The sequence below is a fragment of the Eucyclogobius newberryi genome, unplaced genomic scaffold (assembly GCF_026437365.1).
Source record: "Eucyclogobius newberryi isolate DKJ021-1_F unplaced genomic scaffold, fEucNew1.0.hap1 SCAF_19, whole genome shotgun sequence".
Lineage (NCBI taxonomy): Eukaryota > Metazoa > Chordata > Actinopteri > Gobiiformes > Gobiidae > Eucyclogobius > Eucyclogobius newberryi.
Window position 1 is genome coordinate 7,681,531 of NW_027315823.1, and position 60,948 is coordinate 7,742,478.

General features: G+C 42.5%; 6 protein-coding genes across 6 annotated transcripts; 1 reads left to right on the top strand and 5 right to left on the bottom strand.

Annotated features, from left to right (window-relative positions):
* Nucleotides 1–21,341: 21,341 nt before the first annotated feature.
* On the top strand, nt 21,342–26,064 carry LOC140365266 (serine/threonine-protein kinase 35-like). The gene is made up of 3 exons (XM_072451597.1): nt 21,342–21,736; nt 22,766–23,489; nt 25,157–26,064. The coding sequence occupies exons 1-2, from the start codon at nt 21,400–21,402 to the stop codon at nt 23,479–23,481; spliced, it is 1,053 nt and encodes a 350-aa protein (XP_072307698.1). The 5' UTR covers nt 21,342–21,399; the 3' UTR covers nt 23,482–23,489; nt 25,157–26,064.
* Nucleotides 26,065–26,625: 561 nt separating this feature from the next.
* arfrp1 (ADP-ribosylation factor related protein 1) lies at nt 26,626–29,482 on the bottom strand. Its single transcript, XM_072451598.1, has 7 exons — nt 29,150–29,482; nt 28,951–29,038; nt 28,803–28,885; nt 28,536–28,617; nt 28,384–28,454; nt 28,197–28,297; nt 26,626–26,969 (listed from the first exon to the last, which is right to left on the bottom strand). The coding sequence occupies exons 1-7, from the start codon at nt 29,240–29,242 to the stop codon at nt 26,882–26,884; spliced, it is 606 nt and encodes a 201-aa protein (XP_072307699.1). The 5' UTR covers nt 29,243–29,482; the 3' UTR covers nt 26,626–26,881.
* Nucleotides 29,483–31,942: 2,460 nt separating this feature from the next.
* Nucleotides 31,943–38,199, bottom strand: LOC140366278 (chitinase-3-like protein 1). Its single transcript, XM_072452943.1, has 10 exons — nt 38,151–38,199; nt 37,865–38,069; nt 37,490–37,546; nt 37,177–37,324; nt 34,004–34,134; nt 33,479–33,575; nt 33,212–33,394; nt 32,866–32,982; nt 32,666–32,798; nt 31,943–32,283 (listed from the first exon to the last, which is right to left on the bottom strand). The coding sequence occupies exons 1-10, from the start codon at nt 38,197–38,199 to the stop codon at nt 31,943–31,945; spliced, it is 1,461 nt and encodes a 486-aa protein (XP_072309044.1).
* A 3,661-nt stretch (nt 38,200–41,860) lies between these two features.
* LOC140365269 (acidic mammalian chitinase-like) lies at nt 41,861–45,671 on the bottom strand. The gene is made up of 12 exons (XM_072451600.1): nt 45,658–45,671; nt 45,534–45,581; nt 45,144–45,170; nt 44,852–45,056; nt 43,828–43,884; nt 43,516–43,681; nt 43,312–43,436; nt 43,115–43,238; nt 42,839–43,021; nt 42,636–42,752; nt 42,425–42,557; nt 41,861–42,121 (listed from the first exon to the last, which is right to left on the bottom strand). Exons 2-12 carry the CDS (start codon nt 45,556–45,558, stop codon nt 41,871–41,873), a joined length of 1,413 nt encoding a protein of 470 aa, XP_072307701.1. The 5' UTR covers nt 45,559–45,581; nt 45,658–45,671; the 3' UTR covers nt 41,861–41,870.
* Nucleotides 45,672–49,327: 3,656 nt separating this feature from the next.
* Nucleotides 49,328–52,046, bottom strand: LOC140365268 (acidic mammalian chitinase-like). Its single transcript, XM_072451599.1, has 12 exons — nt 52,023–52,046; nt 51,798–51,843; nt 51,682–51,708; nt 51,409–51,613; nt 51,274–51,330; nt 51,035–51,200; nt 50,828–50,952; nt 50,638–50,761; nt 50,374–50,556; nt 50,184–50,300; nt 49,735–49,867; nt 49,328–49,664 (listed from the first exon to the last, which is right to left on the bottom strand). Exons 2-12 carry the CDS (start codon nt 51,820–51,822, stop codon nt 49,387–49,389), a joined length of 1,440 nt encoding a protein of 479 aa, XP_072307700.1. The 5' UTR covers nt 51,823–51,843; nt 52,023–52,046; the 3' UTR covers nt 49,328–49,386.
* A 3,562-nt stretch (nt 52,047–55,608) lies between these two features.
* chia.1 (chitinase, acidic.1) lies at nt 55,609–59,005 on the bottom strand. The gene is made up of 9 exons (XM_072451601.1): nt 58,805–59,005; nt 57,662–57,718; nt 57,423–57,588; nt 57,032–57,156; nt 56,820–56,943; nt 56,566–56,748; nt 56,351–56,467; nt 56,121–56,247; nt 55,609–55,922 (listed from the first exon to the last, which is right to left on the bottom strand). Exons 1-9 carry the CDS (start codon nt 58,981–58,983, stop codon nt 55,714–55,716), a joined length of 1,287 nt encoding a protein of 428 aa, XP_072307702.1. The 5' UTR covers nt 58,984–59,005; the 3' UTR covers nt 55,609–55,713.
* Between the last annotated feature and the right edge of the window lie 1,943 nt (nt 59,006–60,948).

The window sequence follows — 60,948 nt, forward strand, 5'->3', positions numbered from 1 at the left end:
TAAATTTAGCATAATATGTGTCCTTTAAGTATTTTGCGTAATATAGGAAACACTACACGTCCTAATTGTACAAATAGAGGCCGCTAAATGGCATATTCCCCCCCACATTTCAAGGAACAGCCCTGTTACTACACTTTGTTTAGAGCAAGAAGAAAATGAACCAGCCTGGGGAGCACAGAGCACAGAAAGAGATGCATTCATTAAACCAAAACTGAACAAATCAACTTAACGGTCCATAAACAATACAGTACTTCTGCGTGCAACTTTCCCACATAGATGTCAGCCAAATATACAGCTGCGTGTTTTTAACGAGTGTGGGGTAATGAATGGGCCCCTGTTTACCCCAATGTCCCTCCTGCTCTGTCATTAACCGGCTCTCACACACACACACACACACACACACACACACACACGCATCCAAAATTAAAGTGACATGGGGCAGTTTGGCACGGCGCGGTCCGGCCTCGCCCAACGCCACTGCTGCAGCTGTTGTTGGTCACGGCGATTACAAGGAAGGGTAGATCCACGGCGGTCCCAGTTTGGTGGGCGCATACCGGACACACCACCAAAATAACACGGGAATAAAGGTTCACGTTGCTAGGAGATGAGGCATCAATGGAATGGTTTGTCAGAAAACAATAAAAAAAATGAAGGTAATTTGGTCTTTCTTTTTTTAGGTCAGAAGATACCGTATTTTCCGGACTATAAGTTGCACCTTTTTCACAGTTTTGACTTATACTTATATTTATACTTATATACTTATATACTTATACTCGAGCCTTCTACCCAGAGCGACTTATGTGTGATATTATTTGTTATTTTCACACTTGCAACTGCATTTCATACTCCAGTGCAACTTATATATGTTTTTTTCTTCTCTATTATGCATTTTTTGGCTGGTGCGACTTATACTCCGAAAAATACGGTAGTTGGGTACAATTATGCTTTATTATTGCTTTACATATTATTATGTGTCTAAGATTGTGGAGCAAATGCAAATTCATACATTTTGACTAACAATGTGAATATTTATTAGAAAATGCAGATTTGACTCATGTTTTATCGTGTTCAGATGTTGTGATGGATCCATTTCCTGTTTCAATTTGAATGATGTCTCCAGGCATGGACTGTGTCACAATCAATTCAATCTTCTGAAGTATCCCAGTCTTTTGAAGTTTTACTGTGTATTTATTTAATTTTCAAAAAATCTGTTATTAGCTGTTGTGCAAAGTGTGCAGTGAATGCTGACATGGTGGTGCTGTTTTGATTTTGACATTTTATTAAGGTAAAAAGGCACTCTTAACACCAGTTTATTAAGATCCTTTATATGTCCCACAATGGGGAAATTCCAACGTTGCAACACAGATTAGGCACAGAAGTATAATAATTTAAAAAACTCTTGGGGAAAAAAACTCTTAGGAAAAAAAACTCGTATAAAAAATCTTATGAAAAAAACTCTTATTCTAAAAATAAATTATTCTAATTTGTTAATTTATTCTAATAAATTATATTTGACCTTGACATAACTCTAAATGGTTGTCTTCCCACGTCTGTTTAGTCTTGTAATAATCTGCCAAATCTTCTGCCCTTCAATATTCTCTGCAAAAAAACACACAAAAAAAACCACACACAAAAAACCCTGTTAATAAGGCTAATGCTCTAGAAACCTCTTTCCATTTATATACATATAAAAAATAAGAAGATATCAAACTCAACCAAATGAATCCAAAGTCAAATGGAAAAAATGCTGTCTTTATTTCCTTTCCATCTCAAAGTTTCACTACAGCTGCAGTTTCCATGAAACATTTAACCACTGACTTTTCCTGCTGTCCCGGAGCAGCAGAACGCTCTCCCTCCGGGCGTATGAATATGCATGGAAGCATCACATCTACTCACACACTGATCATTAGACCACAGTCTTTTTTACATGTGCCGTTCCCGTGGAGGCGGATGACCCAGCGGAACCCGGGAAGTCCATCAGCCCGTGGCAACTGCAGCCGTACAGTCCACGTGAAGACGACGCGGTTACGCTGTCATGTGATAAAACAGCACTGTGGAGGGACTGTTTAAGGTCCACTCTGCAAAAAGTGTCCACATATGGTACGCCTGACCGCTTGAACTGAGCGTATTCATCTTAATTTTGATAACTTTGATTTGTTAAGCTTTATTTACTCAATTATTTTACTTGCTTAGAGGTGTTTGCAGTGTTTCTGACTCGTTTAATTAATTATACTCGTTTAATTATACAATATATAAGTCGCACCTTTTTTCATAGCTTTGGTCGGGGTGCGACTTACACTCCAGAGCAACTTACATGTGATATTATTCATTATTTTCACACTGACAACCGCATTTTACATGTTGATTATTGTCACACTGACAACCACAAGAGGGCGCTCTAGGCTGTAAGCGACGCAGAAGAAGAATCTGCACTTCCCCTACCGCTGGAGTTTGTGGAGTTGTTTAGAAGTGACACAGAGGAAGAAGAATTCAATGGATTGAGTGATTTGGGGTAAAACTGATGCTTTGGTAAACTTGTTAGCATGTTCTTTATGCTATAGTTATCTGAATAACTGTTAATATGTTGCGTTAAAGGTGGTATGGATGATTTTTTCAGCAATTTTTTTCATCATAATTCCTTGTGGCGTGGATAAATCATTTGTCCTGCCACGTATCAATCATAAAACGCACCTATCGCTCACCTGCAGCCGCGTCAGGCTCGTCCCCACGTTTCCGCGTGCCTAAGCGCATGGATCTATCATAATATAGTTCCCTCAGTGTACGGGGCAAAATGAAGACGGAGAAAGACTGTTCGAGCTGACGCAGAAGTGGACAGAAATCTACGGGAGACGAGAGATGCGATGCGCTCCGTTGCGCTAATAAACAAACGCACGTGTGTGTTGTATCGGTCCGCACGGGGGAGTGCGCATGCGCACTTCCGCCTGTGTTCTCAAATCGCCGAAAAATCGTCCATACCGCCTTTAACATACCAGACACTTACCACAGTTCGTTGTCTATTCGTCATGTAGTATTATTATTATTAGTATTAAATGTCTGTTCTGGGTGTTGGATTTTGTAAAATAAATTTCCCCCAAAAATGCGGCTTATATTTAAGATAAGATATTCTTTTATTGTCCCACATGGGGAAATTTCATTGGTGCAACGCAGGATTTATTTTTTTCTTCACTATTATGCATTTTTTGGCTGATGCAATTTATATTCCAGTGCGATTTATAGTCCGAAAAATACGGTAATTCTCCTTATTCCAAGCCAAATTTCTTTTTAAAATTGACTTCATTTATCTCATGAGCAAATGTGTTTTCAATTTCAGGCTAAATTATCTTGAAATCCGGCGGAAATCTCTTTAAACGAGTGAAAATTCTACACAACCAGGTCAAAAATACAATAAGAGTAATATTCCGAATGAAAGAGATATTCAACATAGTGTAGAAATCGCTTACATTATCGCTTTTTGTATCGAAAGACATCAAATACAAGCTACATGTTTACAGGTTGAACATAAATGTATTTACGCCTTTTATCACGATTAGTCCGAGCGAGCAAGTTGTGTTCAGGCAAGTGAAACGCTGATCTGAAATAAAAAAAAAAGCGTTTTACTGTCTCTTTCGGTTCTTATGGGTCAGATTGCATTTAATTCAGCCAAAGGACAGAATGCACAATTCTTGACTCACATCAGCTAAAAATAGGGCACAGCTGCCTAAAGATACGAGGACATGAAACACAGTAAAGGCCACTGTATAATACACTTTGACCGCTTAGATTCTCTTGAAGATGGTCGTTCTCTGGTCTTCATATTCATATGTTTTATCGGCTGATTTGTAACTTTTCCACACAACACAACGAGTCACCTGTTTGTTTTGTGCTTAAAAAAATGATTTCGACGAACACTTTTATGGAGAAACAGTGGCGATATAAGCAGGAGACTGAGGAGTGAAAGATATACCGTATTTTCCGTACTATAAGTGGCACTGGATTATAAAGCGCACTATCAATGAATGGTCTATTTTCGGTCATTTTTCATATATAAGGCGCATAAGCGAAACCACGCAAAATCGCTTCAAGGTCAGTGAGCACAACCAGAATTCATCCATATTTTGTATTTTCTGGACCATAAATCACACCTTTTTTCATAGTTTTGGCCGGGGTGCGACTTTATACTTATATTTAAACTTGCATACTTATACTCCGGAGCGACTTATATGTGATATTATGTGTTATTTTAACACTTGTAACCGCATTTCATACTCTAGTGCGACTTATGTTTTTTTCTTCTCTATTATGCATTTTTTGGCTGGTGTGACTTATACTCCAGTGCGACTTATACTCCGGAAGTCCAGCCTACTTAATAAAGAACACTGTGTACAGTCTAAAACAAGGCAAAATGTTAAAAAGTTATTGAACTAAGAGTAGTTATCGTGATTTGAGTGTATTTGGGCTTCCTTAAAATAAGATTTGCCGATAGAACAAGTAAGTTTTGTTGTTAATTCAAGTGTAGTAGCATTTTCTTCTCATTACAAGTGAAAAAATGGTAGGTGCACAGACTCAAAACAAGATTAATACAACTTATTTTGAGCACCCATTCGATTATTATCTTATTTTAGATGTTTTTTCCAGTGAAAGCAGCAGCAATGCGCAATTTAAATCAAACATCAGACACATCTATGATCTTTCTTTTTTTTTTATTTCGACCAGAACAAAAATAAAATCAAGAAATAAAGCCTTAACTAACCTTAACCAGAGCCCTGCAGTCTCCCATCCCAGTACTAACCACTAACTAACCGACCGCGCTTAGCTTCCGAGATCAGACAATATTTGGCATTTTCAATTTTCAACTCCATTTATAACTTTCACATGAATTAAAGAAATATGTCCGCGAGCTGGAGTTCAGGCAGTATTATAACCACACTACAAACCCCATTTATACAGCTGGCTCGGCTGTTCCAAATGTTTAGTGGAAATCCCTGTTTAAAGCTCTTGGCTATAGCTTGATTTATTTCCCCTGATTTCCTGGCAGTTGTGGCCCAGATAAGCAAATGTGCTTTGGCTGGAGATGCACCGAAACTATGTCATCCGGTGAAGACAGAACACCGCTGGGGAGGTCACGGCAAACCACACTCTGCAAGGCAAACCACACACGGAAGGAAAAACTGTTGAAAATACAAGCTCGTAATGTCACGTCCCGCCACTGGCCCGGCTTTAGAGACAGACGAGGGGCACGTCGATAGGAGCGTCACTTTGCTTCTGGGTAAATGCATTAATGAGCTGGGTTAATTCTGAGTAAATGAATAAGAAATAGATGCAATTTGTTCTGCTCTCACTCTGACAAAACAAAGGAATAAATCAGCCTGTAGATCCCCCCCCCGATGATGGCTCAAATCTTGCAGAATGTCCATTAAAGCTCTGAAAATACCGTGCCACTGGTTTGTATGGCAGCTTGAGCACTTTCCTCTCATTTTCCTTTCAACAATATTGTAGTTTTTTTTACCTGTAGTCCGTGCAGTGCTTTCCACAATTTTTTATCCCTCCTCCACTACTTCCTATACATTGAATTGATATTACATTCTTCCAAGCTCATTAGGACAGACAGAGTGGTTACATCGAGAGCTTTGCCTTTCGACTCAGTTGCTTCGTCACCTTAACTGTCCGATAAGGCGACACATCAGTGCGGGCGCAGGAATTGAACCCTTCACCTGCTGTAGACCTCAACATATGAGATGTGGACCACACTCTGCCGTCTTCTATTCCTTGGCTGCTCACGTTATGGCAGTTTGTCGATGTTTTAAGTAGATAGCTGTAATATTTCCCTCAGTAGAGTCAAATTGTTTCGCCCAGAGGCCTCTCCAGCGTTTGTACCGACCCGCCGCGTTGCCATAAAGCTGGCGAAAAGGATATTGTAGTGTTTAACGAGTTGTTGTTGTGGTGTGCTATTCATTCAGAAGATATTTAGCTGTGGCTCTTTGAAATCATGATCCAATAAGCAGCTAAAGATACAGTTCAGTTGCATATATAGAGAAAAGCTGGCCACAATATCTGCATGTGCTAGTATAGTGTTGGTATGTATGTTCCAGTGTTCTTTATTTCTCATTAAAATGTTTTTGTGTTGGTAATTAATTAACATGGATTATGCTTAACTGGAAAATACTGCATCTATACATGAGGAATCAATTAATAATGTAGCACTTTGAGATTTTCTTTTCCAACTGTTAAGTGCATTATAAATTGTAAATTATGTGTAAATAGTAAGCCTTAGTAAGCCTATTTTTTATGTATTATCTTATAGCCTTTTTCTTTTTTTTTATTTATCCTATAGCAGATTTTAATTGTTTTCCTTTTTGACTTATATAGGTTGTTTTATCATTGTTCATTGTTTTATGTTGCACCGTATCACCAAGACAAGTTCCTCCGTGAATTCTGTTCATTGACAACGACAATAAACCTTTCCTGATTCTGACTGTGATAAATGAAATGTATTATATGTAATAATATGACAAAATACCAACTTCTGATCGCGATAGATGCAACTTACTGTGAGCATATGGTCTAATATTTCTTTCATTGCCAAGTTAATCATCAATAAATGAAAAATGTATTATTCAGTGAACACCTCTGTCTTCAATAAACTGATGTGCAAAGTTCACATTTATAACAACAGAAACAAATCAATGAAAAACGCAGCATAATTAGAGCAATTTCTCAGAATCCCATTAGATTTGGAGCGTGACCTTTACAACCTGAAGGTCAAACGATCCCACCTCGGTCAGAGTTGTGTGATTATCCCACGTGCTGCGCTTGTGATTGGACCGCGGTGTAACTAACGGCCCGGGCATGGCGGGCGACGTGTGAGCAATGAATTTGTCAAATGGTTTTCAGAAGGTGGATTTATCACCGCCGTGCAGCAAGTTGATTATGGAGCGTGTTTTATGGAGTCCCCCTGTCACAGAAGCAATGCATTTGATCACGTTTCACAGCATGGTGCAACTGGAGCTGCGGTGGATACAGAGTAGTCCAGTCCGATCCAATCATTACAGCCACAAACACCCAAGTCAGCACAACAGCAGGCAAACCTGCAATGCAGAAAGTAGAGATCATATACCAAGGAAAGCAAGGGCTGGATTTCTATCACCACTTATGTATTTACTTGATGGGATGTTTTTAAAAGCTTTACCCGCAAAAGCATCACAATTACGCCCACAATGGAGAGAATTCAAGCACCACGGGACAGAGAAAATCCATAAAAAACAGAAATTAAGCAATAATTCACTAACATTGAATGGTCATACTCCACACCAGCTGGAGACGGCTGGTGTGGAGTATGACCTGGCAGAGTGGATCCTGGACTACCTCACAGACCGACCCCAGTTTGTGAGAGCCCGGAACTGTGTGTCTGACACTCGGACCTGCAGTGTGGGGGCGCCCCAGGGTACTGTCCTCGCGCCCTTTCTCTTCACCCTTTACACTGCAGACTTCAGACATGACACGGACAGCTGTGTCCTGCAGAAGTTCTCTGACGACTCTGCCATCATCGGACTCATCACGGACGACGATGACGCGGAGTACAGAGGACTGGCGCAGGACTTTGTGGACTGGTGTCAGCGGAACCACCTCCTCATCAACGCGGGGAAGACCAAGGAGATGGTGGTGGATTTCCGCAGACGCCACCCCACTGCCCCCTCACCAGTGAACATCCAGGGACGGGACATTGAGAGAGTGGACTCATACAAGTACCTGGGTGTTCATCTGAACCACAAACTGGACTGGACTCATAACACGGACGCACTGTACAGGAAGAGCCAGAGTCGGCTCTACCTCCTGAGGAGACTCAGGTCTTTTGGAGCGACAGGGCCACTCCTGAAGACCTTCTACGACTCTGTGGTGGCATCAGCCCTCCTGTGCGGTGTGGCCTGCTGGAGCAGCAGCATCACAGAGAGGGAGAGGAAGAGGCTGGACAGAGTCATCAAGAAGTCCAGCTCCGTCCTGGGCTGTGCTCTGGACTCGGTGCAGGAGGTGGGGGACAGGAGGGTCCTGGCTAGATTCACATCTATGCTGGACCATGAGTGTCACCCCCTGCAGGACACTCTGTCTGCTCTGGAGAGCAGCTTCAGTGAGAGACTGATCCACCCTCGATGTGTGAAGGAAAGGTTCCGTAGGTCTTTCCTTCCTGCTGCTGTCAGACTTTATAACAAAAACTGTTAGTACTGAACACTCGCAATACTGACCTAACCTAATACTGATGTGCAATTCTGTCATATGTGCAATTGCTGTTGGAATTCATGTGCAATTACTGTGAAATTCATGTGCAATCTATGTGCTGTCGTGACACATATTCATGTGCAATTACTGTCGTGATCACATGCAATGGTATTTATGTATTTATGTATTTATTTATTTGTCTATGGGAGATTTTATTTATAGGAGATCTTCTACTGAAAGTGTTTTTCAGACTTCCTATGAGTGATCTGTTCTTCTGTATCTACCTCTGTATCTACCTGCGTTGCACCAATGAAATTTCCCCATGTGGGACAATAAAGGAATATCTTATCTTATCTTATATGCATAAATTCTAGCGTAGTAATGTGTTTGTTCCATATTGTAAATCTTTTTTACACATCACACTGGGACGTTTTGCAGCAGAGTGTGAAGGGGCGGCGATGAAATTCAACACCTCCAAATCCGAGGCTACGGTTTTTGAGCGCAGAAAGAGGCGTGTCCTCTCAGAGTGCTGGGTCTGTGAATCCAAAGTCCATTAACCGGTCACTCTGCGTTCTACTCTCACCTATGGTCATGAGGTTGTGTGGGACCATGACCAAAAGACTGTGGATCGCAGTCCCCCAGGGTCCCGGCCCCGGATACGCGGAAGAACATTTCTGAGGAACACAAAAGATTCAGGATTTGGATAATTACACCAAAGAATCAAGAACAATAGTTGCATTTAAGAAAAACTACCATAACCCAATGTTCTCATGGAACATTGGGTTGTTGCAGATAAAAGGGCAGAAATCGGTTTGCAATTAAGTTATTTAAGTTATTTAAGTGTGTATAGTGCAATGTTTTAATCTATCAGTGTTTAGTAACGGTGGTAGATAATATATATTGCTCTTCTTTCTGCTACTTTTCCTTCTCTGCTCCTAAATAACCTCTCAGACAGCCTTGTTTATTGCCTTGTGATTAAAACCAGGGTATTGAAGGGAATACCAAATATTAACTTTACTTAATTGTGTTAAAACTGTACTTTGACATAAGGGAATACCAACTATATTAACTTTAGATTGTATTAATTTGAGTAATTCTAAGTCTAAGAAACTGGCCTCAGGGAGAAAGCTGCTGACCCAAGCCCAAGGACATCTCTGTGCGATAGAACGGCGAATGTAAGAAAACTGAAAGAAGGCGTCAACCTTTATATCACGCCCCATATGAAAAATTATAAATTGTTTGAGCGCACAGGGAAAGGGCGCAATTCTGGAACGCCCGTGTAAGTCGCCGTCACGTTTGACTAGGGACATATGGTAAGCGCTCTGTTATCTGTATTAGAATTGTACATGGCAGGGATTAAACATTTGATTCATTTTAACTGTTTTTGATTCATGCCTTTGACTATTTGCATTATTTCTGCACATAATGTAAAATGTCTGTTTATTTCTCCCATTAGATTTAATGCATGGTTTCATTATTGAGCCATCAGCCCAAAACGTATTCACGCCTCTTCTGGGACATGCATTCATAATCTCCATATATTCTACTGCTTTTGCTACATCCCTGTTCTGAGGTCGTTGCCCCCTCCGTGTGGTGTTGGAACTTACGTTGGAAAATGTCAATAGCTCATTAGCGGGGTCCTTCCTCACGATTACCTCACTGCTCCCACGTGACAGTCCATTTGCGAGCAGGTCATAAAGAGGCCGGTTCAATATCATTTCTGCTTGTAATAACTCGGCTCTGCGATTGAGACAGGTCCGCGCCCTCTGCTATCCATTACAAAGATGTTATTGTGCAGAATTTGAGGAGTGGGCAGAGGTACAATGGTCAGCGTTATTATTATATGTTGTTGTTGTTGTTGTTGTTGTTGTTTTATGGCGGTTGGCATCCAAGTGTTGCATTACCGCCAGACTTTATTCCTCAGACATCTGTTGTTGTTGTTGTTGTTGTTGTTTTATGGCGGTTGGCATCCAAGTGTTGCATTACCGCCAGACTTTATTCCTCAGACTTTGTCGTAGTCCTCAGACTCTGTCGTAGTCCGTAAAAGTACTTCCATTGCTTTGGTGTTACAAAGCCCATGAGGTCATGATATGTCTTTGTGACTAGAATAGTTGTTGTTGTTTCAGAGACCAACCGGTTAGCTCGTCCGAGGGTTCTGGGAATGAGCAGCAGGATGAGGCTGAAGCTATTGATGTCCGGGGTGAGAGCAGAGACTGTAAGGTGATCATAAAGCTTGCACAGGATAGTGCATCCTTTAAGGAGTGGAATTCAGTGGCATTGTCAAAGAGCCTAACTGTAGCTGTGGGAGTGATCAAGAGTGCGAGTGTCCTTAGAGATGGCTCGCTGCTGGTCGTGTGCAAGGACGCGGCTCAGCAACGGAAGGCGATTGGAACTAAACGTCTGGGTGGAAAGGACATTCTTGTGTCTAATGCTGAAAGAAACACGGTCAGAGGAGTTATCATAGGTGTCCCTACGGCGACGTCTGTGGATGAAGTTAAGGAGAATTTGACGGGAGTTACTGTGGTGGACGCTAGGCGTTTGAAGGTGACCCGGTTTGGGGTAAGATGTGACAGCTTGTCGGTAATGGTAACACTTGAAGGGAGGTGCCTGCCTAGTAAGGTGTTCATTGGGTACATGTGCTATAGCGTCAGGCCATATGTTCCGCCGCCCCTGCGTTGCTTTAAGTGCCAGCGCTTTGGGCATATTGCAGCGGTCTGTAGAGGGAGGCAAAGGTGTGGTAAATGTGCAGGAGATCATGAGTATGGGAAGTGTGACGTGGGTGCAAAACTGAAGTGCTGTAACTGTGGGGAAGAACATAGCTCTGCCTACGGGGGATGCAGGTTTAGCAAAAGAGCTGCTGAGGTGCAGAAAATAAAGGTCTCTCAAGGTATATCCTATGCAGATGCAGTCAAGAAAGTTTCAAGTAACGAGTTTAGAGTAAATACAGAGAGAGGAGCCAGCGCTGCTCCCAGCCAGGGCGAAATGAGAGAGGCCAGCGTGGCTCCCAAGAAGTGTGAAGGTTTCAAGAGTGGAGGTCCCATGTGTGCAGGTTCCAGAATTAATGAGAATACCCTGGTTGTGGATAGAGAGGATTTTGTACTCTTTATGGTGGATGTTGTAAACTGTGCTGCTCAGACTCAAAGCAGAACTGAAAGGATCAGGATAATTGCTAAAGCTGCAGGGAGATTCCTTGGAACAAAGGAGCTTGATTGGGCAGATATAGAAAACAGGCTAAAGGCGCTAAATGGGAGTCGGAGTGATGGGGGTCTGCTTGTGGGGAGTCAGAGTGATCAGAGTGACGAGATGGGGGTGGGGGTGGTCTCCTGTCCTCGCCCAGTCTCGTAGACGCACGGCTACCAAGCGGCGACATCAGTGGACATATTAAAGCCTATAGAATGAAGCCTGAAGAATAAAGCTGTACGGTGGAAGCACCGAACGTCAAAGAAGGAGAGGAAGATGAAGAAGAGTCTCCCTGGAATAAAGCCGGTCACAAAGACATATCATGACCTCATGGGCTTTGTAACACCAAAGCAATGGAAGGAGTACTTTTACGGACTACGACAGAGTCTGAGGACTACGACGACAGAGTCTGAGGACTACGACAAAGTCTGAGGAATAAAGTCTGGCGGTAATGCAACACTTGGATGCCAACCGCCATAAAACAACAACAACAACAACAACAACAACCGGCTTTATTCCAGGGAGACTCTTCTTCATCTTCCTCTCCTTCTTTGACGTTCGGTGCTTCCACCGTACAGCTTTATTCTTTAGGCTTCATTCTATAGGCTTTAATATGTCCACTGATGTCGCTGCTTGGTAGCCGTGCGTCTACGAGACTGGGCGAGGACAGGAGACCACCCCCACCCCCATCTCGTCACTCTGATCACTCTGACTCCCCACAAGCAGACCCCCATCACTCCGACTCCCATTTAGCGCCTTTAGCCTGTTTTCTATACCTGCCCAATCAAGCTCCTTTGTTCCAAGGAATCTCCCTGCAGCTTTAGCAATGATCCTGATCCTTTCAGTTCTGCTTTGAGTCTGAGCAGCACAGTTTACAACATCCACCATAAAGAGTACAAAATCCTCTCTATCCACAACCAGGGTATTCTCATTAATTCTGGAACCTGCACACTTGGGACCTCCACTCTTGAAACCTTCACACTTCTTGGGAGCCACGCTGGCCTTTCTCATTTCGCCCTGGCTGGGAGCAGCGCTGGCTCCTTTCTCTGTATTTACTCTAAACTCGTTACTTGAAACTTTCTTGACTGCATCTGCATAGGATATACCTTGAGAGACCTTTATTTTCTGCACCTCAGCAGCTCTTTTGCTAAACCTGCATCCCCCGTAGGCAGAGCTATGTTCTTCCCCACAGTTACAGCACTTCAGTTTTGCTCCCACGTCACACTTCCCATACTCGTGATCTCCTGCACATTTACCACATCTTTGCCTCCCTCTACAGACCGCTGCAATATGCCCAAAGCGCTGGCACTTAAAGCAACGCAGGGGCGGCGGAACATATGGCCTGACGCTATAGCACATGTACCCAACGAACACCTTACTAGGCAGGCACCTCCCTTCAAGTGTTACCATTACCGACAAGCTGTCACATCTTACCCCAAACCGGGTCACCTTCAAACGCCTAGCGTCCACCACCGTAACTCCAGTCAAATTCTCCTTAACTTCATCCACAGACGTCGCCGTAGGGACACCTACGATAACTCCTCTGACCGTGTTTCTTTCAGCATCAGACACAAGAATGTCCTTTCCACCCAGACGTTTAGTTCCAATCGCCTTCCGTTGCTGAGCCGCGTCCTTGCACATGACCAGCAGCGAGCCATCTCTAAGGACACTCGCACTCTTGATCACTCCCACAGCTACAGTTAGGCTCTTTGACAATGCCACTGAATTCCACTCCTTAAAGGATGCACTATCCTGTGCAAGCTTTATGATCACCTTACAGTCTCTGCTCTCACCCCGGATATCAATAGCTTCAGCCTCATCCTGCTGCTCATTCCCAGAACCCTCGGACGAGCTAAGGGACTTTTTACGTTTCCGGGCACGTGCAGGCAGAAAAGGCTGCTCCTCCACGCCGTCCAGAACGTCTTCCATCCCCGATCCACTCTCCTCCGCCATCTCCCGTCTCTCCAGACCGGGTGTTGAGCAAGGTCTCCTCACAGTTTTAGTCCTATTTAATTTTGTCCCTTTAACTGCAAAAATACAGTCTTCCAGGAGGCTTTTACCGTCTTATTGTTCCACGAGCTTCAAAGAACAGATGGTGCAGTTCAGGGTCTGGCTTTAACCAATTATTCACAAAGAACACTCGTCTCATGGATTTTCCTTGACAATGAACTAATGAAATGAAATGAGTAAGTCCGGACATTAAAAGGTCCCATTGTGTTTTTGTGTGGATTCAAACCTATAGAGCAAGAACAGAGTCAGAGGTGTTGTTGAGCTGCTGAGAGCTGAAAGAGCCCATTAGACCAGAGCTCAAGCCCACAAACACGAGAGGGTCCCGGGAGAGCATTACACACATTACTATTGATTTAGCTGTGTTTCTCCTGTCCACGCGACCTGTGGGACCAGACTGAGCGTCCTGCACTGTTAGCAGCAGAATACTAGACCTTCACTGTGGGACGGTGACAGGATATGTCTCTGTCATCAGCCCTGGCCCTATGTCACATCAAAGTGTGGCTCTGAAGACAGAACATGTTGTTGTTGTTGTTGTTGTTGTTGTTGTTTTATGGCGGTTGGCATCCAATTGTTGCATTACCGCCAGACTTTATTCCTCAGACTTTTCGTAGTTGTTGTTGTTGTTGTTTTATGGTGGTTGGCATCCAATTGTTGCATTACTGCCAGACTTTATTCCTCAGACTTTTCGTAGTTGTTGTTGTTGTTGTTGTTGTTGTTGTTTTATGGCGGTTGGCATCCAATTGTTGCATTACCGCCAGACTTTATTCCTCAGACTTTTCGTAGTCCTCAGACTGTCGTAGTCCGTAAAAGTACTCCTTCCATTGCTTTGGTGTTACAAAGCCCATGAGGTCATGATATGTCTTTGTGACTAGAATAGTTGTTGTTTTTTCAGAGACCAACCGGCTTTATTCCAGGGAGACTCTTCTTCATCTTCCTCTCCTTCTTTGACGTTCGGTGCTTCCACCGTACAGCTTTATTCTTTAGGCTTCATTCTATAGGCTTTAATATTTCCACTGATGTCGCTGCTTGGTAGCCGTGCGTCTACGAGACTGGACGAGGACAGGAGACCACCCCCACCCCCATCTCGTCACTCTGATCACCCTGACTCCCCAAAAGCATACCCCCATCACTCCGACTCCCATTTAGCGCCTTTAGCCTGTTTTCTGTATCTGCCCAATCAAGCTCCTTTGTTCCAAGGAATCTCCCTGCAGCTTTAGCAATGATCCTGATCCTTTCAGTTCTGCTTTGAGTCTGAGCAGCACAGTTTACAACATCCACCATAAAGAGTACAAAATCCTCTCTATCCACAACCAGGGTATTCTCACTAATTCTGGAACCTGCACACTTGGGACCTCCACTCTTGAAACCTTCACACTTCTTGGGAGCCACGCTGGCCTTTCTCATTTCGCCCTGGCTGGGAGCAGCGCTGGCTCCTCTCTCTGTATTTACTCTAAACTCGTTACTTGAAACTTTCTTGACTGCATCTGCATAGGATATACCTTGAGAGACCTTTATTTTATGCACCTCAGCAGTTCTTTTGCTAAACCTGCATCCCCCGTAGGCAGAGCTATGTTCTTCCCCACAGTTACAGCACTTCAGTTTTGCTCCCACGTCACACTTCCCATACTCGTGATCTCCTGCACATTTACCACATCTTTGCCTCCCTCTACAGACCGCTGCAATATGCCCAAAGCGCTGGCACTTAAAGCAACGCAGGGGCGGTGGAACATATGGCCTAACGTCATGGCACATGAACCCAATGAACACCTTACTAGGCAGGCACCTCCCTTCAAGTGTTACCATTACCGACAAGCTGTCACATCTTACCCCAGACCGGGTCACCTTCAACCGCCTAGCGTCCACCACCGTAGCTCCAGTCAAATTCTCCTTAACTTCATCCACAGACATCGCCGTAGGGACACCTACGATAACTCCTCTGACCGTGTTTCTTTCAGCATGACAAGAATGTCCTTTCCACCCAGACGTTTAGTTCCAATCGCCTTCCGTTGCTGAGCCGTGTCCTTGCACACGACCAGCAGCAAGCCATCTCTAAGGACACTCGCACTCTTGATCACTCCCACAGCTACAGTTAGGCTCTTTGACAATGCCACTGAATTCCACTCCTTAAAGGATGCACTATCCTGTGCAAGCTTTATGATCACCTTACAGTCTCTGCTCTCACTCCGGATATCAATAGCTTCAGCCTCATCCTGCTGCTCATTCCCAGAACCCTCGGACGAGCTAAGGGACTTTTTACGTTTCCGGGCACGTGCAGCCAGAAAAGGCTGCTCCTCCACGCCATCCAGAACGTCTTCGACCACCGATCCACTCTCCTCCGCCATCTCCCGTAGTCCTCAGACTCTGTCGTAGTCCGTAAAAGTACTCCTTCCATTGCTTTGGTGTTACAAAGCCCATGAGGTCATGATATGTCTTTGTGACTAGAATAGTTGTTGTTTCAGAGACCAACCCGGCTTTATTCAAGGGAGACTCTTCTTCATCTTCCTCTCCTTCTTTGACGTTCGGTGCTTCCACCGTACAGCTTTATTCTTTAGGCTTCATTCTATAGGCTTTAATATTTCCACTGATGTCGCTGCTTGGTAGCCGTGCGTCTACGAGACTGGGCGAGGACAGGAGACCACCCCCACCCCCATCTCGTCACTCTGATCACTCTGACTCCCCACAAGCAGACCCCCATCACTCCAACTCCCATTTAGCGCCTTTAGCCTGTTTTCTACATCTGCCCAATCAGTCCCACTCAACCCATTGACCCAGTCCTCGAAAGCTTAAAGAATAAAGTCAGGCCTAAAGAATAAAGCTTAAAGAATAAAGTTTTAAGAATAAAGCCTTGAGAATAAAGTAAAGAATAAAGCCTAAAGAATAAAGTGTAAAGAATAAAGTGAAGAATAAAGTGAAGAATAAAGAATGAGGTCGGACGGGGAGACAAATTACCGAGAGTAAAGTCTGGAGGATAAGATAAGATAAGATATTCCTTTATTGTCCCACATGGGGAAATAAGATAAGATATTCAGTTATTGTCCCACAAATTTCATGGATGCAACGCAGGAAGATACAGAGGTAGATACAGAAGAAAAGAACAGATCACTTATAGGAAGTTTGAAAAAACACTTTCAGTAGAAGATCTCCTATAAACATTATTTTTTCCCCTCCATCCCTTATTGGGTTTTGTCCATGGGAGTTTTTGTTTATAGGAGATATTCTACTGAAAGTGTTTGAAATGTCTGAAATCTGTTCTTTTCTTCTGTATCTACCTCTGTATCTTCCTGCGTCGCACCAATGAAATTTCCCCATGTGGGACAATAAAGGAATATCTTATCTTATCTTATAAACAAAAACTCCTATAGACAAAAAACCCAACAAGGGATGGAGGGGAAAAATAATAAAGATAAAAATAAATACATAAATACCATTGCATGTGATCATGACAGTAATTGCAAATGAATATGTGTCACGACAGTAATTGCACATATGACGGAATTGCACATGGTTAGGTCAGTATTGCGAGTGTTCAGGACTAACAGTGTTTGTTATAAAGTCTGACAGCAGCAGGAAGGAAAGACCTGTGAAACCTTTCCTTCATACAGCGAGGGTGGATCAGTCTCTCATTGAAGCTGCTCTCCAGAGCGGACAGAGTGTCCTGCAGGGTTCCTGCAGATAAGATAAGATAAGATATTCCTTTATTGTCCCAAGAAGAAGAAGGAAATCCAGTCCTCATAATCACCCTGTGGTTCCTAAACTTCATGAACCGCCAAAGACTATTGATTATCAGTTTCAAACCTTCTATTTGTCATCTGGAATAAAGGCTGGACGCTGCAATCTTCACATTCCTTGTCTTTACATCTCATTTAACACATTTAAGCCTTATGATTTTTACAGCTATTTGCTAGTATTACCCGGAAGTAAGGCGCTGCATGTAGGCCAATGAGACCCTAACCCAATGAGAAAAGGGTAGGAAAGAGTCTCCTGCGATCATTGTGCTCCGCCCTCCATCACAGACAGGAAGAGGTAAATGTCACCGTGCTCTCCAGACTGTCAATAGTCCCCTGACAGCTCATGTTCACTGCCTGTGCTGAGAGTGCAGACTGGGCTCCCACATACTCTTCATCTGGGTCCATCGACCTGGAGAGATCTACATGGGCCACGGCCACACGGGGCGCCACTGAGCAGAAAATATGTTCCTTGTTACTATCGTGGATCAATGGTTAATGTGCTTTTTCTCATGCCATAACGAGATGGTTTGAAACTATTTACCAGTACACATATTATTTATATATTTTAATTTACACAGAGGTAACCGTTATAGCAACCATATTGGCCCAAATCCATATACACAAATAGTTATGATTTTGATAAATAATAATAATACATGATTCGTTTTGTTTAGTTATAGTTTAAAGGGTTAGGGTTAGGGTCTAAACTGTGTAAATTGTTGAATGACAAATAGAAGGATTCTGTTTGAATTCGGCTCTACTTCCTCTTTTTCTTTCAAATGTTATTTAAACTGGAACTTAGTGACTAATGCTATGATACATGTTTAATATAGGGATTATTACACCAAACAAATAATTGCAAAGACCCCGTCATATGCATTTTAATCCAATTGAGTTGTTAAGAGAAATGTAGCAATGGTGATAAGACTGCGCCCCCAAGTGTCCAAATCACAGACTGGTCCAAATCTGGCCGTCAATTTCTTTACATTAGAATATTGGATTATATTGGATCATAGAACTTTTAACAAATATAGTATTGCAGTAAATATTTGTCAAGAAAACAAACAAACAAACAAAAGATTTTGCAACAAAATTTACAGTGGCAAGATAGTAGTAATTTGGCAACAAGCCTGGAGTTTAGCTTTTAGAGTTTATCTTTGCCAAAAGGAGCCGTAAATAACACTACATTCTATAAATGAGATAAGATCAAACATTAGCGCGCGCTTTCAAAGAGAATACATCACATGTCTAATTCCAAGGGTAGGCTTTATTAGTGTAAAACATTAGAGAGACGGGAGATGGCGGAGGAGAGTGGATCGGTGGTCGAAGACATTCTGGACGGCGTGGAGGAGCAGCCTTTTCTGCCTGCACGTGCCCGGAAATGTAAAAAGTCCCTTAGCTCGTCCGAGGGTTCTGGGAATGAGCAGCAGGATGAGGCTGAAGCTATTGATATCCGGAGTGAGAGCAGAGACTGTAAGGTGATCATAAAGCTTGCACAGGATAGTGCATCCTTTAAGGAGTGGAATTCAGTGGCATTGTCAAAGAGCCTAACTGTAGCTGTGGGAGTGATCAAGAGTGCGAGTGTCCTTAGAGATGGCTCGCTGCTGGTCGTGTGCAAGGACGCGGCTCAGCAACGGAAGGCGATTGGAACTAAACGTCTGGGTGGAAAGGACATTCTTGTGTCTGATGCTGAAAGAAACACGGTCAGAGGAGTTATCGTAGGTGTCCCTACGGCGACGTCTGTGGATGAAGTTAAGGAGAATTTGACTGGAGCTACGGTGGTGGACGCTAGGCGGTTGAAGGTGACCCGGTCTGGGGTAAGATGTGACAGCTTGTCGGTAATGGTAACACTTGAAGGGAGGTGCCTGCCTAGTAAGGTGTTCATTGGGTTCATGTGCCATGACGTTAGGCCATATGTTCCACCGCCCCTGCGTTGCTTTAAGTGCCAGCGCTTTGGGCATATTGCAGCGGTCTGTAGAGGGAGGCAAAGATGTGGTAAATGTGCAGGAGATCACGAGTATGGGAAGTGTGACGTGGGAGCAAAACTGAAGTGCTGTAACTGTGGGGAAGAACATAGCTCTGCCTACGGGGGATGCAGGTTTAGCAAAAGAGCTGCTGAGGTGCAGAAAATAAAGGTCTCTCAAGGTATATCCTATGCAGATGCAGTCAAGAAAGTTTCAAGTAACGAGTTTAGAGTAAATACAGAGAGGAGCCAGCGCTGCTCCCAGCCAGGGCGAAATGAGAAAGGCCAGCGTGGCTCCCAAGAAGTGTGAAGGTTTCAAGAGTGGAGGTCCCAAGTGTGCAGGATCCAGAATTAGTGAGAATACCCTGGTTGTGGATAGAGAGGATTTTGTACTCTTTATGGTGGATGTTGTAAACTGTGCTGCTCAGACTCAAAGCAGAACTGAAAGGATCAGGATCATTGCTAAAGCTGCAGGGAGATTCCTTGGAACAAAGGAGCTTGATTGGGCAGGTATAGAAAACAGGCTAAAGGCGCTAAATGGGAGTCGGAGTGATGGGGGTCTGCTTTTGGGGAGTCAGAGTGATCAGAGTGACGAGATGGGGGTGGGGGTGGTCTCCTGTCCTCGTCCAGTCTCGTAGACGCACGGCTACCAAGCAGCGACATCAGTGGAAATATTAAAGCCTATAGAATGAAGCCTAAAGAATAAAGCTGTACGGTGGAAGCACCGAACGTCAAAGAAGGAGAGGAAGATGAAGAAGAGTCTCCCTGGAATAAAGCCGGTCGGTCTCTGAAACAACAACAACTATTCTAGTCACAAAGACATATCATGACCTCATGGGCTTTGTAACACCAAAGCAATGGAAGGAGTACTTTTACGGACTACGACAGTCTGAGGACTACGAAAAGTCTGAGGAATAAAGTCTGGCGGTAATGCAACACTGTCGAGCATGTGCTGATTTGCTGTGAGGCTTATGATAGGGAAAGGGCCGGGTTGGCCTTGTGGTTTCGGAATAATGGGCGGGAGTTCAATCTGCGGAACGTTCTGGCGATCCAGTCACAGGGTTTGTGTCAGGCTGTGGTTGCTTACTTATGTAGCACAGGGCTGGGTAAACGTTTATAGAGGTGGGGGGTGTTGGAGACTGAGCCGAGGATGAGGAGCAAGAGGATGTTCTAACGCGCTTGGACTTCATGGGCCTAGAAACGCCAAAGTGATGGAAGAAGGACTTCTAAAGGATAAAACAACAAAGACGTCCCATGACCTCATGGGCTTTGTAAAACAACAAAGACGTCCCATGATCTCATGGGCTTTGTACTTCCAAAGCACCGAACGTCAAAGAGGGCGAGGAAGGTGAAGAAGAGTCTCCCTGGAATAAAGCCGGTTGGTCTCTGACACAACAACTATTCTAGTCACAAAAACACATCATGACCTCATGGGCTTTGTAACGCCAAAGCAATGGGAGGAGTACTTTTACGGACTACGACAGAGTCTGAGGACTACGAAACGTCTGAGGAATAAAGTCTGGCGGTAATGCAACACTCGGATGCCAACCGCCATAAAACAACAACAACAACAACAACAACAACAACAATTGGATGCCAACCGCCATAAAACAACAACAACAACAACAACATTAGAGATTAAGCTTAAACAATTACATTTCATACATCAGAAATATTTAGAGACATACAATTTTCACAAGTGAATATGGCTTTTTGGTTTAAGCTTTTGGATATCGTGAGCAAGTATGTTTCAATTTGTTTAATAAGAACAGGGGGCAAAAGGGACACTGATGACGAAAATGTACTTTTATGAATGTAGAATTTGCCAAATATAAGAATTAAATTACATAAGATAAGCCTTTATTTGTGTACCCCGCCCAAGGCCCGAAGTCACTGGGATAGGCTCCAGTCACCCGCGACCCCGAAAGGGAACAAGCGGTAGAAAATGGATGGATGGATGGAAGCCTTTATTTGTCCACACAATGGGGAAATTTCGGTGTTGCAAACGCAAGTAGGTACAGAAGTAAAAGAAAAGATAACTTTAAAAGCTTGGAAAAAAAAACACTCTTAACAGAAAATATATTATAAACAAGACTCTTATAGACAAAAAACTCTAACTCCCTGGTTGGAGAACAGAAGTGGGCGGTATCAGTGGGCGGTGCGCTCTGATTCGCCGTTTCCTCTTTCCCTTCCTCACGCTGCTTCCGGTGCGCGCTGCTCACGTAACACTCTCGGAGTCGGTGCGCGGTATGCCCCGTGTGTGCCCCGTACGCCGGGTCAGGAGAGGCGGCACTGGCAAACCATGACATGGAGCGGGGTCCCGGCCTGGAGCGCCGCCGGGTCACCGCGCCCCGGTACAGCCTGCTGCGGGAGGTGGGTCGCGGCGCGTACGGCGTGGTGTATGAGGCGCAGTCGCCGAAGTCCGGCGCCCGGGTGGCGGTGAAGAAGCTGCGATGCGACGCGCCGGAGAACGTGGAGCTCGCGCTGCAGGAATTCTGGGCTCTCACGAGTCTGGAGAAGCGGAGCGAGAACGTGGTGCATCTGGAGGAGTGCGTGCTGCAGCGGAACGGCCTGGCGCAGAAGATGAGCCACGGCAACACGCGCTCCGAACAGTACCTGCGCCTGGTGGAGACGTCCCTCAAAGGTGCGTCCCGTGACCGCGTGCGTGTTTAGAAGTTTAGCTCGGACCCCGCTGCGCGACACCAGTATCGATCTTTTCAAACACAAGTGATCAGCGGCTGTTTCGAACTACTTTAGATCACGTGACCTCTACACGCGGCTTTCGTTCCGCTCGCAGCCGACAGGGGGCGCTGTTCCTTTAGAGTCACTTCGACACAGTTGTTAGGGCCGTGATTAGAGGCCGTCTCGAGGCTCTGATGCGTGACTCGTGATAAAGGCAATGTTATTATGCTTTTCCACATGTTCTTAGTATAGAACGATAAGTAAAGAATCATGTTATTTCACATTGTGTTGATTGTAAACAGCAGTGTTCAGTAATAGAAGCAGGTCCAGCTCCTGCACCCACGGGTTAATCAATTTAGTCACGTGCACGTTTAAAATCTGCCAAATCTTCACTTTCACCTTCTATGGTCTTTTGATCAATTACAAAACATATCAATTACACGTTTTTGTAAAGTGATAACGTGACATTTTGTATCACTTGGAGTCTTTAATTCTTCAGCAAAGTACAGGGCTGGGGGTGGGGATAGGGGGTAGGTGAGAACAGCCTCATTTGCAGGACAATAGAGGATTACTCAAACATGCATGACTCAATCAATCAGAATACAACTTTGATAAAACCAATAGTTTTTTTAAAAAAGCTTATCCAATACATTTATTTGCAAATGCTTTAATTAAACCTGGGTTTGAAAAGATGATTCAATAAACACATTATCAGTCTTATTAAGCATTTTTGAAAGACTTTATTAAAGCAGTTTTTCATACACACTTTATTTAATTTGTAATATTTACCTTTTTTCATAGTTTTGGCTGGGGCTCTACTTATACTTTGGAGCGACTTATATGTGATATTGTTTGTTATTTTCACATTTGCAACCACATTTCATACTCCAGTGCAACTTATGTTTTTTTTATTATGCATTTTTTGGCTGGTGTGACTTATAGTACAGAAAATACGGTAGTTCATCGTCCAGCTCTTTTTTCTCTGTTTCAGGCGAGCGCGTCCTCAGTTGCCCCGATGAACCCTGTTACCTGTGGTTCGTCATGGAGTTCTGCGAAGGTGGCGATTTGAACCATTTCATCCTGTCCCGCTGCCCCGACCCACAGACCAACACCCGCCTCATGCTGCAGCTGACCAACGCCGTCGCCTTCTTGCACCGGAACAACATCGTGCACCGAGACCTCAAACCGGACAACATCCTCATCTCCCACAAGTCGGGGTCCCCCGTCCTCAAAGTGGCCGACTTCGGACTGAGCAAGGTCTGCGCCGGCTTCCGACACGACGCCGGGGGCAAAAAACACCACGACGACAGCAAAAACGTCAACCTGGACAAGTACTGGCTGTCGTCGGCGTGCGGCTCGGACTTCTACATGGCGCCAGAGGTCTGGGAGGGTCACTACACCGCCAAGGCCGACATCTTCGCCGTGGGCATCATCGTCTGGGCCATGCTGGAGAGGATCACCTTCATCGACGCGGAGACCAAGCGCGAGCTGCTCGGGACGTACGTGAGGCGGGCGGGCGGCATCGTGCCCGTGGGGGAGGCGCTGCTGGAGAACCCCAAGATGGTGCTCAGCATACCCCAGAAGCGCCGCTCTCGGATGGGCGAGGGCACCAGGAAGCTGCTGCTGGACATGCTGGCGGTCAACCCGAGTGACCGACCCGACGCCTTCCAGCTGCAGGCCAGGATGGACCAAGTAAGCTCCGTCTGACCCTCAAGGTGCTGACCCTTAAGATACCCACCCACTTCTGTAATAAATATTCAACATGTTCAACATTCAACAGGTCACAAAGTACAAATACTCAGGATATTCAGAATGTGACAAAACTACTTCCTCTCTTTGTCTCAGATTTACTTCAAAGTTGTCATTTATTGCCGTAGATTTACATTTGACACTTTTAAACACGCGTGTGGGTGTGGCCTGTACTCTTACTGGTTTAAAAAGGATTGGCTTATTGTCTTGACAACAAAAACACCAAAAGACTTCCATAACTTGTCTGTCGTCTTCACTGTTTTGTAATGGGTTCACGTTCTAGGATTTGATGTCATCTTCTCAGACTCTGTGGAAGGTTTTTGAAATTAATATTTAAACTTCCACAACCCTGCTGCAATAGTAATCATGGTTTGAAGTCCTTTCAGTTGACACTTTTAGAGTTGACGAATGGCGCCGCCATTGTGAGAATAGACCTCGTGCAGTCACATGACTCGTTTGTATACTGGACAACTACAGCTAGACACAAACTACACTGAATTGATCCAAAATGAGAGGCGATTCAGCCAACCCGACATTATCTAAGTATGTAGAACATTTAGCACTTGTTCTGGTGCAGGATCCCTATAATTTGCCTGCAAGTTTGTTCATGTCGATTCAAGACTGCCGTGTGTTGAGTCTTCTGCTGCGGGTCGCTCTGCTTGTGCACGGGAACTCTCACCCGTGCCTTCTGCTTTTGTAGACATCTTTACAGAATACTACAAGTAGCACACCAAGTTAGCAACACACGAGACAGGAGACGTGTGTCTTTCACGTTCAGTAGCCGCGCTGCTCAGTTGTTCTGTTTCAGAGAGAGACAGGAGGCTCCGCCTTTATCATTTAAACAGCAGTAACCCTTGCGCACAACAAAATGGTGCCAACATATGCAGTGGTAAACATCGCCGTCCATCAGACATCTGTCTTTGTCTACCACAACCTGTACAATTACTTGGTGAATCGTCAGTCCTACTTCACAGCGATGAAAAATTATAAAAGTTTAGATTCCTACAGTTATTTCGTGTCAGGACGGGTTAATGGAGTCCAGCTGTGGAAAGTGCAGAATACGCCACAGTTTTAATCGTGTCGAAGGCCTGTTGCAGTTCAATACAATAGCTTTGGCTCAAAAAACTAAATGTTTGAGAAGTGTTTTCTGGAAATTCTGCCAGTGGCTCTCGGTTGCCAGTTTTGTCTCTTCCCCGCAGCCACCCATCTCGCTCGCCTTTCTGGGGCTTTTGGGAAGCAATAAAATTAACTGCCTTCTTTCTTTCCTTGTTGATTGGTCCATCCATATGCTAAGCATGAGATTACCATGTTTTCATGGTTGTGTTCGAGGTGAAGGGAGAAGTGTTGGCAGTGTTTCACTCATGGATCTATTGGGTTTCACGACGCGTGGTGCTTTGTTTTGCCGTCCAGCGACATGTGTCACGTGACCCGGTCTATACATCATCACGATTGTTCATCAGTAAATCATCGCGTGTCATTTGAAAGGACAATTCTACATTACCTTCCTTAAGTTGTAGAAATAACTATTCACTGTAGATATTATTTGATTGCGTAGCGGCGTATGAGCAAGTGATGTGTATCCAGATCTTGTATAAACTGTTTTGTATTCACGTTTTGGTGTCTTTTCTTCCAGATTGTGATGTTGTGATGCCTCCTCAAGCTGCTGCTGCTTCTTTCTGTCTCCAGGGAAAAGCTGACGGTGTGCAAAGCCTTAACGCTCGGCCTTATTTTCAAACAACGGTTGGATTGAGCTAATCTGATCAAGAATGTGATGGTGAAACGGTTGTGTTTTTGTATATTACATCTAAGGGATATTGTAGTTCTACCACAACCTCGTCTCATTTGTACTTTTTCATAAATAACTGACAGTCTGGTTTGAATGTAGAGCAATAGTTAGGATGATTGCTTCTCCTGTTTACTTCAAACTATCACAGAATACTATTAGATTACTGTGGCCGAGACGTCTACATCTACTCTTTGTGGTACTATTCCTTATTAAATATATATGATCTATGTCGAGTACTTCAAGCTGGAGCACCGATGTCACTACTGCGTTTAAGGCCTTTGCAATCCTCCTTTAAGTCCTTCAAAGTTTCTACAATTGAGAGTTGTGCTGTGCTGCCTTGCCTTGGTTTACTACCTCATTACTTTAAAAAGAATGTCTGGTGCACACTGTCAACTCTCCTTTATTTACTGGAGGTAAAAGCCTTTGTTCTACTTATAAATATAACAACTCATCTAGAGATTTATACTCTAAAACAAAAGGATTACTCACACATGTGAGTCGATGCAATGTTTTGCACACATTTTTTACTGTAGACTTGAACTTTACCCAGCCTTCACTGTTTGGTTTACTATATTTGTTACTGCTCACTATTCTAATGTTTAGTTAAAGGTCTGACTTCTTGACTTCCTGGGGCTTAGGACTTCGTTAATGCTAAATTGATTCTTGTCATTGTTTTGTCATGTCATCTGACTCGTCTCCAACCGAGTGACACTGATGTACCACACGGTGAGGCACGATTGTGATTCAAACCAGGTTTTTTATTTGCAATTTGGGAAATAAAAGTTGTCTTAACTCTGTGTGTGTTTATCTTTTTAATCTATAGTAAATTACAGAAGGATTACACCTGTGATTTTGTGCCGTAATTTGCTGCACAAAGATTACATTTTTATAAATTGATTTCACGCTTTAATACAAGGTAGTTTGGTCATCCCTTGTATTTTAATGAATCACAAACATAACAGTGTATTCATGTTTTTTGGTTTATCTGCTCAGAACAAACTGCATTTGCTTGACTCAATAATTTAAACTATTTTAGAAGTTGCCTGCAGTAGTTTACCCTCACATACTGCTCACTTCCAATGTATTTTCTATTTGTGAACTTCTTTTGACTAAACAAATGTCCCTCACATCACAACCGACAGTTCAGCTCCAGAATTCCCATTTCTGACTTGATGCAGTGTTCATTTCCATATAATCACTTTTTATTGGCAAATCATTAGCTTTTTCATAATTGTTACCGTCCAAAGATATAGAAAAGTGCCTAAATGGTGCCATTTCATAACAGATGCAGTAATTCTACAATATTACGAATACAATTGTGTAGTACTTCAAATGTGTATATTTAATCAAGAAAAACACCGTAGACCATTAAACAGCTTAAAAGAATAATTGGGATAAAAAAGAACAACTGCCTTTGTCATTGCCATGATTTCAGAGGAGGCGTGTAAGAGTCTGTCTCCCGGGTAACGATGAACCCGAGGATGAAAGTCACAGCAAACAAACCCAGAAGGTAATGGGACCAGTTCTAGCCGCAGGTGGAATGTGAGTTCAGTTCAGGTCCAGCAGGAGGTGCTAAGTGATGTCCTTCTGTCTGGGCGGCCGGTGGATGTTCCTCACCACACACTTCACCATCCAGTCAATGCCCTCGTTCACCCCGTCACTGCCACACAGTTATACGCATGTTATATGCAGTTATACGTATAGTTATACACACACAGAAGAGCGATACATCACAATCTTGGACCACATGGCGCTATTTAAGATCACTCTCAAACATAATTCATAGATACACCGTATTTTCCGGAGTATAAGTCACACCAGCCAAAAAATGCATAATAGAGAAGAAAAAAACATATATAAGTTACACTGGAGTATGGAATGCAGTTGCAAGTGTGAAAATAACAAATATACTTATAATATCACATATAAGTCAGTATAAGTCGCACCTCGGCCAAAACTATGAAAAAAGGTGCAACTTATAGTCCGGAAAATACGGTATATGTTCCTTCTCTTATGCATTTTTTGGCTGGTGCGACTTATACACCGGAAAATACGGTACTGAGTAATAATGGACTCAGACTTGAACTTTAATAGCCACGTCAAATCAATAACATTAGCAGCTTTTTACCATCTAAAAAACATTGCCAAAATCAAAAATATAGTGTCAAAACCAGATTTGGAGAGACTTATCCATGCGTTTGTCTCCAGTAGATTAGACTACTGTAACGGCCTGCTCACTGGCCTCTCCAAACGAGTTGTAAAACAGCTGCAGTACATCCAGAACGCTGCTGCTCGGGTCCTGACTAGAACCAGGAAGTATGATCACATTAGTCCTGTTCTCAGGTCTCTGCACTGGCTCCTGTGGCTCAGAGAAGAGACTTTAAAGCAGCTCTGCTTGTGTACAAGTCTCTCCATGGCCTAGCACCAAAGTACATCTTGGATATGTTAGTGCCATATGAACCATCTCGGACTCTGAGGACCTCAGGGACCGGCCTCCTGCTGGTGCCCAGAGTCAGGACAAAACATGGGGAATCTGCGTTTCAGTTTTATGCAGCTAAAATCTGGAACATTCTTCCTGAAGATGTGAGACAGGCTTCTACTCTGACAATGTTCAAATCTAAGCTAAAAACAGTTTTGTTTAGCTGCGCATATGACTGAAAGGATTTTTTCTTTGCACTCTTCTCTTTTGTTTGTGATTTTATTAGTTTAGACAATCAGTTGGATTAATAATTTTTAATTTAGTTAATTTTATTGTATTTCTGTTTCTGTAATTTCTTTGTGATTTGAATGCATTTTTCCTGCTGTGTGAAGCACTTTGAATTGCCTTGTGTATGAAATGTGCTCTACAAATAAACTTTTCTTGCCTTGCCTTGCCTACTGAACTTACCCCGTGAGCGCCGCACACGGCTGGACCAAGCAGTCTCTTTTGCCAATCTTTGGGGCGCAGTCGCTGAAGGTCGTTTTAATATCGGGCACGGACAAGCAGCTCTACGTCAAAAGAACGAAAGCACAAACATTTGACGACGCGAGAATCCAATAAAAACATCAGAATCGTGCCGGGTGTGAGAACGTACCGGCACGTCCTGTTTATTGACCAGCACCAGCAGAGGAACGCCTTCTAACGACTCACTGCTGATCATTTTCTCTGCGGATCACAGCGCGGGGAAAGCATTTAGTTCAGTCAAGAAAGAAAAAAACGTTGATCGTGATCCACAGCGAGACTGACCAAACGCCTCCTTGGACTCAGAAAGTCGCTCTTCGTCAGTAGAATCGATGACATAGATGACTCCGTGTGACTCGGCGTAATACTGAACAATAAATACATGTTAGAGATGTTCAAAACCTGGTAGTACCTTAAGAGTGAGCTGCTCCCCATGCAACATTAGGTTTAAATGTTTGCTCGCCCTTTTAGACATGATTGTGCTGTTCATCAGTAAGTGAAGAGAGCGTGTGGCTGTCGCTATGGTGATGGTGGCATTGAAACAGTTCATACTTTGTCCCACAGAGACTGAAGCTCGTCCTGACCTCCCAGATCCCAGAACATGAGCCGAGCTTTGCCCACATCGATGGTTCCGACTGAAAAGCAAAGGATCAGAGTGAGAACACCAGGACTCTACAGGGAATAACATGATCTAACTTACTGTTCAGACCAACTGTCGTCGTTATCTTTGAAAGATTCATCCCTTTGTAACTTTTGCTGAATTTAGTTTTGGTTTGTTCCAGAAAAGTCTGCAGAGAGAGGAACAGATGATCACCACATACAGCATCCTGGTCATTTCAGATACATATGTTTAAGACATAAGAGGAGTTTCTCTTGTAGACGTTATAAATGTAACTTACAGTTTTCCCTGCGTTGTCTAGTCCCAGGATGAGGACGCAGTACTCGTCCTTTTGGAACATGTACTTGTATAACCCCGATAATAACGTGTACATGTTGGACAGCGATGTAAACAAACTCTTGCTAACAGAGTTAGCCTCCGCGCGCTCGGAGCCGTCACTGAGCTGTCCTCAGAGACCCCCGGACACACGATCATGTGTGGTCCTGGGGACGTGTCGATCTAACACAGAACATGGATGACAGATTAAAACAAGTACAATAATTGTCTAATGAGTGTTCGTTTGTGCTAAAGTAGTGCAGACGCTACGTGTCATGAAAGATGTGGAGTCTTCCTCCACAGTGTGGCGCAGTGCTGCCTCTGGCGGCCTGGAGGTCTTTGTACAGGCCAAATAAGGGTATTTTTATTAAATATTTCATCCAACGCTGCTACTATTAAATAAATCATTGCTGGCTCGGCTCACAGTTAAAGCTTCAGTACATCATTAGCACAAAGCAGGCTTCTGTCAGTGCGGCTCCGGGGCCCCTAATACAATGCAGAGGTCCACAGCCAATCCTTGTTATTTATGTTCAGCAAATGAATATTGAAAGCAATTTCCATTTGTTTTATGAAGATAAATTAATCGTGATTGATCAATATGAAAAATAAAAATGTGAATCTTTGTTTCTGTCGTATCGGCCAGCTCTGGGTCTTCTTTATTTTTAAAACCATCCTAAACATCAATGATATACAGCTCAGTCTGAGTCATTGATAATAAATAACTCTCTCTTTACTTACACTTGTAATGGTCTAAATTACTTGATTTAATTTGTCTCCCATCCAGTCCTCTTCATTTTGTGCAAAATCTCAAACATAAATCACATCTCTTGTCTTCTGTGGGCGGGGCAGGATGATTTGGAAATGGATGTCTTGGGAATTCCTTTTGAGGCATGGATCTACTAAGGCCTTAACCTAGTGACCAAGAAGTTAGTCTTGAACGAGAATAGCCTTTAAGTTAGATGCACTTTTAGTACACTGGAGATGTAAATACATTTGTCATACAGCCACGTCTGGGTGACACTGTTGGCTTGTATGAAATGGAATAAAAGAAAAGAAAAATAGTTTTGTAAATATGTGCATAGATGAATGAAGACAGTTATTATTGCCAGTGTTTTTATGGTGTCTTTTATTGCATCAACATCAAACACTTCAAATTCAAACTTCCAGGACTAAATCTGACAAACCGGCTTTTATTCCTTGAGTATTGGACACGCTCTGTCTGTTTAGGCTTGTCAATAATAATAATAATAATAATAATAATAATAATAATAGTATTTCATTATAGAGTTCTTAGATTCTATTGACACATCTAAAATAATGACTGATTTGCCTAATTGTGAAATCAATGAATCCTCACCACCCATCACCAACTATAAAATTAACATTACTCAAGTACAAGTACAAAGAAGTAGTCCAATATATTGTTTGTGTACAAGTCAAAAAGTACAATAAACTATACGTAAGTAACTGTCTGGACGTAGCATCTGATTTATTTGACGTATTTTCACGAGAAAAGGGTAATATCTGAAGGAGTGATGCAAGAAACACAAAAGTTCATTAAATCATTTAATATCATCTACATGTGGTTAGAGTAGAAAGAATAACCCAAAACTGTACTCAGGTAAGAGTACTTCAGACTAAATATAACTCAAGTATGCAGTCTGAAAACTAACTCTGAGAAACACAATTTATACACAAAGTTATTCACATAAATGTCAACGAGTAAATGTAAGTAAATGTTTCCCGTCTCTGAAAGAATAAGTTTATCATGTTCTAATATCTCATGAATGCAGCCGATTAATTTGTGGTGAAAATGAAAATATAATGTAGAACTACGGGTAGAAAACGTTTTGATTAAACGTTTTTGATTAAAGAGTGAAATGTGTGAAAACCTTTACCTGATCAATTTCTCAATGTTTCTAGACTTTTATATGTATATTTCTGTTTGATCAAACTCAAAACCACTGAGCAAAACCATAAACATGCTGGAAAAATAACCCTCAAACCATTTAAGAAGTACTTTTTACAATAACAAATAATTAAGGTTGAACATGAACAGAATCCTCTCTTTATGTCATCAATAAGCGACATTCAGCCCAAAATTCAGCTACAAATTACGAACAGAAACATTTTTCCGGCTGTTTGAATAATAATTTAACAAAAAAAATGTATATGGACTCCTTGTTTTCCAATATGGTTGCTAGGTAACAGATATGGAATTACCTTTGACCTATGTCACATCTGCTGCTCATGTCCAACCAGGAAGTACAACTATGAACGTCACCAAAACTGTCAAACTATAAATCATGTTCATTTTATAGTGAAACGTGTATTGTAGTGATGGGCGGGTCCATACCAAGTATCGATACTGCTGTAAAGTATCAATACTGAAAATATTGATACTTGCAATTTTCTAGTCTTTTAATACATTTTGTTAAAACTATTTTTAATATAGTGTTTACCCTTTGTTTTCCGCCTTTTAGTTACTTTTCAAATGAGTTCAGGCAGAGGTTAAAATTGTTAAATCACGAGAAGTTTCAATACATTTTAGTGCAAAACCCCTTGGTAACGGTATCGAATAGATATTGCAATATTTGCCATGGTATTACTTTGTATCGGATCGAATAATCAGTCATCTGTGGTCAGCGGTATCGCCCATCACTAATACTTTAAGCACAATACTTTTACTTTTGTACTTCACATCATTAGAATAAATAAGAATAGTTCCTAAAGTGCGTGAGTCGAGCCGCAGTATAAATCACCTGCACACACAGAGCAGGCCGGTGAGGAGAAGGCCGAGCAGGAGCCCCCCGCCCCGTGATGCCGGGGCCCCTCGGCTGTGCACTCTGGGGCATTCTGTCACGTACGCTAGCCCCTTGGCACAGACGTAAGCGACGGCGGGCTCCTGTTGCATCTGGTAGTGCCCGTCCGCCCTGCCCGTGCACAGACTGGGGTCCGGGTGCACCACTGTGAAGTTGCCTAGGCAGCCGGGGCCCATCGTCCCACTGCTGCTGTGCGGGGCCGGGCTGACGGCGGTGTGCCCGGGGCTGCCTGGGGTTTTCAGGATTTGGGGTTCGGTTGTAGTTGTGGCTTTTAATCCTGCAAACCATCCTAAAGTGAAATATGTTACATGCGTTTTAACTGCAGTGTGCGTGTACGCCCACCAGGGGATGCTGTTTTTCATCTAAACAGCATTAACAATAGATCTACATTGCTATTGAACACCTCTATTTGATATGTATTACATTATGTCAGTAAGATTATTGTGACTATAATATTTTGCCAATTAATGTTAAATTTGCATATCATATCTTAAATTTTCTATCGTAATATGCTTTTTGGGCAATATGAATTTCCACAAATACTACTATATTTATATTTCCTCGTAGTTACAATGTAATGAAGACAGATTACAGAAAAATAGAGACAACAATGTTAATATTCTCATTTTGCAGAACAACAGTGTGCCAGCTCGTCTTACCTCTGCTCAGTTCTGCTTTCAGATGAGTGATCAGCGGGTAGTTGCCTTGACCACAGAACAGTCCGCTGAAGTCGTCCAAATCCAGGTGCCACACGGCGGCCCCGCCCAGGTGCCGGCTCCTCAGGTACGACACCTAACACACATTATCTGGTCATATCTGAGGTCATATCTGTGTGTGTTTAAATGCACGGCTGCTGTACCTTTGCACCGTAGCTCGCCTGGTTGTCGAAGCCCACCCACTGGTTGTGTTTGACCGCATAAGGCACGTACTGACTGTCGATCCAGAAGGCCGACGCCCCCTTTAAGAAGGCACAGGTCTGGCACCGACACAACAGTTATTAGTATAAGCACAGCAAAATGTGTGTAACATTACGGGCAGAGGGGCCATGTTAACAAATGTTCCTATAATGATTTTCAGATGATATCAGTATATGATATGTTATAATATTAGGCATCATTCTGCTTTAGTTCTGGGTTTAGTCCTATTTTAGTCCTGCCTCAGTCCTGGTTTTGTCCCTGGGCCGCTACATTTGACCCGGGTCTTACCTCAAAGTTTGCCCAGAAGCCCATCTCTTGAGTGAAGGGCCCCGGATTGGCCGGTCCGCTCGCGGGCGCTCCGGGACGTGTCGTGTCTGTGGAGAGTCTGTACGAGCGCGCGTGAGCGGGGAATCCCAGCAACAACTTCTCCGCGGGAACCTCGTGGTCCAGCAAGTACTGCGTGATGAAATCCTAACAAACAAACAAACAAACAAACAAACAAAGAGTCACCCGACACCCACGTCTCTCGGAATTACTGAGTAAAAGAGTCAGTACGATGCTGGCGTTGTCGTGGCTGTAGAGTGGGCTGTGGTGGGCCGTCACGTCACCGCGGCTGAGGTCAAAAGCTTTCACACTGATGAAGTCCAGAATTCTGAAATCATATTTAATTTAGCCTTTTTTCCACTCTTTAAATCAAGTCTTCCATAAAGATAACAGCAGCAGAAACATTTATATTTATATTCATTGTCTTAAATCAGGGGGGTCCAAACTGTGGCCCTCAGGCGTCCTGCTAAGTTGGCCCAAACAACAAAAAGTAGTCAATTGTAGTAGTAAAATTGACAGGTTTATGTTATACCAATCTAATATCAATGTTCCAAGTCTTATTAAAGGTGTGGAGGCTCATTGAAACTATGTCAAATGCAAAATGTTGAATGGTTTACATAATTTTTGGGTTGTTAATTGCTCCGTGTAAGTTTCTAAATGCGGCCCTCGGTGAAAAAAGTTTGGACCCCCTGTCTCAAATAATCCATCCATTGTATGCACACGTTCAAGCATTAGAATCACTGGGATGGAGCTCACTTTGTTAACTCTGGGACCTCATAGTGATCCAGGGAGATGACGTCTTCTGTGTGCGGCGTGAGAGAAGCCGACAGCGTCAGTCGGGTTCTCTCCGTCCCAGCGCTCTCCCTCTCAAAAGCCTCCAGCAGATCCTGTCAATCATTTAAATTCACTGAGACGGATTAGACCATTACATTAACCGCACTGGTCTATTTGATCGTGTACAGTGGGCTCCTCGGGGCACAGAGTGTACAGTGGGCTCCAGAGGGCACAGAGTGTACAGTGGGTTCCAGAGGGCACAGAGTGTACAGTGGGTTCCAGAGGGCACAGAGTGTACAGTGGGCTCCAGAGGGCACAGAGTGTACAGTGGGCTCCAGAGGGCACAGAGTGTACAGTGGGCTCCAGAGGGCACAGAGTGTACAGTGGGTTCCAGAGGGCACAGTGTACAGTGGGCTCCAGAGGGCACAGAGTGTACAGTGGGCTCCAGAGGGCACAGTGTACAGTGGGCTCCTCGGGGCACAGAGTGTACAATGGGCTCCAGAGGGCACAGAGTGTACAGTGGGTTCCAGAGGGCACAGAGTGTACAGTGGGCTCCAGAGGGCACAGAGTGTACAGTGGGCTCCAGAGGGCACAGAGTGTACAGTGGGCTCCAGAGGGCACAGAGTGTACAGTGGGCTCCAGAGGGCACAGAGTGTACAGTGGGCTCCAGAGGGCACAGAGTGTACAGTGGGCTCCAGAGGGCACAGAGTGTACAGTGGGTTCCAGAGGGCACAGTGTACAGTGGGCTCCAGAGGGCACAGAGTGTACAGTGGGCTCCAGAGGGCACAGAGTGTACAGTGGGCTCCAGAGGGCACAGAGTGTACAGTGGGTTCCAGAGGGCACAGTGTACAGTGGGCTCCAGAGGGCACAGAGTGTACAGTGGGCTCCAGAGGGCACAGTGTACAGTGGGCTCCAGAGGGCACAGTGTACAGTGGGCTCCAGAGGGCACAGAGTGTACAGTGGGCTCCGGGGGGCACAGAGTGTACAGTGGGCTCCAGAGGGCACAGAGTGTACAGTGGGTTCCAGAGGGCACAGTGTACAGTGGGCTCCAGAGGGCACAGAGTGTACAGTGGGCTCCAGAGGGCACAGTGTACAGTGGGCTCCAGAGGGCACAGAGTGTACAGTGGGTTCCAGAGGGCACAGAGTGTACAGTGGGCTCCAGAGGGCACAGAGTGTACAGTGGGCTCCAGAGGGCACAGAGTGTACAGTGGGCTCCAGAGGGCACAGAGTGTACAGTGGGTTCCAGAGGGCACAGTGTACAGTGGGCTCCAGAGGGCACAGAGTGTACAGTGGGCTCCAGAGGGCACAGTGTACAGTGGGCTCCAGAGGGCACAGAGTGTACAGTGGGCTCCAGAGGGCACAGAGTGTACAGTGGGTTCCAGAGGGCACAGTGTACAGTGGGCTCCAGAGGGCACAGAGTGTACAGTGGGCTCCAGAGGGCACAGTGTACAGTGGGCTCCAGAGGGCACAGAGTGTACAGTGGGCTCCAGAGGGCACAGAGTGTACAGTGGGCTCCGGGGGGCACAGAGTGTACAGTGGGCTCCAGAGGGCACAGAGTGTACAGTGGGTTCCAGAGGGCACAGTGTACAGTGGGCTCCAGAGGGCACAGAGTGTACAGTGGGCTCCAGAGGGCACAGTGTACAGTGGGCTCCAGAGGGCACAGAGTGTACAGTGGGCTCCGGGGGGCACAGTGTACAGTGGGCTCCAGAGGGCACAGAGTGTACAGTGGGCTCCAGAGGGCACAGAGTGTACAGTGGGTTCCAGAGGGCACAGAGTGTACAGTGGGCTCCAGAGGGCACAGAGTGTACAGTGGGCTCCAGAGGGCACAGAGTGTACAGTGGGCTCCAGAGGGCACAGAGTGTACAGTGGGTTCCAGAGGGCACAGTGTACAGTGGGCTCCAGAGGGCACAGAGTGTACAGTGGGCTCCAGAGGGCACAGTGTACAGTGGGCTCCAGAGGGCACAGTGTACAGTGGGCTCCAGAGGGCACAGAGTGTACAGTGGGCTCCAGAGGGCACAGAGTGTACAGTGGGTTCCAGAGGGCACAGTGTACAGTGGGCTCCAGAGGGCACAGAGTGTACAGTGGGCTCCAGAGGGCACAGTGTACAGTGGGCTCCAGAGGGCACAGTGTACAGTGGGCTCCAGAGGGCACAGAGTGTACAGTGGGCTCCGGGGGGCACAGAGTGTACAGTGGGCTCCAGAGGGCACAGAGTGTACAGTGGGTTCCAGAGGGCACAGTGTACAGTGGGCTCCAGAGGGCACAGAGTGTACAGTGGGCTCCAGAGGGCACAGTGTACAGTGGGCTCCAGAGGGCACAGAGTGTACAGTGGGCTCCGGGGGGCACAGTGTACAGTGGGCTCCGGGGGGCACAGTGTACAGTGGGCTCCAGAGGGCACAGAGTGTACAGTGGGCTACAGAGGGCACAGAGTGTACAGTGGGCTCCAGAGGGCACAGAGTGTACAGTGGGCTCCAGAGGGCACAGAGTGTACAGTGGGCTCCGGGGGCATCGAATCTTCAGACTGCTCCGAATGGACAGTCGAGCGCTTAGGGACCGTCATCAAAAAGCAAAATGGAAAGGTTTTATAGCTGGATTGGAACATCAAATAGAGCGCTACAATTTGAATAAAACAATAAATACACCATGATAGACACCACAGCAACCTTTGTTTTACCATATGAACCTTTGTTTTATTGATGAAATATGATGTAATATGAAAATGAATCTTCAACAGCTTTTTAAATATTGGATGTAGGGTCACCAAATGCACAGCACTTATCACTAATGACAATATATATCCACTACAACCTTTATTTTACCCATCAGAAGCTTAATACTGCTGATGCTGATGCTTTGTTTTTTCCGAGCAATAAAAACACCTGCGATTGAATAAATGCTGGATATAATAATGCAAATGCAGTACTGCGGAACATGCCTGACCGAGCTATGGCATCTAACATGAAGACGATCAGGTGACACTCCTGATTACTCCTGATGCGACTATGTTTCTGGCTGTTTTTGTTAATTATGATGTTTTAGGACTGGACTGTCTCTGGTCCTCTTTTAAAATAAGTGTATAACGTTAATGTGTATGTCTTTGTTCAAACTCGTTAAAAGGTGCAGCGAGTGGCATTAACGGGAGGAAGCGGAGATAGCACCTTACAGAGCTGAGTGAACTTGTATTTATGGTCTCCAGGGTGATCCCAGCTCAACTCCAAACCGTCAAAGTCGTGCGTCCTCAGGAAGTTGACCGACGACTGGACAAAGGTCTGACGCGCGGCCGCAGTGGACACAGTTCTTTTAAACCTGGACAACAACAAAAACAAACACTCAGCTGCTGCATATTTGATTTGTCTTGATCTCTGCAAAGGTTAATTGTCTTTATTCCAATTAAATCTGTTCATTTCAATCATAATGGAAGCGGTGAGTGCAGTGGCGCGACACGGCCAGCAGGGGAAGACATGCACTTACTGCGGGTCAACGGCGTGCGCCTCTCGCACCAACAGTAGAGTCTTTAACTGAGAGTTTCTGGGAAAAAAGATAGTAGTACTAAACAGTGAAATATCAAAGTGTATTTGTATATGGCGGTGCAATTAAACATACACGTAATAATATCTGTTTATTATGAGAGTATGTGGGGAATACTGTGCTCGAGTCAAATACAAACTTCACATTTCTTGCTTTAATATCGTTTTAAAAAATCTATTATAAAACAATAGATGGACTACTAAACATTTAAATATACAAATTAGGCTACTCAAATAATTGTACAGCTATAAACAGATATCAATGCGTTTGTATTTGATGAATTATCTATAAAACATCATAAAGTGCCTTATTCTTTACCTGTTTTTAAGTCCAGTAAACGCCACGTAGGAACTCTTCTTGACCCACTCGTTCACTTTAAGCTTGTTGTTGTGGTCGATGACAGCAAAGTCATAAACCACATGCGTGCAGAGGAACGGGTCAATGTCCTCCACCAGAAACCGGCCCTGTCCCGTCCGGTACTGGGACCAGTCTGCAAAGTGGCACACCAGTTTGAACGCGGTGGCTGCGGGAAAATCAAATAAAGCATTCGTGATTCTGTGATTATAAAGACAGACTCCTGGTGTTATATAGAGCAGAGCTTTACTGGAGTGGACGAGCAGCAGGAGCACGAGCGGGCCCCAGCATCCCGCCATCGCGTGGAGGCGTCGGAGTGAAGGTGTGAGGCGTTCAGGTGCTGCATCTGTGGCATCACTCAGCTCATCTTACACGCTCACCGGTCAAACCCTTCACACCTTCACATGGCCTACAGCAAGTGTCGGGAGTTATGTAACTGACAACACGGTCCCGGACAAATGGAAGTACTTTGAAGCCCCTCAAGACTAACAAAACTAGACAAGACGCCTTTAGTTAAATCCAGTCTCATTTTTAAAGTTCTAAATGGGGTCGCACCTCCACCTTTATTGGATTTTTATTAGTACATTAACATGAATACTGGAATAAGTATAAGTAACTTAACTGCGATGTACAAAGGCGTATGACTAAGTGTCTATCAGAGGCACAACATTATAAGATAAGATAAGATAAGATGAGATAAGATGAGATAAGCCTTTATTTGTCCCACGATGGGGAAATTTTAATGTTGCAACACAGAGTAGGTACAGAAGTAATTAATAAAAAGCAGATAACTTATAAAAAAAACACTCTTGTAGAAAAGCTCTTATAAAACTCTTATAAAAAACTTCTTATTATGGAAAACACACTACAGTTAAAACTAAATAAGAAAAAAAAATCTTACACAGCGTTTAATTAGTAAAAAATGAGTTGAATGATTTTTTTGTCTAGATTTAAGTGAATAAATCTTGCTTAGTTTTATGTAATTTGCAGTGTGACCTCTGTTTTCTCTGTAACGCCTCAGATTATTGGATGTACTACGTGTCTGCTGTCGGTTAGATTTAATGTTTAATGTCCTGTTAAGTCAAGCAGTTATGTCAATGTTTACTGCTTTCTTTCTTTTTTTTTACCTGCCTTTGGATAACTTTGTGCATATTTATGTCGAAGCTGTTGCCGACACATCACAATTAATATGCCCTGTCCTGATTCAAATAAATCAAATAAAATCTCTCGCATGCATGATTTTTAACAGCCTAAAATAAATCAGTAAATGTTTTAATTAAAGGAAATGTATTGTCACTAATCTGCTCATTTTTCTGTGCAGATAAAGTACAACGGATGCGTCTGGATGACAGGGTGACCTTCTGTGACCTTCTGTGACCTTCTGCTGAGAGGCTAAAGCACTGACCGCCCCAAACACCCCAAACATCTCACACAAACACCATCATTCTGCTGTCAAAGAATGCCCTTGTTAATGAGAGGGCCAATCCACAGAATACTTTCTAAAACAGCGATTTAAACAGCTATAAGTGACATCCATAATGGCCGGTGCTATGATGAATACAAATGCAATGAACATATCACTCGTACCCCAGTTGAGCCTTGATGCTGATGCTCTGGGTGAAAAGAGGAAGAAGAAATGTTAGATTTTGTAACGCTGATATGTCTTTGTCGACAGCGCCTCACAGTTACAGACACGTATGACAAAAGACTTGCCACGGGCTAAACTTGGCGTGTTTTATTTGTGCGTTTGGCAAAGACACGCGTCGTCAAGAGCACGAAAATGACAGCAATACCTCATTCATTGTGGGGGGAAAAAACTGTATTTCAGGTGACAAATTATGACAATTATTCTCATTAATGTGTCAAGCGTCCTCCGGATCTTGTGTGCTGTCGGAGAAACTCTAGCTCTCGCCCATCACACCTTTATTATTTGGTGGTAGATATCAAATTTGTCGTCATTGTCACGAGCGTCCCCGCAGGCTCTGCTTATACGAACTCAAACAAATAAAATTGAGTTTGTGTTACAAGAAACTGGCTCTAATTTGGCTTATTTTTGAGTATTTGTGGTGTAAACGAGCTGCATTTAATCCCCTGACCTGCTGCTGTGTAATTGCTAACGTGATATGATATAACAGGCTTAAATGTTTAAACTTTGCTTCTTTATTGTGTCGACCTGAAAAGCAAAAGCAAACGTCTTATTTCCCCATTTTCAATATCAAAATCTCATTGAATCCATCATGATGTATTTCTTTTTTATCATCATCTTACAATCAAACATGCGGGTGTCACTGTACATTTTATTAATATAGTTTGTTTTGGTAGTTTCTTCACCTTTACCTTTTCTATTTATCGTTTATGTTGATTTTTGGCCACCGATCCTTGATACAGTTTTGATGTAATTTTCAAACTTTTGTTCTTTTACATTACTTCGCATTTTATTGGTCTTTTGTATTTCACTTCTGGTCTATTGTCTTTTGTCAGTGAATCTTAGAAACCTTAGAAGACTGCTTGTATGTGTGTGTTTGTGTTTCTAGTGTGATTCTAGTACTCCCAAGTTAACAGTTTAACAGTTTTAATAATGTCCCAGCACCAAAACTTGAACCTCATAACTGAGAGTTTGTTGTATTTAACACATGAGTTAGCGTCAATGCCTGAACTGTCTGAGAAAACTGTAAATACCTCACTTATTTTGTGTTAACATGACTGACAGTGAACAGCATCCTTCTTAATAATACTGTATTTATATAGTATAAGTCGCATCAGCCAAAAAATGCATAATAGAGAAGAAAAAAAAAACATATATAAGTCGCACTGGAGTATAAGTCGTATTTTTGGGGAAATGTATTTGATATGATTTAAAATAATAACAGATGAGAGAACATGGTGAATAGGTGTACGTATGCTAACGCTAACGCCTTTAGCTACATGACGCACAGACAGAACTGTGGTAAGTGTCTGGTACGTTAACGTAACATATGAACAGTTATTCAGATAACTATAGCATAAAGAACATGCTAACAAGTTTACCAAAGCATCAGTTTTACCCCAAATCACTAAATCCATTGAATTCTTCTTCCTCTGTGTCACTTCTAAACAACTCCACAAACTCCAGAGGAAGAGGAAGTTCAGATTCTTCTTCTGCGTCGCTTAGAGCCTAGAGCGCCCTCTTGTGGTTGTCGGTGTGAAATTAACAAATAAGAATGAGAATAATATCATATATAAGTTGCTCTTGAGAATAAGTCGCACCCAAAGGCCAAACTGTTGTGAAGTTGTGTTAGAAAAGCTCTAAACTCTAAAGCTCTAAACTACTACTATAAAGATAGTATAGTATAGTATAGTATAGTATAATATAGTATAGTATAGTATAGTATAGTATAGTATAGTATAATATAGTATAGTATAATATAGTATAGTATAGTATAGTATAATATAGTATAGTATAATATAGTATAGTATAGTATAGTATAATATAGTATAGTATAGTATAGTATAGTGTAATATAGTATAGTATAGTATAGTGTAATATAGTATAGTATAGTATAGTATAGTGTAATATAGTATAGTATAGTATAGTGTAATATAGTATAGTATAGTATAGTATAGTATAGTATAGTGTAATATAGTATAGTATAGTATAGTATAGCATATCTATAGTTGAATTGTCAATACAGACTTTAAGTGTTGTACAGAACACCTTTTTTCACAACCAGGACTTTTCCCTGTCTTTGTTCTTTATCTTGGTCTTGTTCAATTTTAATTCTTCTGTTTTATTTCGTCATCATCAGCACTTAGTTTCAAATAGATTCCAAAAAGCAAAACGAGCCAAAGACATTCCAAGTAGATGTTTAATACCAGCGTGTGAAAGCAAAACTACTAAGACATCATCGCATAATTCTTACTTTGAATGTTTGAATATACAACAAATGGCAATGAGCAAAAACAGAATTCTCTCTCTATAATAATAATGTTGTTAGACCTTTGGCCAGATGCAGCACTTGCAGCTGTCGTCAAAGACAGTGCCGGTTCCACAGTGGCGGATGTGGGTGAGGCCCCCGGCGCACATGTAGAAGCTGTTCTTATTGTCGGGGTGAGGGTAAATGCCGTCTGGTTTGCCGTTGCAGAAGCCCGGTCCCGGGGCGTGAGTGGTGGTGGTGGTGGTGGTGGTAGGACGGGTGGTGGCGTTGGGGTCACGGGTGGTGGTGGGAGGCAGCGGAGGCAGCTCTGCGTTTGACGGAGAGAATGTTTGATCATGGACATGGACGAATACTAAATACTACAAATTCAAACTTTTCTGGGGTCTGTGATTCTGAGCTTATGCCTAGTGCAAGTCTTCAACAGCAAAAGAGGTTTGTTTGTGTTCTTTTATACAATTCAATTAATTGTTTACCATTATATTAAGACCTATTCATCCATGTGAGCAACTAAATTGAACCGTGAAATGTGAAGTACAAGTAAACGATGGACAAAGCTATAATTGTAATTGTAGTAAGGCCATGTGTATTCAGGGCTCCTGTTATGTCATACCGATGTTGAGAAGTTTGCGCAGGTGAGAGAGCAGAGGGTGACTGCCCTCTCCACAGAAACGTCCCGCAAAGTCGTCCAGATCCAGAGCCCACACAAAGGCCCCTCCGAACTTCTGCTCCTGCAGATATTGTACCTGTGCAAAGAGCCAGAGTAAACTCAACGTGTCCTGAAGTTACCATCGATTTTAAAACATAAAAGAAACTCCTCATACCTTAATCTCGTAGCTCTCCCTGGTGTCAAATCCCACCCACTCATTGTTTTTGGTGGCATATGGAACCTTCTGGTCTTCAATCCACTGGATATTTGTGCCCTTCAGGAATCCACAGATCTACAGCACACAAAATGTTCAGTCTTATTTTACTAGAGTGCACTAGTCCTTTGTGGACGTTGTGGATGTGTTAACGACATGTGTACCTCATAGTAGGACCAGAATCCAGCCTCACGAGTGTAAGGTCCAGCAGCTGCGGGGCCATTGGCCGGGGCTCCAACACTGGTTTCTGAGGACGTCAGGCGGAAAGTACGACCGTAAGTGGCAAAGCCCATCCTCAGCTTCTCCAGTGGCGTGCCTTGGTCCCTCCAGTATTTCATGGCATAATCCTACAGATAAGTATACCATGGTATACCATGTTAGAAATGTAATTCACCAGAAGTGACACAGATGATACAAACAACTCTTTTATAATCTCTTACAGTGTTGAAGTAGATGAGGTCCCCACCGTCCTCAGAACCACGGAACAGTGGACTGTTGTGTCCAGTAAACGTTTCCCAGGTCCCATGGAAGTCGTAGGTCATCACATTGATAAAATCTAGCTCTCTAAAGGAAGAAAATGTTTAAAAAATCAAGATAAAAATAATAAATGTTTTTTACAACATGTTCTTTCACTTACTTTGCGATCTCAGCGATCTCATATCCTTCATCAATGGTTCCCTTTCCAGCAGCCACTGCAGCGGTCAGCATGAGCTGAGGTTGACCTGTTGAACTAGCCTCTGTTGCATAAGCTGCGACAAGTTCCTGGACAAAATAAAAAACATATAACTAATAAAGTCACATACAAAAACAAGTATTGTTGAACATATTTGAGTGGACTGACCCTGCACAGCAGAGTGAACCTCTGTTTGTCTTCTGGGGGACTTCCACGTGCTCCTGGGTACTCCCAGTCCAAGTCCAGACCATCAAAGCCATGAGTCCTCAGGAACTTGATAGAAGACTGGATGAAGGTCTGGCGGTTGGCAGGAGTGGACACCATGATGGAGAACCTGTGGAGAAGAGGACTTCTGTCACACAGCTAGTTTAAGATACATGTTTGCTTGTTTACTCTGGTGTCTAGGATCATGCACCAAGACTAAGTTCAGAGATGTCTCTTTTCTCATCCGCCTTTGTTGTCATGTTCATTTCTACTCACTGTTGGGAGCCGAAGTTCCATCCGCCTACAGCCAACAGCATCTTCAGATGAGGATTCCTGTTAATTATTAATGAAAAGACAATTATCCAGGGGTTAAAATGATACGTTGTGTCATATCTACGTTGTTTTGTTAATCCCACTTTACTTTCTTGTTGTAGGATTTCTTCATAACCAACAGCAGTTTAAGTGATACTGTTCTTTGCATCTTTAAACCATTAAAGTTCCTACAACAGGTCGGACAACACATTGAACTAAAATGCAATTAAGCTAAATATAGTTCAAGGAGATCATGGGTTCAATTCCTGGACCAGACCAACATCACATGATCTCTCTGGGTGGAGTCTGCATGTTCTCCCCGTGTTACCGTGGGTTCTCTCCGGGTTCTCCGGCTCCTCCCACCGTCCAAAGACATGCATGTGTTAGGCAAAATTGGTGACTCTAAATTGACCCTAGTGAATGAATGTGAGAGTGAATAGCTGTCTGTAATGTCTGTGTCTCTGTGTTGGCCCTGTGACGAGTTGGCCACTGTCCAGGGTGTACCCCGCCTAAGGCCCGAAGTCACTGGGATAGGCTCCAGTCACCCGCGACCCCGAAAGGGAACTAGCGGTAGAAAATGGATGGATGGATAGTTCAAATTTTGCTGAACAATAAGAATAGCTAATATGAAAGGTTTATAATTTCACTTCCTGTTTGTAATTGATCAATCAAAATATATATAAGAGAACCTTTATTTTGTTGAATTAACGTTTAGAGGGTGAAAAAAGTAAATTATGCGTAAACTTTGACTGGAATGAGTGTGATGTCACTTCCTGTTTTTTACTACAGCTTTTTCAACTGTTCTCCACAAATATCTGCTCGATTGGTCTAAAACTATAATTTACATGTACAACGGGTATAAATACACCAAATAAAGTCAAAATTAGAAAATCGTAAAAACCTGTCATACAAGCTATCTTTATAAACGTTTGTGACTGTTGACATTGTGCTTTTAGAAGTTTCTCATGCCAGAACTGTCTCCACTCACTTTGTCTTGAGGCCATTGAAGGACTTGTAGAGCACGTCGTCGTTCCACTCGTAGGTGACCAGCTCGTTGGCATGGTTGATGATGGAGAAAGCGTAGATCAAGGTGGTGCAAAGGAAAGGGTCCACGTCTTGAGGCAGGAACTTCCCCTCACCAGGCCTGTACTGGGACCAGTTGGTGAAATAGCACACCATCTGAGTGGCAGAGCCTTTCAGGACATAAAGGATTCATTCAGAAGGATTCATACAAATCAGTAGAGAGACTTTTAAAGACAAAAGTGTGTAAATGTTCTTACCCAGCTGACATAGCACCAGGCATAAGCCTGCAGGAGAGAGAAGAGGATTTAAACACTAATATGACCCATGGAAGGCGGTCTCAATCACAAATATTCTACCTCTTCAGAAATACTTTACTTTATACGTAGGTTTAAGGTTCTGAACTGAGCAATACTGCAGCTGCCATAGAGTAAACCTAAACTAAATTAGGACAAAACACACATCTAGGACCAAAAAAACCACATGCTTTTACTGACAGAGGATTGGCTGTGGACCACTTGATTAAAACGAGCCGAGCTGGTCATGGATGAGCAGAAACAACTGTTTAAATCTCCACTAACTGCACTACAGAGAAATACCAACTCCACCTGTACCACTGCGTGACATATGAACGCCTTATTGTGCTTTACCTGCAAGGAGTGTGAGCTTGGTCATCTCCAACAAACTTCAGGGGATTACTGTAACATAAGAATGAGATTAATTGGAGACAAGCGCATTGACGAAAACCACAACCAAGTGCCCATGTGTCCTCACCTTCTCAAAAAAAAATCTACCCAGCCCAAACCACTGCAGGGTCCTGGGGTATTTTATACAGAAGCTCAGAGGAGGAGCGGTGCCGTCATCATAAGACAAGATAACATCCTTTACACCCGAACCATATGTAGACAATCATTGACTGACTGTGATTGTACCGTGACTACATATCATCAGCGGAATGTGGGCCAGAAGCCGTGTCAGGGCAGAAACAGGTCAACTTATACTAATGAGTTTCAATTTGACAAACAAAACTATAAAAGTCCTTCACGGCGCGCAGGCCTTAACACGAACTGGATGATCGGGCTGCAAAATGATGCAAGGCTTGTTATATGTTGTTATATATATGTAAAGGCCTACTTTATTAGTGTAACTGTAGAATGCATCTGAATGTCTCAAATTAACAAAAAAGACCAACTTAATTGTCCAAAGTATGTAAAATTAAGTAAATGTTGTGTCTTTATTATTGACGAGAACATTATATTATGCATTGTCATCATCATTTAATTATTTCATCATCATCATCATCATTTAATTATTTGGTAAATGCTCGTTTTCCAGTATTTAAGATTCATATTCTCAGTGCACTTTTTCATTACAACTTTGACTGTATTTCAACGCAAACAATAAGGATGGATAAATATAGATACATATGATAAGATTGAAAAAGTGACCCATCTTCTCAAGATGGGTCACTTTTTTAACGTTTTTATACATAAAGCAGGTGCAAAGATGACTTCAGGTTCAGATGTGGATGTCAAGATTCTCCGGTTTAATCAATATTTGTGATTATAATCCATCAGAGCTAAAAAAAACAAAAAAACAATGAATGTGAGAATCGTAGCAGCCACAATGAGTTTAAAATGACACATTTTTGCTGCTACGATTCTCACGTTTCCAACTATTTATTCCAAAAAGGTCAGACTATAAGTAAAGTACTTTTTGATCTGGTTGTTCATGTGACAACACCAGTACTTTGTCATTCAGAATGTTTGATTTCATAGAGCTGGACTTGAGGAAGAAAGAAAATGAAAGATTTCACAGTCGTTTTGTTCCAACAAGAGTGAATAAGCGTAAAATTGGGACGTTTGTTCTCACAGTAATTTAACACTCAAAGTTTATACTGCGACATCCATAGGTTCATGTAACTTCTTCTGCAAAACTTATTTACATTGGTTTGCAGTTGGAGCTGGCTTCCATACATAAATTATGCAACATCACAGGTTATGAAAAAGAGACATCATAAAAAGAGACGAAGACTAAAACTTTAGAGTTATCACTGAAAACAATCACACAGATGAAGACGGAAGACATTGTGCAAAGGGCCTAACACTTCATTCATAGTTAACAAATAGTTAATTATAGTTATTGTTTTTTATGAAGTGTAAAAAGTGTCATGTTTTCATTTTAGAACTTTTTGAAATGATAAAAAACATGTTTTTTTATGCTCAATCAAGACAAATGACGTGTAGTTATTTGTAAGTGCTTCCCAGTTTTGATTATACTGGAAATACAGTTGTAAATATGTGAAACTGGAGAGTATCATCAGCGATCAAACAGTAAAAACACTGTGTAAACTCCTCTGCATCATCGTTTCCCGCAGAGATAAGACATGTTCATGCCTGGCATCTTTTCAATAGCACCACCGATATTTCTATGTGAATTATTTTGTAGATTAGATATCTTAACCACAACAGACATAAACAGCTTATGAAACGTGGCTCCTGCCTTTGTTTGTGAACATTGACCACACAATGAGCCCATGAGTGTTGCCGTTAGTTACGAGATAATTTCACCACAATCAAAACATAAAAGCTGTTATGTTGACACCTTGAAAACCAAAGGTGGATAAAAGGCATCATTTATTACAGGGCAAACGCAGATTTATTGCTTAAAATCAGTTAAGCATCTGCATCTATCAGTAATTATTTTTTATTACTTATTTTATTCATCTTTAATCTTTTTTATTACTTATTTTATTCATCTTTATTCTCATACATAAGTGAAAGAACATGTAAAGAGTGAAACAGAGACACTTTGGGGAATACATTTGTGGAATTCCGTGGACAATGAATTAACATCACACACAATTGTACTTTTGAAGCGTATGTATAAAACAATGATGGTTGAAAATGGTAAAAATGTAAATATCATGTTTGTAAGTAATATATAGATAGAACTGGAAGAGTTTATTTATTCTCTTGTTGAAGGGACAGGATTTATAAGACGACTTCATCCTTTTCAGTCTCGTGTTGTGCTTTTGTTTGTTCAGATTATTGTTTTGTAATAATTTTGTAAAAAAGTTGTTGTTGTGGGAGTCTGTAAATACAAGGAATGGATCTTTGCAATTTCCTTTTCCTATTTGTAGCTTTCCTTTGTGGTAAGATGTATAAACTGTGGTGGATCGGTCTTTCCTGTCCCTGCACGTGTCTCCAGCACAGACCTGGACAGACCTGGACATTAATAAAGATGACGTGAAATAATAGATTAAATAGCAGGTATTTTACAGCGATGTCAGTAGTCTAGTTAATGCTTATCTTGACTTATTTAGTGTCATGCAGCATTTGGGCTTATAAAATGCACAAAATCAAACAATAGGAAGACAGATGTTAGAGTTCTACATCATCAGGAAAATGTAGGTTTAAACAGGTGAGTTTTTATCCACGTTTTTAAGTTCTTTTGTGAGTCCTATTTTCCTGATGGTTCAGGGAGTGAGTTATTAAGAGTGAAACGTCATTAACCAGATTATTGATACAAATGGCAAATAATGTTGGAGAAAACAAGGCTCAGTTTAGTGGTCATTTAAGTCTATAAACCAAGCAACTTTCCTTCTTGTTTTCTGGCATTCACCATTGACCTTATACCGCCCACCTTTCCCTCTTTTCCCACGTAAATAAAATGTTCAATGTTCATGTACCGATTCTCTCTCTCTAAAAACAGCTTTTTAGTCTGTGTAGCACTTGTTTGCTCTGGAGTTCGGCAGCTCTGTGTTCAATAATACAACTGTGAGGAGGATTATTATATATGGCATTATTTTCATCCGCCAGTAGATTAAAGGATTCACGATAACAGACCGAGGACTTTTTGATAAAACTAGAATAAAGTTTATACACACAAAAAAGAAGGCTGATACTCCTGTGGTTCATAGGAACTCGAGGATCTGCATGTACATTTTGGAATTCATTTGATCATAGATTTTTGCCTGTCTGACGGGACAAGTCTCTGCTTAAAACAAATAAACAGAAGATTGTAAAGAACTGGGAACTGCCAACATTTTAGTGGACAGTTTATTTAACATTTACACTCGATCCCCAATGTTGTCGGCGTTTAAACAAGGTTGAAAGAAACTGAACTATAACCAAATCTTCTTTTGATTTTGAGCTACTATCAATTCAAAATAACTATTATTCCACTCAGGGGAACTGGGGGGACTTTTCGCCTCAGACTCCAGAATGTCTATGTTTATCATGTTTATGTTTAACTGCTGTTGCTTTATTATTCTGTATTCACGTTGTAATAGCTGTTTATTTATGCCTTTGTATGCCAGATGTATTTGTATTACTTTGTTGTTTCATCTGATCCTTTTTCTAGAAGTAATATTACCTGTTTATTACCAACCCCAATCTTTATGCCAACGGTGTAAGTTCAAATGAATACAAAGAAGAGTAAATGCATATTGTTTCATGTTTATTTCAGCCAAAGCGCTTCACAATGGCACAAACGTCTCCTTCAGTCAGTCTTGGGCCACGTGCAGCACTTGCAGCCGTCGTCGTACACTGTGCCTCCGCCGCACGTCTTCAGATACGTCCGTCCGTGCGTGCACTCGTAGAACAGGGTGTTGTCTGTCGGATGGGGGTAGATACCGTCGGGCTTGTTGTGGCAAAAGCCCTTGCCGGGCACAGGGGCCGGGGTGGTGGTGGTGGTGGTGGAAACACCAGGCCTGGGAGTGGTGGTGGTGGATGAAATACCTGGTTTGCTGGTAGTTGTTTCAGGTTGTGGAGGCACGCCTGTAAAGTGCACAGGAAAGGTTTTGCAACGTCTGTAATCTTTTTAAACATATTTAACAGATGAACTAACCGCCGGTGACAAGTTTGCGTAGGTGGGCCATCAGTGGGTGCTTTCCTTGTCCACAAAACTCTCCTTTAAAGTCATCCAAATCCAAGGCCCAAACGAATACTCCGCCAAATCTGTTGTTCTTCATATACTGGACCTACATGGATTCATTTAAAATGTATATTATATATTTATACTAGCAATTTGTATTCAAACAATTGACTGAATGTGTTTTTATTACTTAAATGAGTCAGTATTTTGAACAGTGATCTAATAATTGGAGCCAGACAATAGTTAGATTAGCATGCAGAGAAAACAATCAGAGTGCATGTTGGTTTTGTTGAATAGCCATTTAAATTAATCTAACTGAAAATGGCTTCAGGACATGTAAAAACCACCCAGACTAGAACAAGAAGATGACTGTGATTGCAGACATTGAAGGATGGGCTTCCTCATAATTGGATGCCACTTACCTTAGTCTCATAGCTTTCTCTGGTGTCAAATCCCACCCATTCGCTGTTTTTGCTGGCATAGGGAACCTTCTGGTCACTGATCCACTGGATTGTGGTCCCCTTTAAGAATGTGCAGATCTGGAAGGAAAAGAATAATAAAGTGCAATGTCTTCAATGGTCTGTCATGACCTTCTGGAGCCTGCTGGTTTACCTCATAGTAGGACCAGAATCCTGCCTCCCGAGTGTACGGTCCGGCGGCCGCGGCACCGCTGGCCGGAGCTCCCACACCGGTGTCGGAAGAGGACAAGCGGAACGTGCGGCCATAAGTCGCGAAACCCATCATCAATTTATCTTCTGGTGTCCCTTGGTCCTTCCAGTATTTCATGGCATAATCCTTACAATAAAAGATAAAACGTGACATAATCCAAAGAGTAACAATTAACTTAAAATTATATATCATGCATGTTTTGCTTACTGTGTTGAAGTAAATGAGATCGCCGCTGTCGTGTGAGCCACGGTACAGCGGACTGTTGTGTCCAGTGAATCGCTCCCACGTTCCATGAAAGTCATAGGTCATCACATTAATGAAGTCCAAGTATCTGGAATTACATGTCGATTAGGCTTGAATTTGGACCGGACTTATTTTGAGATAGTCATTTGAGTACTTTGCAATCTCAGGGATCTCATATCCGGCATCGATGGTTCCTTTGCCCGCAGACACTGCAGCAGTGAGCATGAGCTGAGGCCGGCCAGACGCCTTCGCCTCCGCTGCATAGGCTTCTACAAGTTCCTGTGGTCAGTCAATAAAAGAATGTATTAGAATCTGACAAACAAACAGCACATAGTAAGTCTCTCCACAGTGAAGCACAGACCTTGCACAGCAGAGTGAACCTCTGTTTGTCTATTGGGGGACTTCCACGGGATCCTGGGTACTCCCAGTCCAAGTCCAGACCATCAAAGCCATGGGTCCTCAGGAATTTGATTGAAGACTGGATAAAAGTCTGACGATTGGCAGGAGTGGACACCATGATGGAGAACCTGGGGAGAAATAGTTTGCATTGTCAGAACATTTATAGTGCATTGTTATTGCTCAGTCAACCGCTTTACTCACTGTGTAGATCCAAAGTTCCATCCTCCGACAGCAAGTAAAGTCTTTAGACCTGCATTCCTTCAGAGCAAGTAAGCAAAGGTAAGACTGTGCAAGTATTTTATTAGCTAAAGTAGAATAAAAAATGATTGCTTTTACTTGCTCTTGAGGCCATTGAAGGATTTGTAAAGCGTCTCATCGTTCCATTCGTACGTGACCAGCTCATTCCGGGGGTTTATGATGGAGAAAGCGTAGATGAGGTGGGTGCAGAGGAAGGGGTCGACGTCTTGGGGCATGTATTTCCCGGAGCCTGGTCTGTACTGAGACCAGTTGGTGAAGTAGCAAACCATCTGGGATGCAGTCGCTGCAAACAAAAAAAGAAGTTAACACTGTATTAACTTGTAGAATATGTCATCTACAAATCGAACTTACCCATTTGGCACAGCACCAGACACAAGCCTTTTCGAAACAGCCATTAGAAAGATATTAGTCATGTTTACATCATAGATTATTGTGTGATTTATTAATAATCTGATGATGCATTTTACCTGCTAGGAGGGTGAACGTTGTCATCTTGATTTTCCTTGCCGCTTTCTGTACATGACACAATAAAAAGAATAAGCGACCTTTATAACAATTATGTCACATTGAGCGTAATCTACAACGTTTTGATATTGCTGCGATTGAGCCAATATTCATTTAAATGCTGTGGCTAAATTGCTACCATCTTTTTTCACTTTGATTGACTCGTGACATCCCCAGAACAGACTTACCTCGGGACTTTACATGAAGCCAACGTCCCTGAGTTTTCTGGCTTCTTTTATAGCCCAGCACAGACTGGGGTGGGGTCCACTCATAGGATTTCCAAATTGTATCGGCAGTAAAAAGATTGCTAAAGTCAAAGAGCTGTAAATTATGACTTACATTGTTAATCAAGAGTCCTCATTTTCGTCATAGGGGTTTGAGAACAACAGTTAATATATTAACCAGAGTTTATGTGGCCTAGATCAACCCCGCTGTAGTTATGTAATGTGTCCTCCTTTTGATGTCATTGAGTTAATATAATGTAATACATTTCTAAAAGCATTTTAGAACCCGAGAAACAACATAGATGCTTTCTACATTTAAAGTATGATGCTAATACTAATTTCTTTAATTTTTCTTAATAAACAGAAAGAAATAATTCTACAGTGTTTCTACACAACACAAGATAAAACCTTGACTTACTTTACACAGAGAGAGAGAGAAAGAAATGCACAACAATAATTATTCCAAGTGTTTTCGACACATTTGCAAAGAACACAAAAAGGATACTTTAAAGAATATTAAATTGATTCATCATTGTTCCATATCGTATGCACTACCTTGTTGCACTTGCCTTGATTGTTGCAAGAGTGATTATTCATATATCATTTGTGATTGTGTGTACAACAGTTTATGGCTATGAGATGAAGTGATATTGAATATGTGTTTTTAAGCTAAGTTAAAGTCAATCAAATTTTAATTGAATTAGAATTTAATTTTCAATATCAGATACAACTGAAAAACTCTTCCGGTCGTTTCAATGACAAGACAAGATCATGACATATTTGCCTCTCAACTGAAGGGCCCTTTTGGAGAACTAAAATACTATATTATTACAATTTTGAGAGACATTATAGTCCAAACATATGAACACAATAAGGAACGACTCTCTTCAAGAAATGTCTGTACTATTTCGGCGGTTGCCCTGTATTACCTTTAATGCAGACAACATATGTCATATTTTTCATATGTTAGATTAACCTTTATTGTCCCCATGGGGAAGATTGTCCTCTGCATTTGACCCCTCCTTCAATGCTGCTGGGACTTCTCCTCAGGAGCAGTGGTCTCTCAGCTTGGGGACGGCTTGTTCAGGACGACCCTCCCTGGAGGACTTTAACTACTGTGCATGTGGACGCATGTGGACGCAACGCATGTGGACGCATTTGAACGCGACGCATGTGGACGCGGTGCATGTGGACGCATGTGGACACATGTGGACGCATGTGGACGCATGTGGACGCATGTGGACACATGTGAACACATGTGAACGCATGTGGACGCATGTGGACGCATGTGGACGCATGTGGACCTACTGGGACAATTAAGGCTGATCTAATGATCTAATCTAATTCATGTCCCATATGCATTTTGATGCCACAATGTGAGGTGGGATGGAGTATTAATATTAATATCTCAGTAACACTGACTTGAGAGAAAAGGCTATTTTGTGTTTATAGAAAATGTTTCATATCTTTGAGTTGAGCTCATAAAAAATGGGAGCAAAAACAGAAGAGTTCCATTTATATGTTTGTTGAGTTGTGATTGAAGTTTACATAGACGTGTCTATAGTTCGCCTGCTTGAAACTGCACAAACTGTACAGGTCAGTCCTCTTCTAAAGGTCAGAACCTGCACTTTGACCGGGCCAAGCCAGATCGTTAATGAATATTGGTCCATAAATGTAATAAAGTGTTAAATTGATTCCCGATAAGATGTAACCAATAATCATTGATGTCCTTCTTAATGTTTACATTTTATTTTCCCATCTGTAATCGTTCCCCTGACAACGTTTTTCCATTGACTCAACAATTTTTGTCTGTTCTATATATCATTTTGCATGAAAATACATACATAGACTGCACATTTATGTTTTACTTTTACAATAATCCTTGCATTGTCTGAGTAATGAAAAACTCCCTGATCAGTCCTGTTGATCAGGGAGTTTTTCTGGCAAATAAATGATATTCTATTTTATTCTATCAAGCCAAAGACTTTCAGACCAGATTCATTTAAATTCCACAATCAAAATTAAACTTGATATTGCTTTTCTACCTTTTCAACCACTTGTTCCCGATTGGGGGTTGTGGGTGACTGGAGCCTGTCCCAGTGACTTTAACACAGAGACACAGACACACGGACATTCACTCTCACATTCATTCACTAGGGACAATTCACCGTTGCCTAATGCATGTGTTTGGACGGTGGGAGGAAGCCGGAGAACCCAAAGAGAACCCACGAGAACACAGGGAGAACACAGGGAGAACACAGGGAGAACACAGGGAGAACATGCATTAGGCAACGGTGAATTGCCAAATGCATTTTTTCAGACATTTCAGACATTTTCATCTTTTCATTTAACCCACAATATTTTGGGATTACCAGAGCAATAATTGAAGTTTTAGGTGTATAGGCAATGTGAGTGGAGTGTCTTGCCCAGGGACACAACAATATTTACAAGGCAACCCAAAGACGCTCACACTCCTCTTCCCAGCCTACACTTCACATCAGCTTTTCCCTACTCTGTCTGAGCCATGGTCTTGGAATGATTTACAAATTTTGACTTCTCTGCTAATCATAAATCTATAGCTACACATACTTTTATGGCACTTAATGCAGTAAGTAATCAGTTATGCCATTGTAATAAAAGATAGATTCTACCATTACTGCTGAAAAGTACAGTATTTTACTTTTATTTGTACTTCTTTTCATAGTTTTGGCTGGGTGACTTAAATGTGATATTATTCGTTATTTTCACACTGACAACTGCATTTCACATGTTGATTATTTTCACACTGACAACCTCAAGAGGGCGCTCTAGGCTCTAAGCGACGCAGAAGAAGAATCTGCACTTCCTCTTCCTCTGGAGTTTGTGGAGTTGTTTAGAAGTGACACAGAGGAAGAAGAATTCAATGGATTTAGTGATTTGGGGTAATACTGATGCTTTGGTAAACTTGTTAGCATGTTCTTTATGCTATAGTTATCTGAATAACTGTTAATATGTTACGTTAACATACCAGACACTTAGCACAGTTCTGTCTGTGCGTCATGTAGCTGAAGGTGTTAGCGTTAGCATACGTACACCTATTCACCATGTTCTCTAATCTGTTATTATTTTAAATTGCATTTCAAGATTAAATGTCTGTTTTGGAACAAATTTTCCCCCAAAATGTGTTTTTTTCTTCTCTATTATGCCTTTTTTGGCCGGTGCGACTTCTCCTCCGGTGCTCCGGTCTTATAGTCCGGAAAATACTGTATATTGATTATGTGCATTCATTATTAAAACGTATCAACCGCCATTAGGGATGTGTGGTTTATAGTGATTACAGTAAACTGGATTATGATATGACTGTGTTGTTCTGTTAAATGCTCATACACATAATGCTGTCCTATTGCTCAGCTTTCTTCTTGTCTTGTGTGAGTGACAGGTGGGTTTAATCAATCACGTTGCTGTGTGAACTGTATCAAAAAAGTTATCTCAACCGTAACCCATGGATTATTTGCCGTACTGCCCAACATTAAGTGAAACATAAAGTGGTATGGAATAAACCAGACACAAGTATTGGTTTGATGTGTTTACTATAATATGAGTAGTAATACCAGTTTGATCTGCAATGCATTTATTTCAACTGAACAAATCGTATTCGTGTTGCTTCTTGGTCGATTTAGGGCCAGTTGCAGCATTTGCACGAGTCCCAGTAGATCAGACCGGGCTGGCATCGGTGCGTGTAGGTGTTTCCCTGGAAGCACTGGAAGTAAGTGGTTTTGTCAGCCGAGTTCTCGTACAGGCCGTCGGGGCGGCCGCGGCAGAAGTCCGCCACGGGGTCCCGGGTGGTGGTGGGTGCTGGGGTGGTGGTAGGCTTAGGGCCAAATCCTGAGGACGCAACAGAATTTGTATGCATATTTGATTGTTTGTAACGTTTCCCTGGGCATTGAAATAAAGTTTAAGGGTTCAGAGGAGTAACTCAAGGAAGACATAGATACTGTCATTTCCTTGTTCATATTGGCAAGAATACGTCTTTTTTGGATACTGTTCTATCATTATCGCTCTGAAATAAAGACATTTATTTACCCATGGACATCCTCAGGTGGTTGATCAGTGGATAAGCACCGGAGTCGCAGAATAGGCCAGAAAAATCATCCATGTCCAATGTAAATACATGAGCTCCACCCAGGTTGTGAGTGGTCATATACTGGACCTACATGAGAGGTCAGAACTTCAATTTCTTCACAGAATTAGTATTGCCTTTATGTAATTGTATATGTTTTCAAAAAATGAATAGAAAGAGAATGAATGTGAACCTTAGAGGAGAAGCTGCGTCTATCATCGTACCCAACCCAGGCACTGCCGTAGGTGGCATAGGGGACCTCTTGCTCGCCGATCCACTCTAAAGTCGCCCTGGAAATGAAGTCACACACCTAACACACACCGGGGTGCGACGTAAGGCCAAAACATTACCCATTATGATCAAGACTTTTACTTTAGACATGTATCGTGACATTTAGAGCAGACAGACCTCATAGTAGGACCAGAAGCCAGCAGTGCGGGTGTAGGGGCCAGCGTCTGCGGGGCCATTGCTTGGAGCTCCCAGGCCACTAGCGCCAGTGCGGAGGCGGAAGGTGCGGCCGTATGTGGAGAAACCAAGCAGCAGCTTCTCAGCAGGAGCTCCAAGGGCCAGCCATCGTGAGACAGAGGCATTCTGCAGCACATTCATTAAGTCATATACTGTAGGTACAAAGCACTCATTTCAGAGCTGTGTTTCATATTTACAATGTTATGGTGAATGTAAGATCCAGGTTCCATAGCACTGCCGTACAGCGGGCTGTTGTGTCCTGTGACGGGTTCCCAGCTTCCATGGAAGTCATAGGTTTTAAGGTTGAGGAAGTCCACATGACTGTGGAGGATACAGAGTGTGGTTTAGTGCTGCTCAAGACTTATATTTAAACTTTTCTTTATTTATGAGTGACAGGCAGCACACTCACAGTGTGATCTTGTTGACTTCGTAGGCTGCCTCAATTGTGGTGTGGAAACCTGCTACATCAGCCGAGAGCAGCAGAGGAGTCTTTTTGGTATCTCTGGCTTCATCAGTAATGGCTTTGGCCATTTCCTGGTTTAACAGGAATTAATCATTGTCAAACATCAACATTTATATTCATACATACAAATGTATCTATTTATTTCTTACACAAGATTTAGAATAAAGATTAACTCAAATCTAGATGTCTAATGTTTAATGTCCATATGCATCTTAAAACTTGTAAGGAGCACTAATAACAATTTCTACTATGCTATTTGAGAGTTTACATTTTAGGATAAACAAATTAGAGAAGTTTTAAATGTCATGCATATTATTCTGACTCATAGTGGACTGACCGACAGCAGCGAAGTGAAGCGCTCGCGGTCTGCCAACGGGCTGCCATTGTGGCCAGGGTAGTCCCATGCCACGTTCAAGCCATCAAAGTCGTGAGTGCGCAGGTAGCTGAGGGCCGATCGGATGAATGCAGCGCGGTTCTCTGGTCTGGAGACCACCGAGACATATCTGCCACACACAGAACAATGCATTACAAGCTGTACAGGACGTATGTACACTAAAAATATCAAATAATACTCACGGGCTGATTCCATTTACGGTGCCGCCCACAGTGAGCAGAGTCTTTAGGGCTGGGTTTCTGAATCAGGCACATTAAACATCAGCTGTTATACATCATTCAAACACAGTGATGTGCTCATATCATCAACAATAGTAAGTGGACAACATGTAACAGCATAAATGATTACAATGGGCTCTTTGGGGGTCCGGCACTTGCTTGTCTCCACTGAGATGCTGTTGCTTCATTTTAAAAGTTCACAGTACGGCATTAAAGTTAAGTATCTACAGTACGAATCCACATGTTCAGACTTTTAAGCAATAAAAACACCTGTAATTCAATAAATGCAGGAGATATAAGTTTAATGCTCCACTGAGGAACATTGCAGCTAAACCTGAGCTGATGACACATATAGACCACAGGATTATGAGGTGTCTGTGGTCTTGCACTGCGTGTCTGAGCGGTGTGCTCACAAACTCCTTTTCATTGTATCTGGGCAACAATTGACAAACACAAGTGACATCAGCTGGCCCTCTGAAATCGGAGAAATAATAGACAACTTCAACCAACACCAGTGAATATGTCCAAATGTCTTTAAGGAAAAGCAGAGTAACAAAAGGTGCCACGCAATGGACTGAAGCAAAATGATCCCTATGCAACTCACACTCACGTTTAGATTTGAGTGTGAACACTAGGGATGTAACAATTACCAAAACTTTGTGATATTATATTTAAAGCAATAATGTATTGGGCTGACACAATATATCGAATTACAAGCTCCTTTGTTGAGCATTGCTTTGTTGCAACAACAAATCAACAAAACATAAAGAACTACAACATGAAGAAATAACTGTTTTCAAGCACTTTTATATCTTCATTCTTTGGTCAGGATTTGCGCAAATGCTTGAAGGCATTTTTAAAGGGGAAAAAAAAAAACTAAAATATTGCAATAAATATTGCACCGTGAAATTAATATAATAGTATATAGATAGTATAGATAGTATCATACCATTAGATTTGCATAGCGTTACATCCCTTTGAGTCACTTCCGTTATATAATTGAATAAATGCAGGCATATACATTTATATGGAGACAAGCAGGGCACCTTTAAAAGTCGCTTGTTGATAAAAGCGTAGCATTAGCCTGAAGTATTATTTCTCACTTACGCGCCCTTGAGACGCTTGAGGCCAACAAACTGCTGCTCGTCGTTCCACTCGATGGGTGTGATTTGGTTGACGCTGTTGATAGTGACCAGATGGTAGATGATATGCGTGCACAGGAACGGGTCAATGTTGTCTGATGTGAACTGGCCGGTGCCCGGACGATACTGGGCCCAATTGGTCATGTGACACACCAGCTTATTACTTGTGGCTGGGACAAAGAGTTATTTTAAGTTATTAAGTTTTACGTTATTTCAAAATAGCTCATTGTGCCCAAATTGCAAACATTTCCAAACTTACCCATGTGCAGCGTGAGCAGCACGGCCAAAACTGAGGAGAACATGAAGAGCCAAGTGTGAGACAGGACCACATGTCTCCACAGCTTGTGCATTGCATACACTGGTTCATTCATATTTCGAGGTATATTGTAGTTTTGGCTTTAAATGTATTTATTTTATGTTGAAAGCACATGCATTTTACAGAATTGACTTAGCACAATGATCTAAATACTTTGTACTAAGAACACATTATACATTCACATTTTACTATACTATTTATATTTCCCAAGCTGCCTCCCCCTGAGTTGTAATTGTTTTACCTGTCAGGAGCTTTGCCATCATTCGTGTTGATTCAAACAGACTTCAGAATGACCTGTGAAGTTTCAGAAACAATGCTTTACATACACATGGCAGATAGCAACAATACACTTTATCCATTTGGAAATGTTTAGTTATCTATCACTAAAAGGACATTGCATAATGGTCACTAAAGTGCATGAGAGTTACCTGCTCAGGAGCTGTCCAGCAAGTCAAGATTTGCAGAGGCAGCGACACAGTTATATTAATGACTAATAGCGGGTGAAAGTGCAGCTGATAAGGCTGAGGATGGGGCGCCTGTCTGAAAGACTAATAAACCCACTTCCTCAAACTATTCCAGAGAATTTATATGACCACGTTGTTCACTCATGCCGCGCAGATAGTAGCACAATAGAGCTACAATTCGTCTAGACATTGTGAAATGTAAAGATTTCAGTGGGAAAAACTGTCCATTGCATTTGACCAAACCAGTGAAGGATCGGTCAAATGCAAAGAACTAACAGCCCCTCTGGGATCAATAAATTAAAACTATACTTTATGTCACTGATTGAGTAACAGGTGATACGTTTGGCTCCTTGCCTTTGGCTGTGTGATTTTTTTTTTAAAAGGCCAAAAAAAAAAAAGGATGACACAAACTGACTGGACTGACATCATAACTGACATGTGCACAAAGGAAAAATATCTGTTTGACAATGGACAAAATGGGACTGTTATTTTGTACTTAATATGCTTTAACCCCTCTTTTATTTTCAAATTTTATTCTTTACTTATCCTGTCCGGTTCTGTTTTTTTTTTGCATTTTTGTTTTCTTTGTTTTATGTTTGTTTCAGTTGTTGTGAGGTTTAAAAAATATATTTATGGATAAAGCTAAACCAGAAGCTAAACCAGCTGCTTTTGACAATCATTGTATGTTTTGCAATGTGTAATGTTTTTCAGTATGTGTGAGTGTGTGTGTGTGTGTGTGTGTCTGTGTGTGTCTGTGTGTATGTCTGTCTGTGTGTGTGAGTGTGTCTGTGTGTGTGTCTGTGTGTGTGTGTGTCTGTGTGTGTGTGAGTGTGTGTGCGTGTGTGTGTGTGTCTGTGTGTGTGTGTGTCTGTGTGTGTGAGTGTGTTTGTGTGTGTGTCTGTGTGTGTGTGTGTGTGTGCAGGTGTGCATGTGCGTGTGTGCGTGTGTGCGTGTCTCTGTGTGTCTCTGTCTGTGTGTGTGTGTGTGTGTGTGTGTCTCTGTGTGTGTGTGTGTGTGTGTGTATGTGTGTGTGTGTCTGTGTGTGTGTGTGTGTGTGTGTAATATAAAGTAGGCCACAATATTTTCTACGTTTTATTTGAAATCATTTTTACTGTACATTCGTTCTAGACTTACATTTCAGCCAGTAATTCACAAGGACCAAAGGCAGTATGTTCCTACATTTCAGATGATTGACGATGTACACAACATTCTAAGGTGATTCTGTACTCAAATACTAGAGATTCTGTACTCAAATACAAGAGATTCTGTACTCAAATACAAGAGATTCTGTCCTCAAATACTAGAGATTCTTTCCTCAAATACTAGAGA

What these genes read in the sequence shown, in the direction of transcription:
- arfrp1 (XM_072451598.1), bottom strand. Translation starts at nt 29,242, where the DNA reads ATGTACACGTTATTATCGGGGTTATACAAGTACATGTTCCAAAAGGAC. An exon ending in GACGACAGTTGGTCTGAACA is followed by an intron (nt 28,886 to 28,950) that starts GTAAGTTAGATC and finishes TTTGCTTTTCAG; the next exon opens with TCGGAACCATCGATGTGGGC. An exon ending in CCGTGTGCGGCGCTCACGGG is followed by an intron (nt 26,970 to 28,196) that starts GTAAGTTCAGTA and finishes ACTGTGTGGCAG; the next exon opens with TGACGGGGTGAACGAGGGCA.
- LOC140365269 (XM_072451600.1), bottom strand. Translation starts at nt 45,558, where the DNA reads ATGACCAAGCTCACACTCCTTGCAG. An exon ending in TGGAACTTCGGCTCCCAACA is followed by an intron (nt 43,682 to 43,827) that starts GTGAGTAGAAAT and finishes TCTTCTCCACAG; the next exon opens with GTTCTCCATCATGGTGTCCA. An exon ending in GAGATCGCTGAGATCGCAAA is followed by an intron (nt 43,239 to 43,311) that starts GTAAGTGAAAGA and finishes TTCTTCCTTTAG; the next exon opens with AGAGCTAGATTTTATCAATG.
- LOC140365266 (XM_072451597.1), top strand. Translation starts at nt 21,400, where the DNA reads ATGGAGCGGGGTCCCGGCCTGGAGCGCCGCCGGGTCACCGCGCCCCGG. An exon ending in GGTGGAGACGTCCCTCAAAG is followed by an intron (nt 21,737 to 22,765) that starts GTGCGTCCCGTG and finishes TCTCTGTTTCAG; the next exon opens with GCGAGCGCGTCCTCAGTTGC.
- LOC140365268 (XM_072451599.1), bottom strand. Translation starts at nt 51,822, where the DNA reads ATGACAACGTTCACCCTCCTAGCAG. An exon ending in TTCAATGGCCTCAAGAGCAA is followed by an intron (nt 51,331 to 51,408) that starts GTAAAAGCAATC and finishes CTTGCTCTGAAG; the next exon opens with GAATGCAGGTCTAAAGACTT. An exon ending in GATTCTGGTCCTACTATGAG is followed by an intron (nt 50,301 to 50,373) that starts GTAAACCAGCAG and finishes TTTTCCTTCCAG; the next exon opens with ATCTGCACATTCTTAAAGGG.
- LOC140366278 (XM_072452943.1), bottom strand. Translation starts at nt 38,199, where the DNA reads ATGGCGGGATGCTGGGGCCCGCTCGTGCTCCTGCTGCTCGTCCACTCC. An exon ending in GAGGTCCCAGAGTTAACAAA is followed by an intron (nt 33,576 to 34,003) that starts GTGAGCTCCATC and finishes ATATGATTTCAG; the next exon opens with AATTCTGGACTTCATCAGTG. An exon ending in AGGCGAGCTACGGTGCAAAG is followed by an intron (nt 32,799 to 32,865) that starts GTACAGCAGCCG and finishes AATGTGTGTTAG; the next exon opens with GTGTCGTACCTGAGGAGCCG.
- chia.1 (XM_072451601.1), bottom strand. Translation starts at nt 58,983, where the DNA reads ATGACCAATTGGGCCCAGTATCGTCCGGGCACCGGCCAGTTCACATCA. An exon ending in GAAGTCAACAAGATCACACT is followed by an intron (nt 56,944 to 57,031) that starts GTGAGTGTGCTG and finishes TATCCTCCACAG; the next exon opens with TCATGTGGACTTCCTCAACC. An exon ending in CTTACATTCACCATAACATT is followed by an intron (nt 56,749 to 56,819) that starts GTAAATATGAAA and finishes AATGTGCTGCAG; the next exon opens with AATGCCTCTGTCTCACGATG.